Here is a 72,089-nt window from a genome sequence, read left to right as displayed (position 1 = left end):
CATTTTATATAAAGTCTTTCTTCCAGTGAAATTTAACTTTGCCAGGGGAATATATAACCAATGAGGTGTATATAGCTTAATGTTTGATCAAATTGTACTGAGTGGCCCTTATGCTTGGTAAGCAGCTTATAAAATGGCATCAATTTCTTGAATAAACAAAATTATAAGCTCTCATAAGCCATAGAAGCCATTGTCAATTATACTACCCACCTTTTTAGTGGGTGATACCCACAAGATTTTGATGGTGTTATTTCAAATGATTGTAAAACTATGTTATATTGTGAGAAAGAATTTTATTATACATGGGTGATAAACTACCATTTAAAGGGCAAAATTACCTGGATTAAACTTTATTAAAAGGAGACCCTGTCTGGTTGCTAATTGCACTATCTGAAAATGGCAGGTGGGTTCATTTTTAAGGAGTAGTATTTAATAAAATTTACTTTGAAATATAAATGTTTTATTTTTGTGTCTCCATGTAGCTATTTCTGCAGAGTAACACTGCATGTTTCCATGTGTCATGGCTTCCTCCAGCCTCAGTTATGGCAGCTTGTGCCCCTGTACATGACTTGCATGCAGAGGCTGTAACATGGGACATGCCATTGTGAACTAATCACTCACTTGCATTCTGATGCACAAAAGATCAACATCAGAAATTGCACCAATTCTAGGAAAACTTTCCCATTTAGGATTCCAGTTTAGAGGAAGTCTCATGTCTATGTAAAGAAAAAAATGTCTAATGAGAAACGACATTCATTCACAGAGCAATTTGTCAAGGGCAGCATTAGGGTATAGGTAGAGCAGCTCTCTAGTGAAGACAAAATAGAAGCTTCCTCATTAGCACAGAAAATTTGGTTGCTGGTCCCTTAAGATCCTTCCTATATTAAGAGATATTGATTCCAAAAAGATTACAAAGGAAATAGAAAAAGGTATGATAAAGTTTGTGTTAATATCAGGATAGTTTCTTCCTTATATATATTTTGATTCTAAGTGGAAAAATAAAGGACCAAAAATAAATTAATGAAATAGAAACAAATTTAAATATATTTTTACCCACCAATGTGACTCAGAGAAAAATTAGTTTTATAAATTCTGTCAGGGAGAATTATTTAATACTGACTTATACTTCTAAAAAAGATACCTTGTGAATTTTGCCAAATTTAGAATATAATGTTATACAGGTGACAAGAAAATATCGTTTATTAGATTGTTAGACAATCTCCTTTTGGATTTGAGGCATGAATGGCTATCATAATAATCTGATGAATATTTTCCATACTCATTTAGTCAAAATAACATTGTAAGAATGGTTTTTAAAATTGTGGCCATCTTGCCTTGCTTGTTTCAGGAATGTCAGACATGCTGATGGAGTTTCCACCAGTGACATTAGTAGCCTCTTAGATGATCACTCTCCCAAAGACTACCCGGAGGCCCTTATTGAAAAACGAGCGAGGTAATGGGAATTTATTATGTGTACCAAGCACATCATGGTTAGTTAAAATTATCACCATTCATGGAGCATTTACTTTGTTGCAATTGATCATTCTTGATAATGTTGAATTTATTTGGACACGCCAGGCCCATGCATTAGGAAATAAGACTTTCTAGTAATAAAATAATCACTAGCTCTGACACACTTACATTTTCATGGTGGCAATTACTTGCAAATCTACAGTCAAATTGAAGTAGACACGGAAAAAAATAAATAACTAAGACATAATATAAAGTGAAACGAATTTTAAGGTAATAGTACTGGTTTTTAACTGTCCTGCTAAAACCAAGCATTGGAAGGTTCTTTCTTCAAATGGCCAAGAGCTGCATATAGAGACGTCGTACTTCAGGGGAAAAACTTCGAAAGGAGCATTTATTTTTACAGAATATTTCCTCCTAGTGACAGAACACACCTGCAGATTGTTCCCCATTTATATACTTTAGATAGATGATAGATGATAGATGGATAGATAGATAGATAGATAGATAGATAGATAGATGATAGATAGATGATAGATAGATAGATAGATAGATAGATAGATAGATAGATAGATAGATAGATGATAGATAGATGATAGATAGATAGATTTTTAATAAAGCGTTATCTCCGTTAGCACCGAATGTGTCTTTAACATCCCAGAAATGCTTAATGAGTTGGGTATTCCTCCTTTCACAATTTTAGGCTCTGGGGTATGTTTATTTTAGTAAATTTGTGATAGAAAATGAATGCGGTGTTGGAATTCCTTTTTAGCTGACACCTAGGAATCTAGAACTTTGGGCACATATATCATGTTTTGATACAACCCTTTGTTTGTTTCCCCTCACATTTCTTAGTGATGACATCTCAGATGACAGGGCAATATTGATATGCCAGCCAGATGGAATATGTCTGTCCCGTCCTTTCCCACTCCAAAATAGGCACGATGACAGGTAATACTTGAAGCAATTCCTTCAGGGGGATCGATAAACACACAGCAAGCTCGCTCAATTCAGAAATTATAAACGACATTCAAAATACAAGCTACACATGGAGCCTTACCTATCTCTCTATCTCACTATCTATACTCTGAAGCAGTAATTCTCAACCTTAGCTGCCACTAGAGAACCCAGAAGAATTTTTAAAATACCTTGTTTGGGCCCTACCCAAAGCCATTGCCAGGAAATTAGTGCCTCTGCACATATGGCTATAGTAATGGGTATTTCTTTTTCTTTATTGATTAAGGTATTGCATATGTGTCCTTCCCCCCGCCCCATTTACTCCCACCCCCCCCCCTCATGCCATCATCCCCCTGTTGTCTGTATCCATTGGTTAGGCTTATATGCATGCATATAAGTCCTTTGGTTGATCTTTCCCCCTTACCCCAACCCTCCCCTACCTTCCCTCTGAAGTTTGATGGTCGGATCAATGCTTCTCTGTCTCTGGAGCTGTTTTTGTTCATCAGTTTATGTTGCTCATTACATTCCACAAATGAGTAAGCTCATGTGATATTTATCTTTCTCTGACTGGCTTATTTCACTTAGCATAATGCTCTCTAGTTCCATCTATCCTGTTGCAAATAGTAAGAATTCTTTATTTTTTACTGTAGCATACCACTCCCTTGTTTGGGTGGAATATCTGACACCTGTCAGAATGGTTATCATCAACAAATCAAAAAACAAGTGCTGGCAAGGATGCGGAGAAAAAGGAACCTTCATGCACTGCTGGTGGGAATGCAGACTGGTGCAGCCACTGTGGAGAACAGTATGGAGTTTCCTCAAAAAACTAAAAATGGAACTCCCATTTGACTCAGTGTTCCCACTCTAGGAATATATCCCAAGAAATTAGAAACACCAATCAGAAAGGATATATGCACTCCTATGTTCATAGCGGCACAATTCATCCTAGCTAAGATTTGGAAACAGCCTAAGTGCCCATCAGTAGATGAGTGGACATGGGTATTTCTTATGTGTTGCCCAGTTACTACTATTGTGTCACCAGGGGTAATAAAGACCACTGTTGACACCTCTGCTCTGAATCTGGAAGCAGGTTTTATCAAAAGAGCTGGTTTTTAACCATGGAAAGCACCATCCACTAGCTCTTTACTATCACTTGGATCTCTTTGTACGAGCATATTATCTCCCTTATTTTACTAAATTAAGCTCTGAGTTATTTTGTCTTCTGAGACTCAGTAAAGCCCGAGTCTCTCTGGGGTGTGTTGACATTGGAGCACAATACATAGGAAGTGGGGTGCTCTCCCTTTTTATTCCAATTATTATTGAGTAGATGATGAGTGTTAGGGATAATTCTGGTCAAAATAAATCTGTCCACCAGATTATTATTCTGTAAAGTTAAGTTAAGTTCCTTTAAGGTTAAAAAACAATTCATAGTTAATATATAGAATTATAGATAATTATTTAGCCCCTAGAGAATTTCACAGAGAAGAGATAATAGCATAGGATACATATTTCTTTAGGTACTCTCTCATCTAAGAGCCTTAACATGCACAATTTTCTCTTCCTGGTCTTCAGTAAAAAGAGAAATTCTTAGAAGTCAGGATGATGATTCAAAGAAACTCTTTGGAACAAAGCTGATGACAAGTGTTCAGTGGTGAGTATATCTGTGCATTCTTATCATATTCCTGTAGCAATAGTCCAGCAATTTCAGTAGGTAAGAGTCGCTTGGAAAGAAGTATCCTAGACTTGGGCACAGCGAGACCTCATGTGAGAATGGTACTCTTACATGTAGTGAACTGTGGACCAGTAATTGGCATAAAACATTCTTGCAGGGTTCTGATTGCTTAAAGGAGAAACACCACAAGGGGTAAACCTATTTTACCTCCTACTTCACTCAGAAATATTCCTACCCTCTGTCCAGATATAAAGTGGAGGAGATTGACCCTTTCCACATAATGAGAGAACTGGCTTTTCTATTGAGATTAAGCCAGCTTGCACATATTGCTATAAGAATTTATCTGATGATCTACTGCTATCATTTTATTTAAGTACAGGGAAATGCCAGCAAATCACAGCAAGGATTGCTATTCTGAAAATACCAGGGCACTCTGGATCTAATGGTATTCCTTGAAATATAGCAAGCTCATGAGGCAAAAGTCAAGTTCACCTTCCTTTATTTGTTAAAGTGAGTGTGAATACTGTGATTGCAATAGTACACAGTGTAAAAGATTTTTCCTGGAGAGAAAACAAAAACAAGTTTGTTTTTCTTTGTTAACTCATAAACATCACAATATTTTCTGGGACATTAATGTTTACTAGTACATTAGCTCAGAAAAAATGTTTGTGAGTCTTGACTTCATAAAATTTTATGTTATCACTATATCAGAGTTGGCAAATTTTTTCCTAAAGGCACCAGAGGAAATACTTGGTTTTGTGGACTATATGGTTTCTGTTTAAAACACTCAAATATGCTTTTGTAATATGAAATCAGCCACAAATATCATGTGAAAGAAATGGGAGTAGCTGTGTTACGACAAAACTTTATTTCTAAGATATGAAGGTAGGCTAGACTACAACGCTGAGGGGGTTGAGGAGATTAAAGGAGACCCAACCTCAGAATGAATATAATTCATTGTCCAACTTCAGTCCTGGTGTTCATGAGAGTCCTCAGTAGTGGGCAGGGTCTCTGAGAAGACACCGGCATTATTGGTGACTTGTGTCCACTGATGACACTTCAGTACTAAGGGACCTACAAGGTCAGGGGTGTGGCACATGCCCATTCATGGTCATAAATGGATAGTTCAGAGCAATGTGTCCCTTTGTCACAAAAAAGGAAGGTAATCCCATGTAGCTTCTTGAAAAACTGTTTATAAGCGAATACCTTTCCGTTACATTATACAGCTCAGCAGACACAAAACATAGAAGAGGTCTAATCACTATGTCTTTTATAAATTATAAGATTATTTATGCGATTACAACTTCCAGGCTTTTTGTTTAATATGTAGTTTTGGACAAATTCTTTTTCACAAGAAATCTTGTGAGTCAGCCATTGGTGAAAATTACAAATGGGTAACTATTGACTGGTCACAGGGCCCCTGCCCATCCCAGGGCCTTTCTGTCCATCAGTCCTTTGGAAGATGCGCTCCTGATATCCCACCACATGCTCTCCTGTCACAGGCTGTGGACAAAGCGGTAGGCCAAACAGATGTTTATCAATTGAGTGGATAAGGGAATGAAATTAAGATGCTGCCAATGAAAATATTTATATGCTTACATACCATTTTCTTTCTTTTTCAGGTTCCCCAAGAAAAATCATTAGATGAAGTAATTCTAGTTTGATTTCTATAAAAGTAACTCAAGAAAGCATTGTCAAATAAATTAAAAACAAATAAAATGCTATATTGTGGTTTCTTTTATTCCTATAATATTATCTTTTATGCTGACATTGCCGATATATTTGTGAATTAGGAAGTTTGTCTTTAATGAAAATCTTGGAATTTCATATACTTGAGCACTTTCTGTTAGCAGTACATTTAATGATTAAAAATACTAGGCTAATTCTCAATTTATGAGGATTTTGGAAGTGTAGTAATTAAGGAAAATTGATGTGTTTATTTATGGAACTTCCTTAACTATTCAGATAGTAGAGCAGATAATCAGTGTGTGCAAATTTGAATGTTAAGCAGTTAGAATGCTGTGATAAATAAATCTAAAAATGTGTCAGAACCCTAGCAGGTTTTTCTCAGTGGTTATAGCAATGGTCCATGCATTGAAGGGTCTTGGGTTCAATTCCCATTAAAGGACAGGTACCTGGATTGCAAATTCAATTCCCAGTCCCAGTTGGGCCTTATAAGGGAGGCAAACAATCCATCTCTCTCTCTCTCTCTCTCTCTCTCTCTCTCTCTCTCTCTCTCTCTCTCCATATATATATATATATATATAGTCTCTCTCTGCCTCTCCCTTTCACTTTCTCTAAATATAAAGAAATAAAATAAAAATAACATATATAAAGCTCAAGGTTTACACAAATTAGGGTTTACATGACTAGCATAGAATAAAATAAGCTTTAGGTGATTGGATGCTTTTTAACAAAAAAGAATTATACATCTGTAAGCTTAAAAACCTATGTATTTTGCTTTTTGAATCTATTTCTTAACATAAAAATTTTATTTTCTGAAGAAAACTCAGCAGTTCTGCTATAACATTAATCATTCGCTTTTATCTTTGCTGCTAATTAAAGTTTAAAATATTTCACAATAAACTTGGTACCATTTTTATCTATAGAATAGGACATTTCCTCTTGGTCTTTTATACCTGAACTTACTTACTATGAATTTATATGAATCAGGAATAATGACAATTAAGTAAGAACTCCCAGTACTATTCACCCTGTGGGGAGAGCTGCTGTGATGTCTTTCAGAGTTTTGTGATGGCTCAGCCCTGAGTACAAGCCCTGTAAAAGGATGGGCTCTGAAATTCTGGACAAGGTAGAGTGAAAGCAGCTCCTGGCAATAATACTCAACCCCTATTCAGTCGCAAGTTCTAGTTCAATTCTAAGTGCAAGAACTGGTGGACCCAAAGATAAGACTCTCAGGCACCTGGGAAGTAACAGAAATGCCACTGCTTGCCACATATAAATGAAGTCTGCGAATTTTTTTGTTTGTAAGATGCTATTCCTGTATGCTGGTTTTTGGGGTTTTTTTTAGAATTAACATTCGCTTTTTTCTATATTGACTAAGCTATTACATATGTGTCCTTATCCCCCCATTCACCCCACAACACATCCCCGCTTGTGCCTTCACCCACCTAGTTAGTGTCTGTGTCCATTGGTTATGCTTATATGCAGGCATACAAGTCCTTTGATTGATCTCTCCCCCTTCCCCCAACCCTCGCCTGCCTTCCATCTGAGGTTTGAGGGTCTGATTGATGCTTCTCTGTCTCTGGATCTGTATTTGTTCATCAGTTTATGTTGTTCGTTATATTCCACAAATGAGTGAGATCATGTGATATTTACCTTTCCCAGGCTGACTTATTTTGCTTAGCATAATGCTCTCCAGGTCCATACATGCTGTTGCAAATGGTAGGAGTTATTTATTTTTTATAGTAGTGTAGTATTCCATTGTGTAGATGTACCAGGGTTTTCTAATCCACTCATCTGCTGATGAGCACTTAGGCTGTTTCCAAATCTTACCTATTATAAATTTTGAATCAACATCATTAAAATGTCCATACTACCCAAACCAATATATAGATTCAATGCACTCCCCATTAAGATACCAATGGAATATTTCACAGACCTAGAACAAACTCTCTAAAAATTCATATGGAAAAAAAAAAGCGGCAGCAATCCTGAGAAAGAAGAACAAAGTAGGAGGGATCACCAATACCAGATATCAAGCTAAAATGCAAAACCACTGTTCTCAAAACTGCCTGTTACTGGCACAAGAAAAGACATAGACCAATGGAATAGAACAGAGAACACAAAAGTCAACCCAAACCATTATGCTCAATTAATATTTGACAAAGGAGGTAAGAACGTACAATGGAGTCAAGATAGTCCCTTCTTTCCTGAAAATGCTCAAGAACATTCAGTCCAGACCCCCTGGGAGGAGCAGCTTGCATGCACTTTGAAGATTTGACCTTCTGACCAGGCTACCCACCTTTCTCTGTTTTAATCCTCACCCGAGGATATTTTCCCATTGATGTTTAGAGAGAGTGGGGGAGAGAGGGAAAGACAGAAATAATCCATGTGAGAGAAACACATCAGTTGGTTGCCTCCTGCGCAAGCCCGGACCAGGGCCAGGCTGGGTAGGAGCCAGCAATTGAGGTAGAAATAAACCTTAGACCAGTGGTCTCAACCTTCCTAATGCCGTGACCCTTTAATACAGTTCCTCATGTTGTGGTGACCCCCAATTTCATTGTTACCAATTGAACATAATTAAAGCATAGTGATTAATCACACACAAAAAAAAGATAGTCCCTTCAATAAATGGTGTTGGGAAAATTGGACATATACATGCAGAAAAAAATGAAACTAGATCACCAACTTACACAATACACAAAAATAAACTCGAAATGGATAAAAGACTTAAAGGTAAGATGGGAAACCATAAAAATCTTAGAGGAATCAACAGGCAGCAAAATCTCAGACATATGTCCTAGCAATATCTTTACTGATACAGCTCCTAAGGCAATGGAAAGTAAGTAGAAAATAAACAAATGGGACTACATCAAAATAAAAAGCTTCTGTACAGCAAAAGAAACCAACAAAGCAACAAGAAAGCCCACTGCATGGGAGAACATTTTTGCCAATGCTATCTCCAATAAAGATTTAATCTTCTGCATGCTTTTTGACTCAATACTTTAAAATATATATGCATTCAAGTGTTCTTTTTCTTGATTGTACATAAATGTATTTTTGCTTGTATTTAAATTTTTGACTTGAGGCTCAATGGGTACATTTCATTTTTAGATTTTAAACTTGTTTTTTTAGTTCTGATTTCTCTATGTCATATATTGGTAACATAAACCTAAGAATTATGTATTTTTCTTTTTAAGTTAAAAGGCCTTAATTTTTATAGGCAAAAAGAGAAACACACCTTGTACTCCTAAGTTTCTATCTAAACACTACTTAGAAATATAATGTGTATGTGATTAGATGTAGAAATGCAAGCTTTGTTTTTAATATATTGTTCTTTTTATGACAAAATTATTTCAATGAGGATAGGTGATTTAATGATTTTATGATATTAATTTTACTCTTTTTTTCATTTTTTTAAATTAAATCTTTATTGTTCAGATTATTACAGTTGTTCCTCCCCCCCCCCCCGCCATAGCTCTCCTCTACCCAGTTCCCACCCCACCCTCTGCCCTCACTCCCCTCCCACTGTCCTAATCCATAGGTGCACAATTTTTGTCCAGTCTCTTCCCGTGCTCCCCACACCCCTTTCCCCCCAAGAATTGTCAGTCCACTCCCTTTCCATGCCCCTGCTTCAATTATATTCACCAGTTTACTCTGTTCATCAGATTTTTTATTCACTTGATTTTTAGATTCACTTGTTGATAGATATGTATTTGCTGTTCATAATTTTTATCTTTACCTTTTTCTTCTTCCTCTTCTTAAAGAATACCTTTCAGCATTTCATATAATGCTGGTTTGGTGGTGATGAACTCCTTTAGCTTTTTCTTATCTGTGAACCTCTTTATCTGACCTTCAATTCTGAATGATAGCTTTTCTGGGTAAAGTAATCTTGGTTGTAGGTTCTTGCTATTCATCACTTTGAATATTTCTTGCCACTCCCTTATGGCCTGCATAGTTTCTGTTGAGAAATCAGCTGACAGTCGTATGGGTATTCCCTTGTAGGTAACTGATTTTTTTTCTCTTGCTGCTTTTAAGATTCTCTCTTTGTCTTTTGCTCTTGGCATTTTAATTATGATGTGTCTTTGGATTCCTTTGGATTCCTTTTGTTTGGGGTTCTCTGTGCTTTCTGTACTTGTAAGTCTATTTCTTTCACCAGGTAGGGGAAGTTTTCTGTCATTATTTCTTCAAATAGGTTTTCAATATCTTGCTCTCTCTCTCTTCTTCTGGCATCCCTATAATTCGGATGTTGGTACGCTTGAAGTTGTCCCAGAGGCTCCTTACACAATCTTCATAGTTATAGATCCTTTTTTCTTTTTGCTTTTCCGGTTGGGTATTTTTTGTTTCTTCGTATTTCAAATCATTGACTTGATTCTTGGGATCCTATTGTTTGCTGTTGGATCTCTGTATATTACTCTTTTTTATTATTAGTTAAATCTTTATTGTTCAATTTACTACATTTGTTCCTCTTTTTTCCCCTCATAACTACCCTTCACCCAGTTCCCACCCCACCCTCCTCCCTCACTCCCCACCCACTGTCCTCATCCATAGGTACACGATTTTTGTCCAGTCTCTTCCCGCATCTCCCTCACTCCTTTCCCCCCAAGAATAGTCACTCCACTCCCTTTCTATGTCCCTGATTCTATTATAATTACCAGTTCATCTGCTCATCAGATTATTCACTTGATTTTCAGATTCACTTGTTGATAGATGTGTATTTGTTGTTCATAATTTGTATCTTTACCTTTTTCTTCTTCCTCTTCTTAAAGAATACCTTTCAGCATTTCATATAATGCTGGTTTGGTGGTGATGAACTCCTTTAGCTTTTTTCTTATCTGTGAACCTCTTTATCTGACCTTCAATTCTGAATGATAGCTTTGCTGGATAAAGTAATCTTGGTTGTAGGTTCTTGGCATTCATCACTTTGAATATTTCTTACCACTGCCCTCTGGCCTGCAAAGTTTCTGTTGAGAAATCAGCTGACATTTGTATGGGCACTCCCTTGTAAGTAACTGACTTTCTTTCTCTTGCGGCTTTTAAGATTCCCTCTTTGTCTTTTGCTCTTGGCATTTTAATTATGATGTGTCTTTGGATTCCTTTGGATTCCTTTTGTTTGGGGTTCTCTGTGCTTTCTGTACTTGTAAGTCTATTTCTTTCACTAAGTAGGGGAAGTTTTCTGTCATTATTTCTTCAAATAGGCTTTTAATATCTTGCTCTCTCTCTTCTTCTGGCACCCCTATAATTTGGATTTTCGTACGCTTGAAGCTGACCCAGAGACTCCTTACACTATCTTCATATTTTGGGATTCTTTTTTCATTATGTTTCTCTGGTTGGGTGTTTTTTGCTTCTTCGTATTTCAAATTGTTGACTTGATTCTTGCGAACCTCTAGTCTGCTGTTGGGAGTCTGTATGATATTCTTTATTTCAGTCAGTGTATGCTTAATTTCTAGTTGGTCCTTTATCGCAACCTCAAGGGTCTCATTAGATTTCTTGTAGGTCTCATTAAGTTTATCGGCAGTTTCTAGAAAATTCTTGAAAAACCTTAAAAGTGTGGTTTTGAACTCTATATCCAGTAGTTTGCTTTCCTCCATTTTTGTCATTTGTGTCCTTTTTCTTTGTCTCCACATTTTTTATGCTTTCCTGTGTTGATAAAGTGGTTTTCTGTGCTAAGTGTCCTCTAGGGCCCAGTGGTTCAGCCTCCCCAATTACCTGAGGAGGACACTCTTGGTTCACCCCCTTGTGTTCTTTGTGCACAGTCTTGTTGTAGTTAAGCCTTGATTGTTGTAGGTATCACTGGGAGGAATTGACCTCCAGGCCAATTGGCTGTGAGAATCAGCTGTGTCTGCAGTGGGAGAACTTCTGTGCTGGAGACACCCTTCCAGGGCAAGACTTGCTTCAATGGGGCTTTGGTGATCACTGAGTCTGCCCCCTGAGTGTGTCCTTTATGGTTCCATGGAGCTGCAAACTGGATGGTCCCACTCTGACCTCTGGGTACATTGGTTCCTGGATCTCTAGGGAGGTGCTAATCTAGCCTCTGCCTTAGGCTATCCAGCAAAAGCCTCCCTGCAGGGCTTGGGTGGGGCGGGTCCCACGGGATCAACAGGGCGGAGCTAGCAGTTATGGCTGCTCTCAGAGGCTCCGCTTCTCAATGTCCTGGTAATCACTGCAAGCCCCTCCGAGAGAAAGCTGCCCTCGAGTTCTGACCGATGCCAGACAGTCCAGCTTCTCCCGTATGAGTCTGGGTCCCCAGAGACTTGCCTGGAAATGGAGCTCAGAGCCTGAGACTCCCTCTTGATTCAAAACGAAAACCGTGCCCTCAGCTGCCAGCCCGCTCCGCATGCACCTCTGTACCTTACACCACGCCTCCTCTGAGTCTCAGTATGCTTTTCTCTTTCCTTCTAGTTGTAGAATTTCCACTCAGCCAGCTTTCCTGTGGTTCTGGATGATATCAGTTCCATCTTTTAGTTGTATTTTTGAAGTGGTTGTTCGAGGCATCAAACTCCGGTGTTCACCTATGCTGCCATCTTGGTTTCTATGTATATTATTCTTTATTTCAGTCAGTGTATGCTTAATTTCTAGTTGGTCTTTTTTCATATCCTCCAGGGTCTCACTAAATTTATCAGCGGTTTCCAGAAAATTCTTGAAAAACCTTATAACCGTGGTTTTCAACTCTATATCCCGTTGTTTGCTTTCCTCCGTTTCTGTCATTTGTGACCTGTTTCTTTGTCTCCGCATTTTTTATGCTTCCCTGTGTTGGTAGAGTGGCTTTGTGTGCTAGGTGTCCTATAGGGCCCAGTGGCTCAGCCTCCCCAATTACCTGAGGTGGACACTCTTGGTGCACCCCTTTGTGGGCTTTGTGCACAGTCTTGTTGTAGTCTTGTTGTAGTTAAGCCTTGATTATTGTAGTTGTCACTGGGAGAAATTGACCTTCAGGCCAATTGGCTGTGAGAATCAGCTGTGTCTGCAGTGGGAAAACTTCTGTGCTGAAGACACCCTTCTGGGGCAAGACTTGCTTCAGTGGGGCTTTGGTGGTCACTGAGTCTGCCCCCCGAGTGTGTCCCCCATGGATCTGAGGAGTTGCAATCTGGATGGTCCCACTCTGACCACTGGGAAAACTGGGTCCTGGATCTCTAAGGAGGTGCTAATTTAGCCTCTGCTTGAGGCTACCCAGCAGGAGCTATGGAAAGATCTGCAGATTCCTCTTCTTTGTTTGGGGTTTGGAGGTGCCCAGATGAGGCCCAGCTGTGAAGCAATGCATGCTGCTGTGGGGCCTTGGGCCTTTATTTGTAAGGTCTGGGTCTCTCTGACCCAGATGCAGTTTGTTAGGTAATTTTCAGATTGTAAAGGGCCAGGACTTTCATATGCAAAAGCCTCTGTGCACAGCTTGGGTGGGGCGGGGTCTCAGGGGATCAACAGGATGGAGCAAGCAGCTATGGCTGCTCCTCAGTTCTACCCTAAGAGGCCCTGCGTCTCAGTGTCCCATGGTAATTGCTGCAAGCACCTCTAAGAGAAAGCTGCCCTCGAGTTCCGCCTGATGCCAGACAGTCCAGTTTCGTCCCCTATGAGTCTGGGTCCCTTGAGACTCACCCGGAACTGGAGTTCAGAGCAGTTGGGAGCTTGTGACTCCCTCCTGATTGAAAAAGACAACCGTGTCCTCAGTTGCCATCCCTTTCCACGTGCCCCTCCGTACCTCTACGGTTTATTTCCGTACCTCCTCTGAGTCTCAGTGTGCTTTTCTCTTTTCTTCTAGTTGCAGAATTTCCACTCAGCCAGCCTTCCTGTGGTTCTGGATGATGTCCATTTTGTCTTTTAGTTGTATTTTTGAAGTGGTTGTGCGAGGCAACAATTTCCGGTATTTACCTATGCCGCTATCTTGGTTTCTCTCCAGGTAATTTAGCTTTTATTCATTTGAGATTATGTCTGAGAAAATGTATTGGGAATGATGACTTTCTATAGAAATGTCAAATAGCAGTAGTACTACTGCCATTTAGTACAGATTACATATTAACCCAGCCTGTAGCCCTTCTAGAACTTTTATACTGAGATTAATTTCAACATACAGGAATTGTATAAAATGATGGAAAATTATTTTCTATGCTTTTAAAACTAATATAAATCTTAAAAAAGATTACAAGAATTGGGGTCTACATGAATAGAATAAGATTTTTAACAAGGCTTTAAAAGAATTGATATTTTGTAATGAAAGCTAATTATACATTTGTCAGCATAGCAAACGTGTTTGTTGTTTCTCAAATCTCTTACTGCACATAAAATTTTTATCTTCTGAAGAAAACTCAGTGGTTCTGGCTATAACATTAATCACTCACATCTTTGCTGCTAAATAAATATTAAAATATTTCACATTAAACTTGATACTGTTTTTATCTAAAGAAGAAGACATTTCCTCTTGATCTTTTACATCCTGAACTCACTCACTATAAATTTATTTAAATCAGATAAAATAACAATTAAGTAAGAACTCACAGTCCTATGTACCTTGTGGGAGAGCTGCTGTGATGTCTTTCAGAGTTCTGTGATGGCTCAGCCCTGAGTACAAGCCCTATAAAGTGGTGGCTTTGAATTGCTGGTCAAGGTATCTTGAAAGCAGCTGCTAGGAATAATACTCAACCCTTAGCCAGTACCAAGTTCTAGTTCAACTCTAAGGGCGAGAACTGCTGGAGCCAAAGGGAAGACTCTCAGTCACCTGTTAAGTATAGAAGTGCCTCAAATCCTCACATGTGAATGAAGATTATGAATTCTCTTGTTTGAAAGATGCTTTCCCTGAATACTCTTAAAATTACTCAAGTAAAGTTTGTTTTTCTTTTCTTATATTTTGGACTAAATGATTCAGTGGGTATTAGAGGGAAAATGGGGTTGGGGGAAAATGAAGAGAGTAGAGGAGATTAAACATATGGTAGTGGAAGACCAGTCTTTGACTGCTGAGCACATATTGCAATATACAGGTGATGTATTATACAATTGTACACCTGAAATGTATATAACCTTATTAACAATGTCACCCCATTAAGTTAAATGAAAGAATGACCAGGCTGGTGAGATCTATGGATGGAAAATCTGATGTGACTCTCCCTTTTGAGGTACAGAGATGAAAACCAAAAGGAATTCCCAGTACCTCTTGCTCCTGAAACTTTTCAGCGTGCTTTTCTCACAAACACTGGCCTTGTTTGTAGAAGCAGAAGCTCTGAGGTAAGTTCCCTTGCTATTCAGTTGAACCTTCTGTCTTCATTGAAATGATAATGTCCTCACATATGGCCATACAACTTTTATATGTATCTATGAAACTGTTTCTATTTTGTTTGTTCGTTTATTTTGTCCTTTCGATGCAAGTGAAATCACAACTTATTTGTGTCTGTCTGACTGTAATTTAAAATAAAAATTTAAATTAAAAGGAAGAATTCCCTTTCTGTTATTTTTTAAATTATGGATTATTTATTGAAATATTAGTTTGATATGCTAACCAGAATCTTTTAACATCAGGTTAACATGATTAGTCCTTCATACAATCCCTTACTGAAATTATATTCATACATAAGATTACAAACCAGTAGGCCCCACCAAATTAATTAAATGTGAGTGACTATTCAGCAAGGGGGTCATTCTCTTGACCTGATCAATAAGAGAAACATCACACCAAGGTGAAGTTGAGTGTTGAGACTTAGAGAAAGAAAAGCACTTGTGGAATGATTCCACTAAATGCTACTAAACATCAACACACACTCAAACTGCTCGAGTTTTCATATTGAATATTAAAAATTTTTTCAAAATTGATATTGTGCATAAATTCTTTCTTCCTGTCAAATTTAACTTCTCAAAGGGAATATATTACCAATGAACTATAATTGGCTTACTGCTCTGATAAAATTGAACTGAATAGCTCTTATTCTTGGTTAAAGCAGGTTATAAAAGTTGTATGGCATTAAATTCTTGGATAAAAAAATTCATACTACTTATACTCTCATAATCCATAGAAGCCATTGTCAATTATGCTACCCATCTTTTCTAAATGGGTGATATTTCTCAAAGTTTTGCATGTCTTTTTTGAACGTCTTATTTCAATAAAAATATGAGTGTTATATTTTGAGAAAGAAATTTATCATTCTTGGTGACAGAATACCATTTGAAGAAGAAAATTAACTTGATCAAGCTTTATTAAAAGGAGACCCTGGACACAGACCGTGCACAACCAGCCACCTAGGCCCTCAGGTTAGAGCAAAAATGGAGAGACAAAGACACAACCCCCAAAGGAAAGAAAAGGAGGCATTGTCAGAATGGGAACTATATGAAAGAGAAGCGTGCAATATGTCAGAAAAAGAATTCAGAGTAAGGATCATACAGTTTCTAAACAGGCTGGATGAGAAAATCAAAATCTTATGTAAGAATAAAGAAGAATTAAAGAATGGTATAGCTACAATAAAATTCAATGGAAAATTTCAACAGTAGACTAGAAGAATTGGAGTACCAAATTAGCAAGTTAGAAGACAGGGCAGAAAACAAACCCAATCTGAACAGTAATTGGAAAAAAAATATAGAAATCAGGAGAAAAATCTAAGGGAGCTTTTGGACAACAGGAAATGAAGTAACATCCATATAGTAGGGTTTCCAGAATGAAAAGAAGAGAAGCAAGGATCAGAAAATCTATTTGAAGGAATGATGATGAAAACTTCCCTGATTTGGGAAAGAAAAAAGTCACACAATAACAGAGTCCCAAACAAGATAAACTCAAAAAGACCCACACCAAGACACACCATAATTACAATGGCAAACATTAACAATAGAGAATCTTAAAGGCTGCAAGAGAGGGACAGAGAGTTACTTACAAGGGATCTCCCATTAGATAATCAAATTATTTCTCAACAGAAACACAGCAGGCCAAAAAGGAATGGAAGGAAGTATACAACATGATGAAAAGCAAGGGATTGAATCCAAGAATACTCTATCCATCAAGGCTATTATTCAAAATTAAAGGGGAAATCAGGAGCTTCACAGACAAAAAAAAAAGCTAAGGGGGTTTATCACTACCAAGCCAGCAATGTAAGAAAAGCTAAAGGGCCCTAACTGGTTTGGCTCAGTGTATAGAGCAGCCGTGGGCAAACTACGGCCCGCGGGCCGGATCCAGCCCGTTTGAAATGAATAAAACTAAAAAAAAAAAAAAGACCGTACCCTTTTATGTAATGATGTTTACTTTGAATTTATATTAGTTCACACAAACACTCCATCCATGCTTTTGTTCCGGCCCTCCAGTCCAGTTTAAGAACCCATTGTGGCCCTCGAGTCAAAAAGTTTGCCCACTCCTGGTATAGAGCATTGGCCTGCGGACTAAAGGGTCCCAGGTTAGATTCTGGTCAAGGGCATGTACCTTGATTGCAGGCACATCTCCAGTAGGGGGTGTGCAGGAGGCAGCTGATCGATGTTTCTCTCTCATCAATGTTTCTCACTTTCTATCCCTCTCCCTTCCTCTCTGTAAAAAATCAATAAAATATATTTTTTTAAAAAAGAAATGCTAAAGGTACTATTGTAAAAGGAAGATATAGAAAGGGAAGAATGAAAACAGGCATAAAGAATAAACATTGCTATAAATAAGAACCTATGACTAATAACATTAAATGTAAATGGATTAAATGCTCCAATCAAAAAACATCAAGTGGATAAATGGATAATAAAACATGACCCATATATATGATTTCTACAAGAGACCCACCTCAGAACAAGGGACTCACACAGACTGAAAGTGAAGAGAAGAAAAAATATATTACAGGCAAATGGGAATGGAAAAAAAAAGCTTGGGTAGCAATATTTATATCTGACAAAATAGACCTCAAACTGAAGGCCATAACAAGAGATAAGGAAGGCCACGTCATAATACTAAAGGGATCGATACAACAAGAGGATATAACACTGGTAAACATATATGCACCCAATACAGGAGCACTCAAATATATTAAAAAAAAAAAAAAAAAAAAAAAGGCTTGAAGATATCAAGGAAGAGATCGACAGCAAAACACTCAAAGTAGGGGACTTTAATACGCCATTGATATTACTGGATAAATCCTCTAGACAAAAAAAATATCAACGAAGAAATAGCAATCCTAAAAGACTTCATAGATCAGATGGAATTAATTGACATCTTCAGAACATTTCACCCCAAAGCTATAAAATATACATTCCTCTCAAGTGCACATGGAACATTTTCAAAGATAGACCATATATTAGAACACAGGCAAAGTCTTCAAATTCAAGAAGCTTGAAATTATATCAAGCACCTTCTCAGATCACAGTGGCATAATATTAGAAATCAACTACAATAAAAACAAAAATAATTCAAAACTTGAAGGCCAAATAGCATGTTTTTAAACAATGATTGGGTTACCAAAGAGATCAAAGAAGAAATAAAAAACATCCTGGAAACAAATGACAATGAAAACACAACAATCCAAAATCTATTGGACACAGTATAAGCAGTCCCGAGAGGAAAGTTCATAACATTACAGGAATACATAAAAAAAAAAAAAAACCACACAAAATAAAAGCTAATAATTAATTATCTAACTCCACAACTTAAATAATTAGAAGGAGAGCAACAAGAAAGTCCCAGTAAGCAGAAGGAAGGAAACTATAAAGATCAGATGGGAAATAAATGACATAGAGGAAAAAATATATATATATATACAAAAGATCAATAAAACCAAGAGCTGGTTCTTTAAAAGGATAAACAAATTTAATGAACCTCCAACCAGGCTCACCATTAAGTAAAGTGAGAGGACCCAAATAAACAAAATCAGAAGTGAAAGAGGGAAAATAACAACACACCCTACAGAAATACAAGGATTGTAAAAAAAAAATAAAATAAAATAAATTACTATGAACAACTCTATTCCAACAAATTGGTCAACCTAAAAGAAATGGACATCTTCCTAGAAAAATACAGCCTTCCACAACTCAATCAGGAAGAATCAAAAAATCTGAATAGACAAATAACTATGGAGGAAATTGAAGCAGTCATCAAATACTTCCAGCAAATGAAAGCCCTAAACCAGACAGCTTCATAGTTGAGTTTTATAAAACATTCAAAGAAGAATTAAACCCTATCCTCCTTAAATTATCCCCAAAAATTCAAGAGGAAGGAACACTTCCAAGCTCTTTCAACGAAGCCAGCATTACCCTAATCCCAAAATTAGATGAAGACACTACAAAGAAAGAGAATTACAGGCCAATATTTCTCATGAACATAGATGCTAAAATCCTCAACCAAATTCTAGCAAATTACATTAGAAAGATCAAACACCATGACAAAGTGGGTTTATTCCAGGGATGCAAGGATGGTACAGTATCTGCAAATCAATAAATGTGATACATCACATGAACAAATTGAGAGATAAGAATGACATAATCCTATCAATTGATGCAGAAAATCATTTGAGAAAATCCAACACACTTTCTTAATAAAAACTCTCAGCAAAGTGGGAATAGTCTTATCTTATATAATAAAAGGGTAATATGCAAATTGACTGAACTGCAGAACAACCGATTGCTATGACATGCACTGACTACCAGGGGGCAGCTCCTGCATTGAGTGTTTGCCCCCTGGTGGTCAATGTGCTCCCACAGGGGGAGCGCTGGACAGTCAGAAGCCCTGAGCTGGTCTCACGGCTGGTGAGTGCAGTGGCGGTGGTGCAAGCCTCTCCTGCCACTGTAGCAGCACTAAGGATGTCCAACTGACGGCTTAAGCCCACTCCAGCAAAACAGTCATAGTAGGGGACTGTAATAACCCATTGACATCAGGGAGCAGGCCTAAGCTGTCAATCCAACATCCCCGGAGGGCTCCTGGACTGTGAGAGGGCACAGGCCATGCAAAGGGACCCCCACAAGTGCACGAATTTCATGCATTGGGCCACTAGTCTATATATATATCCCTAATATGAAAATAGACTGAACAGTGGAACAACCGAACAACTGAACAACTGTTTGCTATAACGTGCGCTGCCCACCTGGGAGTGTGCATGGAACATGGCGGCAGTGGCAGCAGGCAGCAGAGAACATGGCAGGCATTGGCCATGGTGGGATGATGGAGCAGGTGAGGGAGGGTGCAAGACCAAGGTGGGGTACCAGCTGCTGTCACCACAGCAAGCCTCTGGTGATTACTGAAAATTCTTTTCTCCCATGCACCACAGTCCCACCGGGCACTCACACCTGCTGCCAGCACCCAGCGTTGGCCCCGATTGCTCAGCGCCATCAGCGGGTGCAAGTGGTGGCTGCTAGCTCTGATTGCCCCTCAGGGCTTCTCCACCTCCCCTGTTCCTGAGCGGTGATCTGGACCAGCAGCGCCTCTTGCACCCATTGCCAGTGACAGCCCCACTCACACTGCTGCTGGCGCAGGAGTCATTGCTCACACTCACCACTGGCACAAGCCCTGCTTGAACCCACAGTTGGTGCCGGCTCCAATTGCTCCACGCCACCAGTGGGTGGGAGTGGCAGTGGGAGCAGGGCTACCAGCAGAGAGGGAAATGGGGGCCAAATGGGAGGGAACAGGCAGGGGCATGGAGGATGAGCCAAGACCTGCACCTGTGCCCACCACAGCCTCATGGCCCCCAGTTCTTTCAAGGTGCATGAATCCATGCACTGGGCCCCTAGTACATAATAAAAGCCCTATAACAAATCTACAGCCAACATCATACTCAATGGGCAAAAAATAAATTCATTTCCCCTAAGAACAGGAACAAGACAGGGATACCCATTTTCACCACTCCTGTTTGACATAGCACTGGAAGTACTAGCCATAGGGATAAGAGAAGAATAAGAAATAAAAGGCATCCAAATTGGAAAAGAAAAAGTAAAACTGTCATTATTTGCAGATGACATGATATTGTACATAGAAAGCCCTAAACATTCCATCAAAAAACTACTAGACTTAATAAATAAATTTGACAATATAGCAGGATACAAAATTAACACCCAGAAATCTATGACTTTTTTATATACCAATAATGAACTCAAAGAAAGAGAAACTAAAAATCAACCCCATTTATCATTGCGACAACAAAAAAATTAAGATACCTAGGAATAAACTTAACTAAGGAGGTAAAAGTCCTGTACTTGGAAAACTACAGGACATTGAAAAAAGAGGCAGAGGAAGATATAAACAAATGGAAGAATATATCATGTTCATGGATTTGTAGAATCAACATCATTAAAGTGCCCATACTACCCAGAGCAATCTATAGATTCAATGCAATCCCCTTAAAATATCAACAGCATATTTCACAGACCTAGAACAAACTCTGCAAAAATTCATATGGAATAAAAAAGACAACGCATCAACCCTGAGAAAGAAGAACAGTGGAGGGGATCACAATACCAGATATCAAGCTATATTACAAAGCCACTCTTCTGCTATATAACAAAACTACCTGGTACTGGCACAAGAACAGACTTATAGACCAATGGAACAGAACAGAGAACCCAGAAGTCGACCCAAAGCAGTATGCTCAATTAACATTTGTCAAAGAAGGCAAAAGCATGCAATGGAGTCAAGACAGTCTCTTTAATAAATGGTGTTGGGAAATTTGGACAGATACATGCAAAAAAATGAAACTAGATCACCAACTTACACCATACACAAAAACAAACTCAAAATGGCTATAGTACTTAAATGTAAGATGGGAAACCATAAAAATCCTATAAGAGTCCATAGGCAGCAAAATAGCAGACATATGTCATAGCAATATATTTACTGACACAGCTCCTACGGCAATGGAGACTAAGGAGAAAATAAAAAAAAAATGGGACTACATCAAAATAAAAGTCTTCCACACAGCAAAGAAAACCATCAACAAAACAACAAGAAAGCCACTGCATGGGAGAACATATTTTCCAATGATATTTCCGATAAGTGTTCAATCTCCAAAATTTAAAGAGAACTCATACAACTTAACAAAAGGAAGATAAACAATCCAATCAAAAAATGGTCAAAGGATCTAAATAGACACTTTTCCAAAAAGGACATACAGAAGACCCAGAGACATATGAAAACATGCTCAAAGTCACTAATCATTCAAGAGATGCAAATCAAAACAATGAGATACCATCTCACTCCTGTCGGAGTGGCTATCATCAACAAATCAACAAACAAGTGCTGGCGAGGATGAGGAGAAAAAGGAACCCTCCTGCACTACTGGTGGGAATGCAGGCTGGTGCAGCCACTGTGGAGAACAGTACTGAGTTTCCTGAAAAAGTTAAAAATGGAAGTTCCATTTGACCCAGTAATCCCACTTCTAGGACTATATCCTAAGATAACAGAAACACCAATCAGAAAGGATATATGCACCCCTATATTCATAGCAGCACAATTTACAATAGCAAAGATTTGGAAACAGCTTAAGTGCCCATCAGCAGATGAGGGAATTAAAAAACTGTGGTACATCTACACAATGGAATACTACACTGCTATAAAAAAGTAGGAACTTTTACCATTTGTAATGGCATGGATGGACCTGGAGAGCATTATGCTAAGTGAAATAAGACAGTCAGAGAAAGATAAATATCACATGATCTCTCTTTTGTGGAATATAATGAACAACATAAACTAATGAACAAAAACAGATCCAGAGACAGAGAAACACTGAGCAGACCATCAAACCTCAGAGGGAAGGCAGGGGACAGGGGGCAGGGTAAGAGATCAACCAAAGGACTTATATGCATGCATATAAGCATAACTAATGGACATGGACACTGGGGCGGTGGGGGCTTGTCCTGGGGGGTGGGAATGACCAGGGAGGGGTTGATGGGGGGGGGGGAGGGAGGAGACATATGCAATACTTTAAACAATTAAAACAATCCATAATTTTGAAATTTAATTCATTTATCTTTTCTTGTAACCGGATTAGAAAGCATGATTAGCATTGCAGGATATTTTAAAAATATATATATCTTCATTGATTTTGGAGATGAAGGAAGAAGGAGAGAGAAATAGAAATATCAATGATGAGAGAGATTCATTGATTGGCTGCCTCCTGCACACTCCACTAGGGGATCAAACCCACCACCCTGGCATGTGACCTGACTGGGAATCGAACCGTGATCTTCTGGTTCAATGATCGATTCATAGCAAATCTCTTAACCACTGAGCAGAGATAGCAAGATGTTTTTTTACTGGATCAGTATGACTTTGATCAAAGCATATAGATTCTGAAATTTTAAAGTACAAGGAAGAATTGGGCTTCTTAGTCATTCTCCCTTGAGAAATATAAGAACAAAATTGTAAAAAAAAAAAAAAAAAAAAAAAAAAAAAAAAAGACATACACTGTAAAATTTGAAGATAAAAGTAAGAAAACCATTTTACTTTCTTATACAGAAAGTTCTTCCTGTGGCTGTACTTTTACCTTGAATTCTGTTTGATTATATGCTAAGCTACTTTGAATTTAAAAAAATAAAAACACAAATAGAAATCAGGTGTGTATCAAGCACAGTACTGTATCCATGCTTTCCAACTAGCTCTTTGCCACACCCTTTCAAGTGACTGAGTTGGAGATTTTTAAAAGTTGGTGTAGTTATGGGTGTGTGTTGGAGAATGGAGGAGAAACACGGTAATTCTGGGCAGTGCAATGAGTTATGAAAATGATGAGTATGACTTTTGAAAGAGAAGAAAATTTAAATCCCTTGAGATAGATAATCTGATAATTTAGTTTTTAATCATTTGAGATCATGTGTGAGAGAGTGCATTGGGAAGGATGACATTCTACAGAAATGTCACACAGCAGTGGTACTACCACCTTGTACCACAGTGTGCGTGTTGCCCTAGCCTGGAGCCTTTCTGAAACTTTTACACTGGGATTAATTTCAACATAAAGGAATTGTAATAATATGATGGAAAATTACTACTCTATGCTTTTAAAACTAATATAGATCTCAAAAAGATTACAAGAATTGGGGATTACATGAATAGAATAAGATTTTTTAAAAGGCTTTAGGAGAATTGATATTTTGTAGTAAAAGATAATTATGCATTTGTCAGCATAGCAAACATGTGTTTGTTGCTTTTCAAATCTATTTCTTCACATAAAATTTTTATCTTCTGAAACAAACTCAATAGTTCTGGCTATAACATGAATCATTCGCTTATATCTTTGCTGCTAAATAAAGATTAAAATATTTCACATTAAACTTGGTACTGTTTTTATCGGAAGAAGAAGACATTTCCTCTTGATCTTTTACATCCTGAGCTCACTCACTATAAATTTATATGAATCTGATATAATTACAATTAAGTAAGAACTCCCAGTCCTATGTACCCTGTGGGAGAGCTGCTGAGATGTCTTTCAGAGTCCTGTGATGGCTCAGCCCTGAGTACAAGGTCTATAAAATGATGGACTCTGAAATGCTGGACAAGGTAGAGGGAAAGCCGCTACTGCCAATAACACCCAACCTTTAGCCAGAACCAAGTTCTAGTTCAACTGTAAGGGCAAGAACTGGTGAAGCTGAAGGGAAGACTCTCAGTCACCTGGTAAGTATAGAAATGCCTCAGCTTTTCACATATGAAGGAAGTTTCTGAATTCTTTTGTTTGAAAGATTCTTTCCCTCAATATTGTTTTTCAAAATTACTCATTCAATTAGGGTTTTCTTTTCTTTTATTCTTGTATGAAAATCTTGGACTAAAGCATTCAATGAGTACCTATGGTTTTAAAGTTTTCAACGTTTTAAGATATTCTTTTGTCATTGTTGACATTATTATAGATGTCCCCCATTTCCCACATTTTGTCCTCCTCTAGCCATCCGCTGTCCCACCCCAGGTCTGCATAGCATTACTCCCTGCTGTGTGCATGGCTATGCACACATGCATGTAAGTTCTTTGATTCATTTCTTCCAGTCCTTCCCCTAACTCCTTCCCGCTGAGATCTGTCAGTCTGTTCCAGGTACCCATGCCTCTGTACCTATTGTGTTCCCTAGTTTATATTGTGTCAGCTTGTTTTCTATGTCATAGGTTAGTTATGCAAACCTAAAAAAAAAAGCATATACTTTTCTCTTTATTTTAAGTTTAAAAGGCTTAATTTTTAAAGGCAGAAAGAGAAACACACCTTGAACTCCTAATTTTCTAGATAAAAGCTACTTAGAAATGTAATGTATATGATGAGCATTGTATGTACAAAGCTCAACTGTTATTTTTAAAATATTTTTATAGCCAAATTATTTCAATGATGACATGTCTAATAATTTTGTAGTATTGATTATTACTGATTATTTTGTTTAGCCATGCAACTGCAGATATAAATAAATAAAAACTTAGTCATAGGTATAATTAAAAGTCAAAAAGTCAAAAGAATGAGAAAGGGATCTGATATACATAGACATAGATGTATAAAGAAACAAATAGAGATATAGGTATGTACAGGTATATAAACATACATAAATATATACACACATATTATTAAATAGGTGATATCCTAATATTATACTAGAGAGAGGCTACAAGGTAATGCAGAAGAAACAAACAGTTTTTTTGAAACTGTTAGAAAAAGATACCTTGTGCCTGGTAAGAAATGTACAACAGTTGAAAGGGATCCTAATTTTTACTCAAGCACCTGTCATTGCGAGAAATCTTTTTTATTTAAAATGGAATCATAATGCAGTTTAATTTATTTTGTAAAATGAAAACATTTTTTCTAACTCTGCAAAAACCTTCAGAAACTTCTGTGACACACTCAGAATCACAGGGCATCTTTCTGAAAATTATGAAAACACTTACTTGTAAAGATGATGAGTACAAGCCATGTTTATTGAAGTATTATTCACTGTGGTCAAGACATGGAAACAAGATATGTGTTCTTTCAAGGATGATTGGAAAAAGAGGTAGTGGTACACATATACTATGTAATATTACTCAGCTATATAAAGAATGAAATATTGCCATTTTTGACAACATGGATAGATCCTAACAGTATCATGCTAAGTGAAATAAGTGAGGCAGAAATGTTCAGAACCATATAATTTCACCATTTGTGGGATATAAAACAGAAAGCAACAAATGAACAAAAAGCAAACAAGCTCATAGACACAGACAACACTATGGTGGTTACCAGAGAGGAAATGGGATTGGGGAGGATGAATATACAGATACACACAATGCAATATACAGATACTGTATTATACAATTGTACAACTGAAATGTATATAATCTTATTAACAAACTAGAGACCCAGTGCACAATATTTGTGCATGGGTTGGGGGGCCCTCAGCCCAGTCTGCACCCTCTCCAATCCAAGACTCCTTGGGGGATGTCCGACTATCAGCAGTAGGACATCCCTTTCACAATCCTGGACCGCTAGCTCTTAATTTTTCACCTGCCTGCCTGCCTGGTCGCCCCTCACTGCCCCTCCTACCAGCCTAATCACCCCCAACTTCCCCCCTTCCAGCCTGGTTGCCCCCAAATGCACCCCCCCCCGCTGGCCTGGTTGCCCCTAACTGCCCCCCCAGCTGGTCTGGTTGCCCCCAACTTCCCCCCTCTGCTGTCCTGGTCACCTCTAACTGTACCCCCTTCCAGCCTAGTCACCCCCAACTGCCCCACCACCAGCCTGGTTGCCCCACACAGCCTGCTGTTCAGTCATTTGGTCATCCCTCACTAACCACCCTGCTGACCTGCTCGTAGGCAGCCATCTTGTGAGGGCATGCGGGTCAATTCGCATATTACCTCTTTATTATATAGGATAGGATATCATCCCATTGAATTAAAAAGAAAAAAATCACCACGCTGGTGAGATCTATGGTTGGAAAATATGATGTGACTCTCTCACTTTCCAGGTGCAGAGATGGAAACCAAAAAGAATTCCCAGCTCCTCATGCCCCTGATCCTTCTCAGCGTGCTCTTCTCACAAACACTGGCCTTTCCTCCTGTGGAAGCAAAAGCGCTGAGGTAAGTTCCCTTTCAATCCAGACAGTTGAACCTTCTGTCTTCATCAAAATGAGAATTTCCTCCTCAATGGCCACCATCAGTCTATTCTCTGGGTCTATGAATCAGTTCTATTTTGTTTGTTCATTTATTTTGTCCTTTGGATTCCACATACAAATGAAATCATATGCTATTTGTGTTTCTCTGACTGTAATGCAAAAAAAAAAAATGAATTAAAACAGGAATTTATTTTTTGTTATTTTGGATAACTCAGTTTTTAATTTACTGATTTTTATTCAAATATTAGTTTGATATGTTAACCAAGATCTTTTTACCTCAGGTTACCACAATTAGTCTTTTGTATAATCCCTTACTGAAATTGTATTCATACATAAGATTACAAACCAAAAGGCTACATGCTAATTAAATGAGTGACTATTCAGCAATGGAGCCATTCTCTCTACCTGATCAACACAGAGAAACATCACGCCAACGTGAAGTTGAGTGTTGAGACTTGCCATTCTCTCTACCTGATCAACACAGAGAAACATCACGCCAACGTGAAGTTGAGTGTTGAGACTTAAAGAAAAGTGCTTGTGGAATGATTCAGCTAAATGCTACTAAACATCAATAAATACTCAAAGTGCTCCCAGATTTCATATAGATTATTAATTTTTTTTCAAAATTTCTATTGTGCATATAGTCTTCCTTCCTGTGAAATTTAACTTCTCAAAGGGAAGATATTACCAAGGCGGTGAACATGGCTTAATGCTCTGATCAAATTGAACCGTGTAGCTCTTATGCTTGGTTAAAGCAGCTTATAAAAGTTGTAATGGCATCAATTTCTGGGATAAACAGAATTGTACTACTTATACACTCATAAACTATAGAAACCATTGTCAATTATACTACCCATCATTTTTAAATGGTGATAATTCCCAAGATTTTGAGTGTCTTATTTCAAATTATTGTAAAAACATGAGTGTTATATTGTGAGAAAGAATTTTATTACACTTGGTGACAGAATATCATTTGAAGGAGAAAATTAACCTTGATCAAGCTTTATTACAAGGAGACCCTCAGTGGTTGCAAGTTGCATTAGCTGAAAATGGCAGATGTGCTCATTTTTAAGGAATAGTGTTTAAGAAAATGTACCTTTGAAATATAAATGTTTTATTTTTGTGTCTCCATGAAGCTATTTCTGCAGTGTAACACTGCATGTTTCCACATATCATGGCTTCATCCAGCCTCATTTATGGCAGCTTGTGGCCCCTGTACATGACTTGCATGCAGAGGCTGTAACATGGAACAAGCCAGGGTGAACTAATCACTCACTTACATTTTGTTGCACAAAATGTCAATTCAGAAATTGCACCAATTCCAGGAAAACTTTCACCTTCAGTATTCCAGGTTAGAGGAAGTCTCATGTCTGTCTAAAGAAAAGATGTCTAATGAGAACAGCTATTCATTCACAGAGCAATGGGTCAAGAGCAGCATTGAAGTATAGACAGAGTAACTCTCTACTAAAGACAAAGAATAGAAGCTTAATCATAGAAGAAAAATCTTGGTTCCTGAACCCTAAGGTCCTCTCTATGCTAAGAAATTTTGATTCCAAATAGTTTGGAGAAGAAATAGCAAAAGATGTAATAAAGTTTTTGGTAAAATCAAGATAGTTTCTTTTTTGTATATGTTTTGAATCTAAGTAGCGGAATCAATCACCATAGATAAATAAATGAAATTAAATTAATTAAACAAAAACTAATTTAAATATATTTTCCCCACCAATGTGTCTCAGAGAAGAATTAGTTTTATTTTTATGGATTCTGTTAGGGAGCATTATTTAACACTGACATAGAATTCTAAAAAGGTATATTTTTAATTTTACAAAATTTCGGATTTCAAATATAGAGTATATTTTTATATAAAATGACAAGAAATATATTTTATTAGGTTGTTAGGGAATCTCCTTTTGGATTTAACTTTACATAAAAGGCTTTTCCTAATAAGCTGATGAATTTCCTTCTTATTCATTTAGACAAAATAATATTTTAAAATCATTTTTATAATAATGGGTAGGCTGTCTTCCTTGTTTCAGGAATGTCAGACATGCTGATGGAGTTTCCAATAGTGACATTAGTAGTCTCTTGGGTCAACATTCCGACAATAAGTACCCTGAGACCATTATTAAAAAATGAGTGATGTAAAGAGAATTTATTATTTTTATGAAACACATTATGTTAATTAATAAGAAAATTATATTGTCACTGTCAATAATTCATTTACTTTGTTGCAATTTGATAATCCTTGATAAAGTTCAATTTAGTTAGGTATACCAGGCCCATACATTAGGAAATACGACTTTGTATTATTAACATGCTCACTGGCTTCTCAGACACTTATATTTTCTTGGGAGCAATTATTTGTAAATCTACAATCAAACTGAAGTAGACATAGTGAAAAATAAATAAGACTTAGCATAAAGTGAAACAAATTTTAAGGTAAACCATAGTACTCATTTTAAAATTTTCTGCTCAAATCAAGCATCGGAAGGTTCTTTGTTTAAATGGCCAATAGCTCAATATAGAGATGGTGGCATAGATTCTAAAGGAGTATTTATTTTTAAAGAATATTTCCTCCCAGTGGCAGAACATAACTACAAAGAGTTCCCCATTCACATATATATATTTTTATAAAGCCTTTGCTCAGTTAGTACAGAATGTCTTAAGCATCCCAGAAAATGCCTAATGTGTAGGATTATTTCTCTTTTCCCGATTTAGGCTGAGGGGTATATTTCTTGTAGCATAATTGTGACAGAAAATAAGTGGAGTATTGGAATTCCTTTTTAGCTGACACCAAGAAACCTAGAATTTTATCATTTTTTGATAAAGCCTTTTGTTTGCTTTCCCTCACTTTTCTTAGCAATGACGTCTCAGAACGCCAGGGACCAATAAGACGCCAAGTAGATTTAATTCTCATTGACATCTATACCCGCTTTCCTCAACAAACCCCTGAGAATGAACACTTGCAGGATGTGCTTGGGAAAAAGAGGTAAAAAACAGCAAACTTGCCGACTTGAGAAATTACAAATGATTTTCAAAATAAAAGCTACATATGGAGCCTTTCCTACCTCCCTGTCTCTCTATCTATTCTCTGAAGCAGGAATTCTCAACCTTGGCTGCCATTATACAACCCTGGAGAATATCTAAAATGGCATGTTTAGGTCATACCCAAAATTCATTGCCAGGAAATTAGTGCCTCTACAGATATGACTCTAGACATGGGTATTTCTTAAGACTTGCCAGGTAACTATATTGTGTCTCCAAGGATAAATAAGATGACTATAGTGGCATCTACCCTGAATCTAGAAGCAAGTTTTAACAAAAGTGCTGGTTTTTAAACATGGAAACCCCAATCAACTAGCAATTTGGTATCACATGGATCTCCCTGTATGTGCATTTCAACTCCCTTATTTTACTAAATTAAGCTCTGAGTTATTTTGTCTTCTGAGACTCAGTAAGGACTGAGTCTGTCTGGGGTGTGTAGACATTGGAGCACAATACATAGGAACTGGGATGCTCTCCCTTTCTATTGCAGTTATTATTGTGTAGATGGTGAGTGTTAGGGAAAATACTAGTTGAGTGAGAACGGACAGAATGACACACTTTGTCCAATCCTATATAATAAAAGTGTAGTATGCATTTTGTCCCCTCAACTGGGAGTTCATCATAGAGTTCAACCAGGGGGCAAGGCCAGCCTGCCAACTGCCTGCAGTCCCTCCCCACTTTTGGCCCCACCCAGATCATCCCTCCAACCTGATTGGGGGCAGGACTGGCTGGCCAACCTCCCACAGTCCCTCCCCTCAACCGGCCCTGCCTGATCCACCCCGATCGGGGCAAGCCAGCTGGACTCTACCCATGCTAGAATTCGTGCAACAGGCCTTTAGTAGATTATAATTATGAAAGAATAATTTTAGCTCCTTTAAGGTTAAGGACCACTTCATAATAATTACTAGCATTATACTTAATTATTTAGAGAATTTTACAGGTTACATATCATCATTTCTTTAGATGCCTTCTCATCTTATAGCCTTAAAATGTACTTTTTCTCTTCCTGGCCTCAGTAAGAAAAAATTTTAGGAATTAAAGATGATTTAAAAAAACCTCTTTGGAACAAAGCTGATGACAAATTTTCAGTGGTGAGTACATCTATGCATTCTTATCGTATTCTTACAGCAATTATCCAGCTATTTCAGTAGGTAAGAGTCTCTTGGTAAGAAGTATCCTAGATTTGTTCACAGTGAGACCTCATGTAAGAATGACACTCCTACATGTAGTGAACTGGGAACCAGGAAATGGCATCAAATGATTCATGCAGGTTCTGACTGCATAAAGGAGAAAAATCACAACCAGTAAAGAGTTTTTTTATTTTCTAGTTTACTCAGACATATTCCTACCCTCTGTTCAGATATAAAATGGAAGAGGACTGACCCACACCACATAACGAGAAAACTGGCTTTCCTGTTGAGATCAAGGCATATTGCTTTAAGGATTCATCTGATGATCAACTGCCAGCATCTTATTTAGTACTAGAGGCCCGGTGCACAAAATGCATGCATGGGTAGGGTCCCTAGGCCTGGCTGGTGATCAGGACTGATCGGGGCCTTCCATCTGCTGGCCAGGACCTCCCTTCCCCAGCTGCTGGCTGGGACCTTTCTTTGGTGGTCAGCACACATCATGGCGAACAATCAGTCTCCCAGTCAAACCCCTATAGGGACAATTTGCATATTAGGCTTTTATATATATATATAGATAGATAGATAGATAGATAGATAGATAGATAGATAGATAGATAGATAGATAGATAGATAGATAGATAGATAGATAGATAGATAGATAGATAAGTACAGGGAAAGGCCACCAAATAACAGCAAGGCTTGTTGAGGTGAAAATACAAAGGGATTCTGGGTCAAATTGTATTCCTTGAAACATAGCAAGTTTCTTGCAGAAAAAGTCAAATTCAGCTTCTTTTACCTATAGAGTGTAGGTACTATGATTGCAATAGTGTTCACTGTCAAAGATTTTTCCAGGAGAGAAAACATAAATAGGTTTTTTCCCTTTGTTTAGTGATAAACTTGTTATCACAATTGTTTTTATATATACATATCACATTTCTTTTCAGAATACATTAAAGTTTAAAATAGCTCATAAAATATGTTTGTAATACTTGGCTTCCCTCCCTAGATGCCCTGCAAAGAAGAAAGGATATAAAATCAGCCGCCAAGTGGCTCCTGACAACCAGTAGGAATGTCAGCAGGACTGATCCGGATCCTAGGCTGGCAAGGGCATCCTACCACCTGCCCAGAGGGCCGATCGCATCCCACGCCCCCCACCCCCTTGGTTACCCACCTGTGCACAAATACATGCATTAGGCCTCTAGTATTCTATATAATAAAACCCTAATATGCAAACCGACCAAATGGCAGAATGACTGGTTGCTATGATGCACACTGACCACCAGGGGGCAAATGCTCCACCAGGAGCTGCCCCCTGGTGGTCAGTTCGCTCCCACGGTGGGGGGGCGGGGGGGAGCGCCACTCAGCCAGAAGCCAGACTCCTGGCTGGCGAGCACAGCGGCCATGGCGGGAGCCTCTTCCACCTCTGCTGCAGGCGGGCGGTAAAGAGCGAGTCATCCCAGACTGCAAGAACCCCGGACTGCGAGAGGGATGTCTGACTTCTGGCTTAGGTCTTATCCCCAGAGGGATTGGGCCTAAGCTGGCAGTTGGACATCCCCCAAGGAGTCCCGGACAGTGAGAGAGCACAGGCCGGGCTGAGAGACACACCCCCACAGTGCACAAATGTCATGCACCGGGCCGCTAGTTTAATGATAAAAATACTAGGCTAATACACATTCTATTAGGTTTTTTTGGAAGTGTAATAAATAAACAAAATTGATCTGTTTACTTATACAGGTTCCTTAACTATTCAGATAGTAGAGCAGATAATAATTTATGCAAATTTTCATGTTAGAATGCTGTGCTAAATAAATCTAAAAGTGTCTCAGAGAACACTGGCAGGCTTGTGTCACTGATTAGAGCAATGGCTCACACACTGATGGGTCTGGGGTTCAATTTTCGGTTGAGGACAAATACCTGGATTGCAGGTTCAATTTCCAGTCCCAGTTCATAAGGGAGGCAAACAATCTACTTCCCTCTCTCTCTCTCTCTCTTTCTCATCTCGTTCTCTGTCTGTACCTGGCTCTCTCTCTCCCTCTTCCTTTAACTTTCTCTAAAAAATATATAATCAAATAAAATAAAAGTAATGTATCTAGAACCTCAAAAACTATAACATAAATCAGGAACTACATGAATAGAATAAAAATAAAATAGACTTTAGGAGATTGGATGCTTTATAATAAAAAACTGTATACATTTGTAAGCATAAAAATATGGTTTTTTATTTGTGAATCTACCGAACAATGAAATTTTTGTTTTCTGAAGAAAACTCATTGGTACTGGTTATAACATTAATCATTCACTTATAACTTTGCTGCTAATTAAAGTTTAAATGTTTCACATTAAAATTGATACCATTTTTATCTAAAGAACAGGACATTTCCTCTTGATCTTTTATATCATAAACTCACTCACTATAAATTTATATAAATCAGCTATAATGACTATTAAGTAAGAACTCTCAGTCTTATTCTCCCTGGGGGAGAGCTGCTGTCACTTTTTTTCAGAGTTTTGTGATGGTTCAGCCCTGGGTACAAGGCCTTTAAAATGATGGGCTTTGAAGTGCTGCTCAAGGTAGAGTGACAGCAGCTGTTGGCAATAACACCCAACCCTTAGTCAGAACCAAGTTCTAGTTCAGCTATAAGGATGAGAACTGGTGGAGCCAAAGGGAAGACTCTCAGTTACCTGGTTTACAAGAAATACTTCAGGTTCTCACATGTGAATGAAGTTTCTGATTCTTTGGCTAAAAAATGCTTTTCCTGCTTCTCTTTGACTCAATACTTTTTAAAAACACTATTCATTCAAATAGGTTTGGGGGTTTTTGTTTGTTTGCTTTTACATAAATTTATTTTTTGTTGTATTTAAATTTGATTGAGAGATTCAGTGGGTACATTTGTTTTGAGATTTTAAATGTGTTTTTATAGTTTTGATTTCTCTATGTCATGTGTTGGTTAAATGAATGTAAAAATTAGTTATTTTCCTCTTTATTTTAAGTTAAAATGCTTTCATTTTTATAGGCAGAAAGAGAAACACCTTATATTTCTAAGTTTGTATCTCAGCACTACATAGAAATATAATGTATATGTGGATTAGATGTAAAAATATAAACTTTGTTTTTAATATACTGTTCTTTTTATGGCAAAATTATTTCAATGAGGATATGTGATTTAATGATGTGTTGATATTAATTTTTACTTTTAATCAAGTTAAGTTTTTCAAATGCAAGCATTAAAGAAATAGTTTCAGTAATATCTACAATGAAAAGCCAAAAATGTATATACAAAACAATTTTTGTATATACATATAGATATTTATATAGATATGTATAGGTATATACATGCACACATATATATACACATTTTTAAATATATGATATCCCAGTTTTATATTAGTCAGATGGTAAAACTGTAGAATAAACAATCAGTTTTTTTGTAATTGTTAAAAAAGATACTAAACCTATATGTCACAACTCGGTTAAAAGCAGATGGTCCCCACAGTTACCTCCAGGAATGTAAGAGTATGGCATTCAATAAATACTTTGGCCAACTATGTGCCTGGTGAGAGGCGGGCAGCCGTTGAAAGGGACTGTGATTTAAGCACCTGTCACCGAGAGAAATCCTCTTGATTAAAAAGGAATCAGCCACAACCGGTTTGGGTCAGTGGATAGAGCATCAGACCTTGGACCAAAAGGTCCATTCTATGTACTTTGGTTGCAGGCTCCTCTCCAACCTGGGCCCCAGTCTGATCAGGGCCATGCAAGAAGTAACCAATCGATGTGTTTCTCTCACATTGATATTGCTCTCCGTCTTTCCCTCTCTCTTCCACTCTCTCTAAAAATCAATGGGATAATATCGTCGGGTGAGGATTTAAAAAAATGAATCATATTGCAATGTAAGCTTTTTATAAGGTGAAAATTACTTTCCAAACTCTGAAAGAACCTTCAGAAATGCTTGCTACATACTCAGAATTACTGGGTATCTTTCTGATAATTATGAAAACACTTATTTGTAAAGATATGTTTACCCCTTCGTTTATTGCGGTATTAACCACAGTGGTCAAGACATGTAAACAACCTATGTGTCTTTTGACAGGTGATAGAATACTACTACAAAACCATATAATTATATAATTAATGAAATATTGCCATTTTGGAGAACATGGATAGATCCTGACAGTATCATAATAATTGAAAAATGTCAGAAAAATTCAGAACATATAATTTCAATCATTAATGGAATGTAAAACAGAAAACAACCAATGAACAAAAAACCAAGCTCATAGACACAGACAATAAGATGGTGGTTCCTAGAGAGGAAATGAGGTTGGGGGGAGATGATGAAGGTAAAGGAGGTTAAATATATGGTGAGGGAAGAAGACTAACTAGTCTCTGCGTGATGAGCACACAATGCAATATGCAGATAACATATTACAGAACTGTACACCTGAAATGTATATAATCTTATTAACAAATGTCACCTCATCAAATTAACAAAAAGAATGGGCTGGCTAGTGAGATCTGTGTTTGGAAAGCTGATGTGACTCTCTCCCTTTGGAGCTGCAGAGATGGAAACCAAAAAAGAATTCCCAGCTCCTCATGCCCCTGATCCTTCTCAGCGTGCTCTTCTGCAAACATTGGCCTTGCCTCCTTTGGAAGCAGAAGTGCTAAGGTCAGTTCCCTTTCAATTGAGATCATTGGAACTTCTGTCTTCATCAAAATGAGAATTTCCGCCCTAACCGGTTTGGCTCAGCGGATAGAGCGTTGGCCTGCGGACTGAAGGGTCCCAGGTTCGATTCCAGTCAAGGGCATGTACCTTGATTGTGGGCACATCCCCAGTGGGGGGTGTGCAAGAGGCAGCTGATCGATGTTTCTCTCTCAACGATGTTCCTAACTCTCTGTCTCTCTCCCTTCCTCTCTGTAAAAAATCAATAAAATACATATATTTAAAAAATGAGAATTTCCTCCCCTATGGCCACTATCTATTCAATGCATCTATGAATCAGTTCTATTTTGTTTGTTCATTTATTTTGTCCTTTAGATTCCATATATAAGTGAAATCATATGGTATTTGTCTTTCTCTGACTGTAATTTAAAAATAAAATTTAAATTAAAAAAAATTTACTCTCTTTATTTTAGACAATTCAAAATTTTTAATTATGGATTATTTATTGAAACATTAGGTTCACATGCTAACCACGATATTTTTAGCATCAGGTGTATTTGATTATTCCTTCATACACCCCTTACTGAAATTATACTCATAAGGAAGATTACAAAGTAGAAGGCCCCACAAAATTCATTGAGATTTAGTGACTATTCAGCAATACGATGATACTTTGGACTTGATCAATACAGAGAAACATATCACAACAAGGTGAATCTTTGAAATTGTGTTTCAGGACTTAGAGAAAGAAAAATACTTGAGGAATGTTTCAGTCAAATGCTACTGAACAAAAATATTCAAAGTGCTCCCAATTTTCATATTAAATATTAAAATTTTTTTCAAAGGTTGTATCTATATATACAAAAGCCTAATATGCTAAGTATCTGACCCATCAGTCAACCTTTCGGTCGACTACTTGACCAGTTGCTATGACACGCACTGACCACAAGGGGGCAGATGCTCTGACCAGTAAGTTAGCTTGCTGCTGGGGTCTGGCAGATGGGGACTGGGTGAGGCGGGCCAGACACGCCCTGGAGCCCTCCCACAGTCCCTCCTCGGCCAGCCATCACCATGGCCCTGATCAGGACTGCGCAAGATGGCCCCAATCGGCCCCAATCGCTGGCCAGGCCGAGGGACCACATCTGTGCACGAACTTGTGCACCAGTCCTGTAGTTTCATATAAAATCTTTCTTTGGTGAAATTTAACATTCCCAGGAGAAGATATTACCAACAGAGTGTACATTGCTTAATGCTCTGATCAAGTTGAACTGAGAAGTTCTTATGCTTGGTACATGCAGCTTATAAAAGTTGTATGGCATCAATTTCTGGGATAAACACTTATACTCTCATAAACCATAGAAGCCATTCTCAATTTTGCCACCCATCTTTTTTAAATGGGTGATATTTCCCAAGATTTTGAGTATCTTATTTCAAATTGCTTCACTGATTTGGGTGACAAAGAACTAATGATAAAAAATTTCTTATGAGAATCATTTCAACCTCTTGTTTGTAATAATCCTGTAAAAAGACCCCACAAAGATTTCCTGGAATTCAGCCACTCTTACTGAGACTTAAGTCTGAACTATGAACTAGGAAACAAACTTCCTTATATTTTGAAATGTAATTCATGTCATTTTCCTTGTAACCAGATTGGAAAGTATGATTAGCACAGCAGGATATTCTTTTACTGGACCAGTATGAATTTAAACAAAGCAAATACATACTAAAATCATAAAGTACAAGAAAGAATCAGGCTTTTGAGTCTTTCTCCCTTCATGAGCATTAGAACAAAATTGTAAAGCAATTACATATACTATAAATTTTCACAGATAAAAGTAGAGACCATTTTACTTTCTTTTCCATAAAGTAGTCCATGAGGCTATGCTTTTACCTTGAACTCTGGTTCAATGTATGCTAAGCTACTGTAAATTCAGTTCCCACAACCAAAAATTAAGTGTGTATCAAAGCACAGCCCTCTATCCATGCTTGCCAACTAGTTCTTTGCAACACTTGTCAAGTGATTGATTTGGAACTGTTCAAAAGCTGGTGTGGTTGTGGGTGTGTGTTGGAGAATGGGGGAGAAACATGGTAATTCTATGCAGTGCAAAGTTTTATGAAAATGATGAGTATAACTTTTGAAAAAGAAGAAAATTTGAATCCCTTGAGGTAGACAATCTGGTAATTTGTTTTTTAATTATTTGAGACTAGAGGCCTGGTGCACTAAATTCATGCACAGGTAGGGTCCCTAGGCCTGAATGGCAATTAGAGCTGATCTGCAGAGCAACCAGTGGGGCGATCAGGAGGGCCCCTGCTGGCACCCGCCTTGGCTGGCCTGGCCCCGCCCTCTTGCCAACCCTACCCCCCTTCGCCACCACTGGTTGGGACCTGCGGGCTGTGGGCAGCTCCTGCTTGAGTGTCTGGCCCCTGGTGGTCAGTGCGCGTCATAGTGACCAGTCGTTCCATGGTCATTCTGCTGTTCGGTCAATTTGCATATTAGGCTTTTTTTATATAGGACTAGAGGCATGGTGCACAAAATTTGTGCATGGGGGGCGGTCCTTCAGCCCTGCTTGAACCCTCTCAAAATCCGGCCTTCCTGATTGCCCCTAACCACTCTGCCTACCTGATTGCCCCAACTGCTCAACTGCCTGCCTGATCGCCCCTAACTGCCTCTGCCTCGGCCCCGCCACCACAGTTTCATCTGGAAGGATGTCTGGAATGATGTCTGGAAGGTTGTTTGGCTATCCGGTCTAATTAGCATATTACACTTTTATTATTATAGATAGCCGCCTTGCTCCAAGCTGTAAGGACCTGCTTGTCATAGAGATAGAAAAGTTTTAATTTTTACTGTTGATAATGGCAATTAACTAACACAGATGACCACCAGAAAGGTGACTTATCAAAGGGTGTATAGCAAACAGTGCTGTTAAGTCCTCTTCCGTGAAAACGTGCATGTTGTGCATTATATCTGCCTGGCTACATAAAAAAGTGAAATTTCTGTCTGTCTTTGCAATCATATGAGCGAATTATCTGAGACCCCAACCCAGTTTGGTTTGTTGCTCACAGAATAATAGAGGTCTTTTTTTTCTTTGCTCCATTTGTGGAGATTTCCTAGAAGTTGCAGGATATCTTCCTTTTAATTTTTCCTCAACACTCTGACTTTACTTATGTCTCTCACCTTTGCTTTCCCTCCATCCTCCACCTGCAACAGTAACTTGCTCCAGGCTCACTTTGCTCCAGTGTCTAGGACAGTGATGGCGAACCTTTTGAACTCAGCGTGTCAGCATTTTGAAAAACCCTAACTTAACTCTGGTGCCGTGTCACATATAGAAATTTTTTGATACTTGCAACCATAGTAAAACAAAGATTTATATTTATTTTATATATATAAATGCCATTTAACAAAGAAAAATCAACCAAAAAAATGAGTTCGCATGTCACCTCTGACACGCATGTCATAGGTTTGCCATCACTGGTCTAGGAGATCATGCAACGTGTCTGCCACCAGAACTACGATTCCCACCATTCCTGGTGCTCCCCGCACTCTGGATTTCCACTCAGGTCCAGGGGCTGCCACCAAAACTACAATTCCCAGAATTCCTGGTGCTCCCTGCGCTCTTGGTTTCTGCTTCTGGTCCAGGGGCTGCAGAAACCAAAAGGACTGGGAATTCCACCACATTATGTCTGCTGGGCTCTGTCCGCTGGGCTGGGGGCATGCCCTGAGCCGCATGGTGGCCACCGGGGGCACAGCTCTGGCCCGGCAGCCCTGCTTTGTGTCCACTAGGCTGGGGACGTGCCCCAAGCTGTGCAGCAGCAGCTCAGAGAATGCCCCCAGCCCAGCAGCCCCACATTGTTTCTGCAGCCCTCCCTCCCTCCCTCCCTCTGCGGCCAGGGTGCGGACTCTATGGACACCACCATCTTTGTCACAGAGTGACAGTTAATTTGCATATCACCCTTTTATTAAATTAGATTATGTGTGAGAAAGTGCATTGGGAAGGATGGCATTCTATAGAAATGTCACATAGCAGTGGTACTACTACCTTTTACTACCAGGTGCATATTACCCTAGGATGGGGCCTTTCTGAAATGTTTATATTGTGATTATTTCAACATCAAGGAATTGTAATCATAAAATGATGAAAATTACTTCTCTATGCTTTAAAACTTATGTAGATCTCAAAAAAGATTCCATGAATTTGGGTCAACATGAATAGCATAAAACCTTTTAAAAGGCCGTGGGAGAATTGATATCCTATATAACAAAGAGCTAATTTGCAAATGATCATCATGCCCTCAGGCCATCACACCATAATGGCTCAGACACTAAACACCGGGGAGAGAGGAATGGGAACCAGGCAGGCACAAGTGTGCTTGTGAGAGAGGAATAGGGATGAGCCAGGCTGTGGCCTGGGAGAGGGACAAGCCGCCCGCCCCACAGTCCTGGGCTTCAGCAGCTGTGCCTGCAGCCCAGCCTGGGAGAGGGATAAGCCGCCTGCCCCATGGTCCCGGGCACCAGCACTTGCGGCTGTGGCCTGGAAGAAGGACAAGCTGCCTGCCCCACGGTCCCGGGTACATGCAGCTGTAGCCCAGGCAAAGCCACCTTCGCAAGGTCCCCTCTGGCTGCAGCCAGCCCAGGTGAAGTAGACCCAGGTCCTGGGTGGCTGAGGATGGCCAGAGGAGGGAATCCTGGGTCCTGGGTGCAGGGTGAGGCAGAGGCGATTAGAGGTGGTCAGGCCAGCAGGGGAGCAGTTAGGGGTGATCAGGCAGGCAGGCAGAGGTGGTTAGGGGCAATCAGGCAGGCAGGCAAGTGATTAGGAGCCAGCGATCCTGGATTGCGAGAGGCAGTTGGACATCCCTCGAGGGGTCCCAGATTGGAGAGGGTGCAGGCCGGGCCTTCCTCCCCCTCCACCCAGCCCCTCCCACCGCCCCGTGCACAAATTTCATTATAATTATAATTTAATTTGTTAGTATATCAAATGTTTTTGTTGTTTTTCAAATCTATTCCGGCACATAAAATTTTATCTTCTGAAACAAACTCAGTGTTTCTAGCTATAACATTAATCATTTGCTTATTTCTTTGCTGCTAATAAAAGATTAAAATATTTCACATTACTCTTGGTACCCTTTATCTAAAGAACAGGGTATTTTCCTTGATCTTTTACTTCATGAATTTACTCACTATAAATTTATATAAATCAGATATAATAACAATTAAGTAAGAACTCCCAGTCCTAGTCATCCTGTGGGAGAGCTGCTGTGACGTCACTCAGAGATCTGTGATGGCTCAGCCCTGAGTACAAGCCCGATAAAATGATGGGCTTTAACTGCTGGTCAAGGTAGAGGGAAGCAGCTGCTGGGAACAGTACCCAACCCTTAGCCAGAACCAAGTTCTAGTTCAACTCTAAGGGCGAGAACTGCTGGAGCCAAAGGGAAGACTCTCAGTCACCCGGTAAGCATAGAAATGCCTCAACTCCTCTTGAGTTCTTTTGTTTGGAAGATGCTTTCCCTGAATACTCTTTAAAGTTACTCATTCAAGTTGGGTTTTCTTTTTTTCTTGTATTTTGGGCTAAATGATTCAGTGGGTACCCGAGGGGAAAGAGGGTTGAGGAAGATGAAGAGAGTAAAAGGAGATGAAATATATGGTAGTGGAAGGAGACCAGTCTTTGATTGTTGAGCACATAATGCAATATACAGGTGATGTATTATACAATTGTACACCTGAAATGTATATATAATCTTATTGACAATGTCACCCCATTAAATTAAATGAGAGAATGACCAGGCTGGTGAGATCTATGGATGGAAAATCTGATGTGACTCTCCCTTTTGAGGTACAGAGATGAAAACCAAAAGGAATTCCCAGTACCTCTTGCCCCTGACACTTTTCAGCGTGCTCTTCTCACAAACACTGGCCTTGTTTGTAGAAGCAGAAGCTCTGAGGTAAGTTCCCTTTCTATTCAGTTGAGCCTTCTGTCTTCATTGAAATGATAATGTCCTCACCGATGGCCACTATCAATCATTTCCCTGCATCTATGGAACTGTTTCTATTTTGTTTGTTCCTTTATTTTGTCCTTTGGATTCCATATACAAGTGAAATCTAAGTTATTTGTGTCTGTCTAACTGTAACTTAAAATCAAAAATTAAATTAAAAAGAAGAATTCCCTTTCTGTTATTTTTTAAATTATGGATTATTTATTGAAATATTAGGTTGATATGCTAGCCAACATTTTTTAACTGCAAATCAACATGATTAATTTTTCATGTATCCCTTACTGAAATTGTATTCATACACAAGATTACAAACCAGAAGGTTACACTAAATTAATATAATTTGGGTGACTACTCAGCAATGGGGAGATTTTTTTGGACCTGATCAATACAGGGAAGCATCACAACAAGGTGCAGTTGAGTGCTGAGACTTAGAGAAAGAAAAGCAGTGAGAAATGTTTCAGCCAAATGCTACTAAACACCAACAAATATTCAAAGTGCTCCCAGTTTTCTAATTGAATATTAAATTTTTTTCAAAGTTTCTATTTTGTAAAAAGTCTTTCTTCCTGTCAAATTTAACTTCACAAAAGGAAGATATTACCAATGAGAGGTACTTGGCTGAATGCTCTGATCAAAATGAACTGAGTAGCTCATGCTTAGTACAAGCAGCTTGTAAGCGTTGTATGGCATCAATTTCTGGGACAAACAAAATTTTACTCCTTATTCTCTCATAAATCATAGAGATCATTGTCAGTTATGCTACCCATCTTTTTTCATTGGGTGATACTTCCCAAGATTCTGAATGTCTGTTTCAAATGATTGTAAAAATATGTGTTATATTGTGAGAAAGAACTTTATTACACTTGGGTGAAAGAATACCATTTGAAGGAGAAAATTGCCTTGATCAAGCTTTATTAAAAAAAGACTTTAACTGGTTGCAAGTTGCATTAGCTGAAAATGGCAGATGTGCTCATTTTTAAGGAATAGTGTTTAAGAAAACGTACCTTTGAAATTAAATGTTCTATTTTTGTGTTTCCATGAAACCATTTCTGCAGTGTAACACTGCATGTTTCCACATGTCATGGCTTCATCCAGCCTCATGTATGGCAGCTTGTGCCCCTGGACATGACTTGCATGCAGAGGCTGTAACATGGAACAAGCCAAGGTGAACTAACCACTCACTTGCATTCTGTTGCACAAAATGTCAATTCAGAAATTGCACCAATTTTAGTAAAACTTTAGGATTCCAGGTTAGAGGAAGCCTCATGTCTGTGTAAAGAAAAGATGTGTAATGAGAAAAGCTGTTCATTCACAGAGCAATGGGTCAAGAACAGCATTGAAGTGTAGACAGAGTTGCTCTCTACTGAAGACAAAGAATAGAAGCTTCCTCATTAGAACAGAAAACTTGGTTGCTAGATCCTAACTTCCTCTAATATTGCAAAACAAATACCAAAAGTTATAATCAAATTTGTGCTAAAATCAGGATAGCTTATTTTTTGTGCATGCTTTGATTCTAAGTAGAAGAATAAAGCACCAAAATTAAATTAATGAAATAGAAAATGAATATTTTTTCCACCAACGTGTCTCAGAGGAGAACTAGTTCTACAGATTCTGTCACAGAGTATTATTTATCCCTTACATATACTTCTAAAAAATATATTTTGTTAATTTTGCAAAATTTGGGTCTGAAAATATATATTTTTACATGTGACAAAAAAACATATTTTATTAGGTTGTAAGGAAACTTTTTTGCATTTTAAGTTTGCATAGTAAATTGATGAAGTTTATTCATACTCATTTGATCAAAGTAACATTGTAAAAATCATTTCTAAAATACTGCCTATTCTGTCTTCCTTGTTTTAGGAATGTCAGACTTGCTGATGTAGTTTCCACCAGAGACATTGGTAGTCTCTTGGATCATCATTCTCCCAAAAAATACACTGAGTCCCTTATTGAAAAACGAGCAAGGTAAAGAGAATACACTATTTTTCTCAAACACAAGATGATTAATTAATTTGAAAATTATAATTTCACTGTTAATGATTCATTTACTTTGTTTCAAATTGATAACTCTTGATAGTGGTCAATACAGTTAGACACACCAGGCCCTACCATTAGGAAATAAGACTTTGTAGTAATAAAATATTCACTGGCATTTGACAAGCTTATATTTTCTGGGTAGCAATTATTTGTAAATCTATAATCAAACCGAAGTAGACACAGTGAAAGATCAATAAGACATAATATAAAGTGAAGCAAATTTTATGATAAACAAAAGTACTTCTTTTTAACTGTCCTGCTCAATTCAAGCACTGGAAGGTTCTTTCTTTAAATGGCCAATAGCTTACTATAGAGATGGCACCATTCAGGGGCAAAACTTCTAAATGAGCATCTTTTTTTAAGTCTTTTTAGTTGAAAGTACTACTTTGTTCCTTTTCTTCCCATTGACCCCCTATTTTTTCCTAGTGGTAGAACACCACTGTAAATAGTTCCCCATTTGTGTATTTTTTATAAAACATTTGCTCAGTTAATACAGAATGTGCCTTAAACATCCCCAAAATGCCTAATGTGTTAGATTATTCCTAGTTTCCTCAATTTTAGGCTTAGGGGTATTTTCCTTTTAGTGTATTTGTGATAGAAAATCAGTGGGGTGTTGGAACACCTTTTTTAGCTGACACCTAGGAATCTAGAAATTTTGGCATATATATCATTTTTTTAAACCATTTCTTTGCTTTTGCTCATGTTTCTTAGCAATGACATCTCAGAAGACCTGGGACTAGTGAAACGCCAATCAGATACAGAGTTCGGTGCTGCTTTTGAACGCTTCCTTAAAATCAAGGCTGACAGGCGAGAAAAGAAGTAATTGTCTAAGGAGAATAAGAAATAGCAAACTTGCTAAATTGAGAAATTATAAATGACTTTCAAAATACAAGTGACACATGGAGCCTTATCTATCTATCTCACTATCTATACTCTGAAGCAGGAATTCTTAACCTTGGTGCCATTAGACAACCCTGGAGAATTTTTAAAATACCATGTTTGGCCCCTACCCAAAACCATTGCCAGGAAATTAGTTCCTCTACAGATATGGCTTTAGACATGGGTATTTCTTAAGCCTCCCCAGTTGACTCTATTGTGTCTCCAGGGGTAAAAAAGATGACTATAGAGATATCTACTCTAAATCTGGAAACAAGTTTTATCAAAAGAGCTGATTTTAACCATGGGAAGCTCAGTCCACTAGCAATTTGGTATCACGTGAAACTCCGTGTATGAGCATTTCAACTCCCTTATTTTACTAAATTAAGCTCTGAGTTATTTTGTCTCCTGAGACTCAGTAAGGCCCGAGTCTGTCTAGGATGTGTTGACATTGGAGCACAATACATAGGAAGTGGGGTGCTCTCTCTTTTTATTCCAATTACTAGAGGCCCAGTGCACGAAGTTCATGCACAGGTAGGGTCCTTAGTGGCTGCAGGCCGTTGGCCAGGGCCTCCCTTCTCGCAGTTGGCTGGACAGCCCCGCCCCCTGGTTGAACTCCCGATTGAGGGGACCATTTGAATATTTGGCTTTTATTATATAGGATTTTTGTTTACATGGTGAGTGTTAGGGACAATTCTGGATGGGTGAAAACAGACAAAATGACACTCTTTGTCCAGGAGAGTATAATCCTGGAAAGATAATTTAAGCTTCTTTAAGGTTCAGGACCACTTCATAATCAATTAATAGCATTATAGATAATTATTTAGACCACAGAGAAGTTTACAGAGCACAAATAATATTACAAGTTATACATCATCATTTCTTTAGATGCTTCTTCATCTAAGAGCCTTAAAATGTACATTTTCTCTTCCTGGTCTACAGTAAGAAAAAATCTTAGAAGTCAGAAGGATGATTCCAAAAACAACTCTTTGGAACAAAGCTGATGACAAGTTTTCAGTGGTGAGTATATCTGTGCATTTTTATCATATTCTTACAGCCATCGTCCAGCTATTTCAGTAGGTACCCTCTGTCCAGATAGAAAATGGAAGAGACTGACCCACACCACACTAATGAGAAAACTGGCTTTCCTATTGAGGTCACGGCAGGCTGCTCATATTGATTTAAGGATTTGTCTTATGATCCACTGCTAGCATCTCACTTAATTTATATAGAGAGAAATGGCTCCAAATTACAGCAAGGCTCGGTATTGTGAAAACACCAAGGCACTCTGGGCCAAATTGGATTCCTTGAAACATAGCAAGCTTCATGCATTAAATGTCAAACTCAGGTACTTTTACCTATAAAGTGAATGTAAGGACTATGATTCCAATAGCGTCCGCTGCAAAAGGTTTTTTTAGTAGAGAAAACATAAATTGTTTTTTTCCCTTTGTTAACTGATAAGCTTGTTATCACAATTGCTTTTATATTTACACATCCTATTTCTTTTCTGAGTAAATTAATGTTTACAGTAGCTCATAAAATATGTTTATGATACTTGGCTTAGTGAAATTTTATGTTATCACTATATCAGAGCTGGCAAATATTTCTCTAATGGCTCCAGAGGAAATATTTTTTGGTTTTTTGGTATATATGGCTTCAGTTTAAAATACTCAGACATGCTATTGTAATATGAAGGCAGCCACAAATATTATGTAAAAAAAAAAAAATGGGAGTATCTGTGTTACAATAAAGCTTTATTTCTAAAACATGAAGTTAGGCTAGCCTCTAACCCTGAAGGGGTCAAGGAGATTAAAGGAGATCCAAGCTCAGAATGAGTATAATTCATTGCTTAACTTCAGTCCTGGTTTTCATGAGAGTCCTCAGTAGTGGGCAGGGTGTCTGTGAAGACACCTGTACAATTGGTGACTTGTGTCCACCGATTACCCTTCACTTCTAAGGGACATGCATGGTCAGGGGTGTGGCGCATGACCATTCATGATCATAAATGGATAGTTCAGAGCAATGTGTCCCTTTGTTTCAAAATTAAGGTAATCCCGAGGCTTCTTGAAAAACTGTTTATAAGAAGGCCTCTCCATAACGTTATATAACACAGCAAACACTAAAACATAGAATCACTGTGTCTTTTGTGAATTATAAGATTATTTATGAGATTACATCTTCCATTCTTTTTGTTTAATATATATTTTCTGACAAATTCTTTTTCACAAGAAATCTTGTGGGTCAGCCATTGGTGAAAATTACAAATGGGTAACTATTGACTGGTCACAGGGCCCCTGCCCATCCCAGGGCCTTTCTGCCCATCAGTCCTTTGGAAGATGCGCTCCTGATATCCCACCACATGCTCTCCTGTCACAGGCTGTGCACAAGGGGCAAAGACAAAGAGATGTTCATCAAAGGAGTGAATAAGAGGATGAAATTAAGATGCTGCCAATGACAATATTTATATGCTAACATACCATTTTTTTCTTTTTCAGAATTGTAGAAGAAACATGATTAGATGAAGTAATTCTAGTTTGATTTCCATAGAAGCAATTGAAGAAAACGTTTTCAGATCAAATAAAACCAAATAAAATGCTGCATTTGAATGTTGCAGTTTATTTCAATATGATAACTATTATGCTTACATTGCATTTGATATTTGGAAGTCTTAAGTTTGTCTTTAGAGAAAATCTTGCAATTTCATTTGCTGTGTACATTCGCTGTGTGTACATTTTCTGTCAAATACAATAGCACATCAAAAATAATAATACATCACAATCAAGCGGGTTCATTCCAGGCACACAAGGACAGTTCAACATATACAAATGTAATCAGTATAATATACCACATTAATAAAAGAAATGATAAAAATCATATGACCTTATCAATAGATGCTGAAAAGCATTGATGAAATACAACATCCATTTATGATTCAAATACTCAATAAAATAGGAATAGAAGGAAAGTTCCTCAACATAATAAAAACCTTATATGATAAACCCTCAGCTAATATCATACTCAATGGTGAAAAACTGAAAGCTTTTACTTTAAGATCAAGAATAAGACCAGGATGTCCACTCTCATTATTCTTATTCAACATCATGCTGGAAATCCTAGCCAGAGCAATAAGGCAAGAGAAAGAAATAAAGGCATCAAAATAGAGAAGGAAAAAGTCAAACTGTCACTTTTTGAAGACTATATGATTCTGCATTAAGCCAGTCAGAGAAAGATAAATATCACATGAGCTCACTCATTTATGGAATATAATGGACAACATAAACTGATGAACAAAAACAGATCCAGAGACAGAGAAGCATTGGTCAGACCACCAAACCTCAGAGGGAAGGTAGCGGAAGGTGGAGATAAGGGGGAGAGATCAACCAAAGAACTTGTATGCATGCATATAAGCCTAACCAATGGACACAGACACCAGGGGGGTAAGGGCATGAGTGAGGGGAAGGGCAATGGGGCAATGAGGACACATATATAACACCTTAATCAATAAAGAAAAAAAAAAGAAAACCCTAAAGACTTTACACACACACACACACACACACACACACACACACACACACAAAACCATTAGAAAGAAATACAGTCACGTTGCAGGATAAAAAAAAAATCAATGTGCAAAAATCCATTGCCTTCCTGCATACTAACAACAAATGTCAGAAAAGAAATGGAAAAAAAATCCTTTTGCAATTGCAACCAAAGAATAAAATGCCTAGGAATAAACTTAACAAAGAACAGGAAACACCTATATACTAAAAATTACAAAGCATTATTAAAAGAGATTGAAAAAGCACAATAAAATGAAAAAAAAAATTCTGTGTTCTTGGATTGGAAGAATCAACATAGTTAAAATGGCCATATTACCCAAATCAACGTGTAGATTTAATGCAGTCCCCATCCAAATACCAAGAAATAGAACAAGAAATCATCAGATTTGTGTGGAACCACAAAAGATCATGAATAGCCAAAGTAATCCTGAGAAAAAAAGAACGAAGCTGGAGCTATCATGCTACCTGACTTGAAATTATACTACAAAGCTATGATAATAAATACAGCATGGTATGGGTAGAGAAACAGACATACAGATCAATGGATCAGAATACAGTCCAGCTATAAAACCACATGTATATGGACAGATAATTTTCTACAAGGGAGCCAGAAATACACAGTATCTTTATAGAAGCAAAGATATTCTCTTCAATAAATGGTGCTGTGAAAATTGGCAAGCCACATGCAAACAAATTAAAATGGGTTACAGTTTGTCCCCATGTACTAAAGTTAATTCAAAATAGATCAAAGATCTAAATATAAGATTGAAACAATAAGTTACATAGAGGAAAATATAGGTACAAAACTATAGACCTGGGTGGTAGAGAACATTTTATGGACTTGACCCCAAAGGCAAGGGAAGTAAAGCAGATATAAATCAATGGGACTGTATCAAGCTAAAAAGTTTCTGCATAGCAAAAGAAACTGAGAACAAAACAAAGATGGGAAATGATATTTACAAACAGTAGCTCCAACAAAGGTTTAATTTCCAAAAGGTATAAAGAATTCATACAACTGAACAACAAACAAACAACCCAATCATAAGGTGGGCAGAGGACCTGAAAATACACCTCTCCCAAAAGACACACAAACATATATATATAAAGATATTCAACCTCACTGGCAATTAGGGAAATTCAAATCAAACTACCACCTCATACCTGTTAGAGTGGACATTATCAAGAAGACAAGAAATAACAAGTATTGGAAAGGTTGTAGAAAGAAAGGAAGCCCTCATCCGACTGCTAGTAGGAATATAGATTGATACAACCACTATGGAAAGCAGTCTGGAGATTTTTCAAAAATTTGAGAATAAAGCTATCATATGACCCAGCAATCCCTCCCTCTCCTGGGTATATACCCAAAACCCTTGATATCTTGTATTCGCAAAGATATATGCACCCCTATGTTCACTGCAGTATTACTCATGGTGGCCAAGACATGGAAACAACCAATGTGTCCTGAGATAGAGGACTGCATAAAGATGTGATGCATACACACTACTCAGCCATAAGAAAGGATGAAATAGTGCCATTTGCAACAACATGGATGGACCTTGAGAACATTACACTAAGTGAAACAAGTCAGTCAGAAAAAGCTAAGAACTGTATGATTTTACTCATAAAACTCATGAACACAAACAGCAGTTGGAGATTATCAGAGGAAGGGGGTAAGGGAAAAAGGGAGTCCTAACATAAGGTGACAGGAGAAGATTTGACTTTGGGTGGTGGACACACGGTGCAATATACAGATCTGGTAACACAGAAACCAACACCTGAAATTTATATGCTCGTATTAACCAATGTCACCCCAATCGATTTGATAAATAAATGTTTTTAAAAATCACCCAAGGGAATGATATTAAGGATTTGGAATAGACTGGTCATAATGAGAAAAGAAAATAAATTATAGTAATAATTAACACATCCTACAGTAGGCACTCTTCTACAGAAAATTAGAAATCATTCTTTAATCATATCAAGTCTATGACATCTGTTCCATTCTCTACCTATTTTCAGATGAGGATACGGAAGCACAAAGTACTGATAGCAGAATCCTAACCCTGGAAACTCCAGTAGAAATATTCTCCTAATGAGTCTTATTTAAGACCCTAGAAAGTCTAAGTGACTTTCCACAATAACATAATTATTTAGTGGCAGAGCAGGAGATGGGGCTCAGAGGCGATCATTTTCATCCTCTTTCATGCCCAGTATTGAAATTGGCAAAATTCAAGGCATTCTACATGCATCCTCCCAAAGCCTCCCCCAGGGCCAGTCCCATCTCTGTAAGGAGTGCCCTGCTCTCGTAGGATGTCAGAGCCCTGCCAGTTAAGAAGCCAGAGTACTCACCTCGCCTTAAGTAAAGGTGAAAAGAGGCCAAGTATATAGTGACACACAATACAATATACAGAATATGTATCATAGAAGCATATACTTGAAACCTATATGTTCCTATTAACTGAAGTCATCCAAATAAGTGTAGTTTAAATAAATACAAAACAAACAAACAAATTTTAAAAAACCATGGAGAAAATTTGCTAAATGGAAGAACATATTTGCCAATGATACATCTGATATGGAGTTAATATCCAAAATTTATAAGAGAACTAATACTTCACAACTGAAAAAAAAACAACACAAAAAAAACCAATTTCATTTTAAAAAGTGCAGAGGAACCTGAATAGACACTTCTCCAAAGAGGACATATAAATGGCCAGTAGACATATGAAAAGATGATCAGCATCACTAAGCATCAGAGAATTGCAAGCACTATGAGGTATCACCTCAAAATGATCAGAATGGTATTCATCAATAAATCAACAAACAAGTGCTTGTGAGGATGTGGAGAAAAGGAACCCCTATGCACTGTTGGTGGAAATGCAGATTGGTGCAGCCACTCTGGAAAACAGGATGGAGTTCCTTCAAAAAACTAAAAGTGGATCTGACTTATGACCCAGTGAATCCACACCTTGGCATGAAGCTAAGCTCAGAGCTGACCTCAGTCCTCAAGAATATACCTTCCTTGCCAGGAGAGATAATAAAAAGGGCAATTCCTCTCTAACAACTGATACCTAGATAGACACAAGCAAAGTGTGTTTGAGGGGAAAAGGAATCACTGGGGACTGGGAAAGTCAATTCACAGTAACCCAGAGGGAAGCCTTTGTCAAGTTTCTGAGGAGAAGATGGCCAGACTTCTTCTTGGCCTCTTCCCATGGGAATAATGGGCTCCTCTCTCTAAATCTGATGTAAATGCTGAATTTCCTGATGTTCTTGTGTGCATGCCTGCTCATGCAAAGCAGAGTGGGCACTAGAATCCACTATGGAATTAACTACCAATAAGAAGGGTCCTTAGTAACTGAAGGCCATGCCACCTTCAAACAGTTATGTAATCGCTCAAATGTACAAACTAATGAAAGCACAATATTTTAAAAGCATAAAAATAAATAAGTTAAAAAAAATTCACATTTGTATTTTATAAGTTTAATACTAAAGTAATCAGGAAATATGCAACTATGTATTTTTATGGTTCATTTTCTTGAAGCATCCTACTTTATTTGATTAAAGAATCTCTATTTAATCCATTGTACTGTTTCAGTCCTTGTTTTCAATTATTTTGAATTATTCTTAATTTCTGGGTCATTTGGTAATTCTGTTCAACTTTTTGAGGCCTCACCAAATGTTTCTAGAGAAGCTGTACTATGTTACATGAACACCAGCAAAGGAAAAAAAAAAAAATCACAAGTTTTTTGTTAATCCTCACCCGAGGATATTTTTCCATTGGTTTTTAGAGAGAGTGGAAAGAAGAGGGAGAGACAGAGAGAAACATCAACATGAGAGAAACATATCAATTGATTGCCTCCTGCAAGCACCCCCAACAGGGCCAGGGAACCTGCAACCACGGAATCAAACCTGAGAACCTTCAATACGCAGGCCAACACCCCATCCTTTGAGTCAAACAGGCTGGGGCAAGGAGCACAATTTTTAAAAAATAATCTGTGAATTAAGACTGAACCTGCTATAATCCCTTTTTAAAATTCAGTTTAAGTTCCCAGGGAAACATATGGTTCCTATATTTAGTGGGGGGTTTTCTCCAGAAATAATAAAATGGAATTATGTATCTTTACTTTTGTGTTTTATTATAAAATGGGAAATATTGTCCTTACCATTGGAAAAATCCATTGTATTTATTCTTTGTGAATGCTAAGTGCTCCCTTAGATAAAATAATATTCACATTTTTGTCTTTTTTTAATATTTTTTGCTAACCACTCACATAAGTTTTTCTGTGACTATTCACCTACTGACTTTTCTGTTGATGGTCTTAAATAAAATTGCTTCACTGACAACTGGGGACAAAGAGCTAGGGATAAAAATTTCCATATGAGAATAATTTCAATCTCTCCTTTGTAATAATCAGGTAAAAATATATATATATATATATATATATATATTTCCTGGAATTAAGCCAGAGGAACTCAGGCCTAAGATGGAGCTGTCAACAGAAAAACAAATTCCCAGCCATTTAAAAAATTAATTCCTTTAATTTTTCTTGTAACTATATTATAAAATATGATTAGGCATAGAAAGATATTCTTTTACTGAATCACTCTGACTTTGAATGAAGCAAATAGATACCAAAATCTTATAGTAAAAGAAGAAAGGGCCTTCGGAGTAGTTGTTCCTTGAGGAACATAAGAACAAAATTGTAAAAACAAATATACGCACTGGAAATTTTAACAGGTAAAAGTAAGGACAGCATTTAGTTTTTGATCATACAGGTGTTCATGTGGCTGTACTTTTTACCTTGAACTCTGGTTAAATGTAAGCTAAGATACTGTGAATTAAAAACCCACAAGTAGAAATTAAGTGGGTATGAAAGCACAGTACTCTCTCCATGCTTGCCAACTAGGTCTTTGAAACCACCTGTCAAATGACTGAGTTGCATTATGCTCAAAAGCTGGTGTGGGTGTGGGCGTGTGTTGGAGAATGGGAGAGAAACACGGTAATTCAGTGCGGTGCACAGATTTATGAAAATGATGAGTATAACTTTTGAAAAAGAAGAAAAGTTGAATCCCTTGAAATAAATGGACTGGTAATTTAGGTTTTTAATCATTTGAGATTATGTGTGAGAGAGTGCATTGGGAATGATAGAAATGTCACACAGCAGTGGTACCTTCTACTACAGTGTGCATGTTGTCCTAGTCTGGAGGCTTTCTGAAACTTTTACACCGGGATTAAATTTCAACATAAAGGAATTATAATAATAAAATGATGGAAAATTACTTCTCTATGCTTTTAAAATTAATACAGATGTCAACACCCTGGCCAGTTTTGCTCAGTGATTAGAGCATTGGCCTATTGACTGAACCACCCTGGTGAGGGGCAAATACTTGACTTACAGGCTTAATCCCAGGCCCGGTCAGTGCATGTGTAGGAGGCAGGCAATCGTGTGTCTCTCTCACATCAATATTTCTCTATCTCTCCCCATCCCTCCCACTCCCATATAATCCTATATAGTAAAAGGGTAATATTCAAATTGACCCTAAGAGCAGAACGACTGGGAATGACTGGTCACTATGACACACACTGACCACCAGGGGGCAGATGCTCAATGAAGAAGCTGCCCCCTAGTGGTCAGTGCAGTCCCACAGGGGGAGCTCTGCTCAGCCACAAGCCAGGCTGACGGCTGCCAGCACAGTGGTGGTGGTGGGAGCCTCTCCTGCCTCCTCAGCAGCGCTAAGGATGTCCGACTGCAGCTTAGGCCTGCTACCCGCTGGCAAGTAGACATACCCCGAGGGCTCCTGGGCTGCCAGAGGGATGTCTGACTGCCAGCTTAGGCCTGATCCCCTGGGGAGCGGGCCTAAACCAGCAGGTGCACATCCCTAGAGGAGTCCCAGACTGTGAGAGGGCACAGGCTGGGCTGAGGGACCCCCCCCCCGAGTCCACAAATTTTTGTGCACCAGGCCTCTAGTGTGTATATATATATATATATATATATATATATATATATATATATATATATATATATCACACACACACACACATATATATAACATGAATTAGTTTCTACATGAATCGCATAAAAATTAAAAAAGTGAATTGATGCTTTGTAATAAGAATTGATGCTATATATATATAAACCTAAGCAACCAAATGACTGAATGACCGGTTGATTGCTTGCTATGACATGCACTTACCACCATGGGGCAGATGCTCAATGCAGGAGCTGCCCCCTGGTGGTCAGTGCACTCCCACAGCCAACCTCCCACAGTCCCTCCCCCCAGCCAGCTGGCCCCCCAATCAGCCCCGATTGAAGATCCGGCCAGCCAACCTCCCACAGCCCTTTTGCCCTGGGCCAGCCGCCACACCCCGCCCCCCAAATTGGCACTGATCACTGGCCAGGCCAAGGGACCCCACCCGTGCATGAATTCATGCACCAGGCCTCTAGTATATTTATAAGCATAAAAAACAAGTTTATTGCATTTCAAATCTATTCCTGCACATAATATTTTTTTATTTTCTGAAGAAAACTCAATGGTTCTGGATATAACATTAATCATTTGCTTATATCTTTGTTGCTAAGGTTAAAATATTTCACATTAAACTCCACACTCTTTTTATCTAAAGAACAGGATATTTCCTCTTGATCTTTTACATCTTGAACTCACTCACTATAAATTTATATAAATCAGATATAATGACAACTAAGAACTCCCAGACCTATTCACCCTGCAGGAGAGCTGCTGTGACCTCTTTCAGAGTTTTGTGATGGCTGAGCCCTGAGTACAAGCCCTATAAAATGATGGGCTTTGTACTGCTGGTCAAGGTAGAGTGAAAGCAGTTGCTGGAGATAATACCCAATACTTAGCCAGAACCAAGTTCTAGTTCAACTCTAAGGGCAAGAACTGGCGGAGCCAAAGAAAAGACTCCCAGACACCTGGTAAGTGTATATATGCCACAAATGCTCACATGTGAACGAAGTTTCTGAATTCTCCTGTTTGAAAGATGCTTTTCCTGCTTGCTCTTTGACTCAATACTGTTTTTCAAAATTATGCATTCATGTAGGGTTATTTTTTGTTCTTTGCTTTTATATACGTTTTTGGCTGAAGGGTTCAGTGAATACATTTGTTCAGCCACATAAATGATGAAATATTGCCATTTTGGATAACATGGATAAGTCCTGACAGTATTATGCTAAGTGAATGTCAGACAGAAATTCAGAGCCAGATGATTGCACTCACACAGGGTGTCCCAAACACTTTAACAGCGGATAGCTCAATTTTGAAAATGAAATGAATTTTAATAAACATTGCCATTATAATTATTCAAAGTGTGTGTATACATTTTTCGGGACACCCTATGTGTGGCATATAAAACAGAGCAACAAATGAACAAGCAAAACAAAAAACCAAACTCATAGACACAGACAATAGGATGGTGGTTACCAGAGGAGAAATGGGGTTAGGGGGAGATGAAGAGGTAAAGGGGGTTAAATATAAGGCGACGGAAGGAGACTAGACTTTGAACACTGAGCACACAATGCCACATACAGATAATGCATCACACAACTGTACCCCTGACATGTATATCATCTTATTAACAAATGTCACCCCATTAAATCAAAAAAAAAAAAAAAAAGAAGGGCCTGGCTGGTGAGGTCTGTGTTGGAAATCTGATGTGACTCTCTCCCTTTCGAGGTGCAGAGATGGAAACCAAAAAGAATTCCCAGCTCCTCGTGCCCCTGATCCTTCTTGCCGTGCTCTTCTCACAAACACTGGCCTTGACTGCTTTGGAAGCAGAAGCACTGAGGTAAGTTCCCTTTCAATTCAGACAGTTGCACCTTCTGTCTTCATCTGAATGAGAATCGCATCCCCTATGGCCACTATCAGTCTGTATCTATGAATTTATTTCTATTTTGTGTGGTCATTTATTTTGTCCTTTAGATTCCACATATGAATGAAATCTTATGGTATTTGTCTTTCTCTGACTATTTTAAAAACAGAATTTAGAATGAAAATTATAACACCATTGTGGTTCCGATGTGCTCATCCTCTTTCCTGTTCCCATCTCCCGCAAGTCCTCAAGTGCCTTTGAATTGAACTTGCCTTTCTAGCAGGTAAACCCACTGGGCTGACTCTCCTTTGCAGGTTTAGGATGGAATTGGTTCCTGCCTTTGTAACTTCTTGCCTGGGACTGCAATAGGTTTTCATTATCTATGGGTCCCGTTTTGTTCATCTTTTGGCTCCATCTAGACCAGTGGTTCTCAACCTGTGGGTCGTGACCCCTTTGGGGGTCGAACGACCCTTTCATAGGGTCGCCTAAGACCATAGGAAAACACATATATATAATTACATATTGTTTTTATGATTAATCACTATGCTTTAATTATGTTCAATTTGTAACAATGAAATTTGGGGTCACCACAACATGAGGAACTGTATTAAAGGGTCATGGCATTAGGAAGGTAAAAAAATAATAATAATAAAAATAAAAACAGAATTTAAATTAAAAGAAAGAATTTCCTTCTGTTGTTTTAGACAACTGATTTTTTTTCCATTATATAGAATTTATTGAAATATAAGCTTGATATGCTAACCAAGATTTTTTAACATCAGGTCAACATGATTAGTCCTTTGTATAATACTTTACTGGAGCTGTATACATATGTAAGATTAGAAACCACAAGGCCACACAAAATTCATTGAGTTTGAGTGTGTGATGAGCAATGGGCCAATTTTTTGGACTTGATCAATACAGAGAAACATCACACCAAGGTGATTCTTTGAAGTTGAGTTTCGGGACTTAGAGAAAGAAAAGTACTTGAGGGATGTTTCAATCAAATGCTACTAAACATCAACAAATATTCAAAGTGCTCCCAGTTTTCCTATTGAATATTACAATTTTTTCAGTTTCTATTTTGTGAAGTTTAACTTCCCTAAAGGAAGATGTTGCCAAGAAGCGGTACATGGCTTAATACTTTGTTCAAATTGAACTGAGTAGCTCTTATGTTTATTACATGCAGCTCAACAAAGTTGTATGGCATCAATTTCTGGGATAAAAAAATTTTATACTTTATACTCTCATAAACCATAGAAGCCATTGTCAATTATGTTACCCATCTATTTTAATTGGGTGATATTTCCTAAGATTTTGAGTGTTTGTTCTTATTTCAAGTAATTGTAAAAATATAAATATGATATTCTGAGGAAGAAATTTATTATACTTGGTGACTAGAATGCCATTTGAAGAAGAAAATTAACTTGATCAACTTTTAGAGAGGCTGACCTGTTGCAAACTGCATTAGCTGAAAATGACAGGTGAGTTCATTTTTAAGGAGCAGTATTTAAGAAAATGTACTTTTGAAATATAAATGTTCTATTTTTGTGTTTCCACATGTCATGGCTTCCTCCAACCTCATGTGTGGCAGCTTGTACCCCTGTACATGACTTGCATGCAGAGGCTGTAAGATGGAACAAGCCAGGATGAACTAACCACTCACTTACATTCTGATGCACAAAATGTCAACATCGGAAATTGCACCAATTCTAGGAAAATTTTCACCTTTAGGATCCCAGTTTAGAGGATGTCTCATGTCTGTGTAAAGAAGAGATGCCTAATGAGAAAAGCTGTTCATTCACAGAACAGCTTGTCAAGAGCAGCATTGAAGTGTAGGCACAGTTGCTCTTTACTGAAGACAAAGAATAGAAGCTTCCTCATGAGGACAGAAAACTTGGTTGCTAGACCCTAAGCTCCTCTCTATGCTAAGAGATTTTGATTGCAAAATAGTTTGGAGAAGAAATAGCAAAATGTGTAATGAAGTTTTTGCTGAAATCACGGTAGTGTCTTTTTTGTATATGTTTTGATTCTAAGTAGAAAATAAAGCACCAAAATTCAATTAATGAAATAGAAACTAATTTAAATATATTTTTTCCATCAATGTGTCTCAGAGAAGAATTCATTTTATAGATTCTGTCAGGAAGCATTATTTAACTATTACTTCTAAAAGGGAGATTTTGGCCCTAACTGGTTTGGCTCAGTGGATAGAGCATTGGCCTGCGGACTCAAGGGTCCCAGGTTCGATTCTGGTCAAGGGCATGTTGATTGCAGGCACATACCAGTAGGGAGTGTGCAGGAGGCAGCTAATTGGTGTTTCTCTCTCATCGATGTTTGTAACTCTCTATCCCTCTCCCTTCTTCTCTGTAAAAAAATCAATTAAAAAATATATTTTAAATAAATAAATAAATAAATGAGAGATTTTGTTAGTAATGCAAAATTTGGGTCTGAAAATATAGAATATATTCTGATGTAAATGATAGGAAACAATCTTTTAATAGGTTGTTAGGGGATCTTCTTTTTAATTGAAATTTGCATGAATGGGTTTCATAATAAGCTAATGAATTTTTTCTTACTTATTTAGAGAAAATGACATTTAAAAAATCATTTTTATAATATTGGATATCCTGTCTTCCTGTCCAGTTTTAGGAATCTCAGACATGCTGATGGAGTTTCCACCAGTAACATTAGCAGTCCCTTGGATCATCGTTCTCCCAAATCATACCCAGAGCCCCTTATTGAAAAACGAGCGAGGTAAAGAGAATTTATTATTTTAATCAAACACATCAGGGTTAATTAATTTTAAAAATATATTTTCACTGTTAATGATTCATTTACTTTGTTGCAATTTGATAACTCTTGATAATGTTCAATTTACTTAGGTACATCAGGTCATGCATTAGGAAATAAGACTTTCTAAGTAATAAAACACTCATTTGCTTCTCTGACACACTTATAGTTTCTGGTAGCAATTATTTGTAAATTTATAATCAAATTGAAGTAGACTCCATAAGAAATGAATAAGATATACTATAAAGTGAAGCAAATTTTAGGTAAACCATGGTACTTGTTTTTAATTTTCCTACTCATTCCAAGCATTGGGAGATGCTTTCTTTCACTGGCCAATAGCTGAATATATATATGGCACCATTCAGGAGAACAGCTCCTAATGGAGCATCTGTTTTTAATCTTTATAGTTGAAAGTACTCCATATGTCCCCTTTTTCCCACTGACCCTGTATTTCCTCCCAGTGGCAGAACACCACTGCTTTATGTATTTTTTATAAAGCATTTGCTCAGTTAGTACAGAATGTGTTGGATTATTCCTCATTTCCATATTTTAGGTGTAAGTGTATTTTCCTTCTTCAGTATTTGTGTAAGAAAATGAATGGGGTGTTGGAATTCTTTTTTAGCTGACACCAAAAAATCGAGAACTTTGGGCATATGTGTCATTTTTTGATGAAAGCCTTTGTTTGCTTTTCCTCACATTTCTTAGCAATGACATCTCAGAAGACCAGGGACCAATCAAACGCCACTCAAATACAGAACTCACTTTTGCTTATTCTCGCCTCATTAAAGTGAAGACTGGGAGTAAAGGCTTGAAGAAATTGCTTAGGGGCAAGAGGTAAAGAAACAGTAAGCTTGCTAAATTGAGAAATTATAAACTATGTTCAAAGTACAAACTACATATCTAGACGTACCTATCTCTCTGTCACACTATGTAAACTCTGAAGCAGTAATTCTCAACCTTGGTGGCCATTAGAAAACCCTGGAGAAATTTTAAAATACCATGTTTGGGCCCTACTCATAACCCTTTGCCAGGAAATTAGTGCCTCTAAGGATATGGCTCTTGACATGGGTATTTCTTTAGTTTTCCCAGATGATTCTCTAGGGTTAAAAAAAATACATCTGTTGAGGCATCTACTCTGAATCTGGAAGCAAGTTTTATCAAAAGAGATGATTTTTAACCATGGAATACACAGTCTACTGGCAATTTGGTATCACATGGAACTCCCTGTATGAGCATTTGAACTCTCTTATTTTACCAAATTAGCTTTGAGTTATTTTGTCTTCTGAGACTCAGTAATGCCCGAGTCTGTCTGGGGTGTGTAGACAGTGGCGCACAATACATAGGAAGTGGGTGCTCTCTCTTTTTATTGTGATTATTATTGTGTAGATGGTAAGTGTTAGGGACAATTCTGATTGGGTCCGAACAGACAAAATGACTCTCTCTGCTGACTAGATTATAATTCTGTAAGGAGAAGTTAATTTTTTCCATATTTTTATTGATTTCAGAGAGGAAGGTAGGAGAAAGAAACATCAATGATGAGAGAGAATCATTGATCACTGCCTCCTTCATGCCCCCTACTGGGGATTGAGCGTGCAATCCAGGCATGTGCCCTTGACTGAAATCGAACCTAGGACTCTTCAGTCCACAGGCCAGTGCTCTATCCATTGAGCCAAACCAACTAGGGCCTGTAAGGATAATTTAAGATTAACTTTAAGGTTAAAAACCAGCCCTGGCCTGTTTGGCTCAGTGGATAGAGCTTCGGCCTATGGACTCAAGGGTCCCAGGTTCGATTCTGGTCGGGGGCATGTACCTTGGTTGTGGGCACATCCCCAGTGGGGAGTGTGCAGGAGGCAGCTGATCAGTGTTTCTCTCTCATCGATGTTTCTAACTTTCTATCCCTCTCCCTTCCTCTCTGTAGAGAATCAATAGAATATATTTCAAAAAAAAAAAAATCAATTCATCTATATACATAAAAGGCTGCATGACCATCCGACTGGCTGGTAACTATGACACGCACTGACCACCAGGGGGCAGATGCTTAACCCAGGAGCTGTCAAGGTGCCATGACTTGGCAGCAGTGGTTCTCGGGTAATGCATTCCAGAACCAGAGAAAAGAGAGCCCAAATCCTCGCAGGGCCATGCGAGTCCACCTTTGGCCTGTGGTACTATCAGCCCTGAATCTGGTTTACTGAACACTTGTGTTTGCCTTCCACACCCTGTACAACAGCTCTCTCACACTCCAGGACCCCTTGGGGGAAGGGAAAGCCGGTTTCGGCCAGATCCCCGCAGGACAGGCCAAGGAACCCCACCTGCCAGAGGGACCCTTAGAGCCAAGGGGCCACCTCAAGTGCATCATGCCAGAGAAGGACCATGAGAGGTTGCCTCCAGGGCATGTCCAGCCAACCTCACCAGCCCCGTCCAGCAGGCCACCACATAGGACTGCCTGCAAAAGTTCTTGCCCTGCTTGCTGGAAGAACCAAAAGTGAGTTTTCTTTCTTTTTCTTCCCCCACCCCCCAACTCCACAGATACCCTTCGAGCTGCAGCACTGCCTCAGGAATTCTAATTAATTTCCTTTCAATGTGCACAAATCTGTGCACCAGGCCACTAGTAGATAATAATTAGCATCATAGATAATTATTTAGCCCCCTGAGGACTACAGAATACAGGTAATAGTATAGGTTACACATCATCAAGGACTACAGAACACAGATAATAGTATAGGTTACACATCATCCTTTCTTTAGATGCTTTCTCATCTAAGAACTTAACATGAACAATTTTCTCTTACTGGTCTGCAGTAAGAAGAAAGAATCTTAGGAGCCAGAAAGATGATTCAAAGAAACTTTGAAACAAAGCTCAGTGGTGAGTATATCTGTGCATTCATATCATATTCTTAAAGCCATCATCCAGCTGTTTCAGTAAGTAAGAAATATAATTAATGGTATGATATTTAATGGTAAGATATTAAATATATTTAATGGTAGGTAAAATACATTTAATGGTAAGAAATATCTTAGACTTCTCACAGTGAGACCTCATGTAAGAATGGTACTCCTACCAGAAGTGAACTGTAAACCAGTAATCACTTCAAAGTATTCATGTAGGGTTCTGATTACATAAAGGAGAAAAACCACAATGAGTAAACAGTTTTTCATTTCCTATTTTACTAACACATATTCCTGCCCTCTGTCCAGATATAAAATGGAGGAGACTGACCCACCACATAATGAGAGAACTGGCTTTCCTACTGAGATCAAGCCAGGCTGCTCATATTGATTTAAGGGTTTGTCTAATGATCAATTGCTAACATCTTATTTAAATCCAGGGAAATGTCACCAAATTTCAGCAAGGATTGCTATTGTGAAAATAACCAAGGCACTCAGGGACTTATTGTCTTCCTTAAAACATACCAAGCTTCATGCAGCAAAAGTCAAGTTCAGCTTCTTTTACCTATAAAGTTGAGTGTAGGTACTATGACTCCAATAGTATTCAGTGCAAACGATTTTTGAGTAGAGAAAAAAGGGTTTTTTTTTTTCTTTTGTTAAGTGATAAACTTATCACAATTGCTTTTACATATGCAAGTCATTTTTCTGTTCTGAGTACATTAATGTTTACATTAGCTCATAAAATATGTTTGTGATACTTGGCTTAGTAAAATATTATGTTATCACTATACCAGACATTGGCAAATATTTCTCTAATGGCTCCAGAGGAAATATTTTTGGTTTTGTGGTCTATATGGTTTCTGTTTAAAATATTCAAATATGCTATATAATATGAAAGCAGCCAAAAAATAATATGTAAAAGGAAGGGAAGTAGCTATCTATAATAATAAAAGGGTAATATGCTAATTAGACTGGACATCCTTCTGGGCGTCATTCTGAACGTCCTTTCAGACTAAGCCAGGGCCGGAGGGAAGCAGCCCAGGTCCCGGGTGCTGGAAGTAAGCCGGTACTGACAGCCAGGGGAAGGAAGGCCTACTCTTACATGAATTTTCGTGCATCCGGCCTCTAGTGTTACCATAAAACTTTATTTCTAAAACATGAAGTTAGGCTAGACTCCAACCCAGAAGGGGTCAAGGAGATTAAAGGAGACCCAAGCTCAGAATGAGTATAATTCATTGTCCAACTTCAGTCCTGGTTTTCATGAGAGTCCTCAGTAGTGGGCAGAGTGTCTGCAAAGACACCTGTACAATTGGTGACTTGTGTCCACTGATTACCCTTCACTTCTAAGGGACATACATGGTCAGGGGTGTGGCACATGCCCATTCATAGTCATAAGTGGGTAGTGCAGAGAAATAAATCCCTTCGCTCAAAAATGAAAGATAATCCCATGTGGCTTCTTGAAAAACTGTTTATAAGAAGAAAGCCTCTCCATGACATTATAGAGCACAGCAGACACTAAAACACAGAAGAGGACTAACCACTGTGTCTTTTGTAAATTGTAAGATTATCTATGTGACTCTGTCCTTCATTCTTTTCATTTTTTTTTGAATGGGTCACTTTGGACAAATTTTTTAATAGAAAAACTTGTGGGTCTGCCATTTGTGAAAATTACATATCGGTAGTTATTGACTGTTCAGAGAGCCCCTTCCCATCCCAGGGCCTTTCTGCCCATCAGTCCTTTGGAAGATGCACTCCTGATATCCCACCACATGCCCTCCTGTCACAGGCTGTTGACAAGGGGCAAAGAGAAATAGGTGTTTACCACAGGTGTGGCTAAGTGAATGAAATTAAGTTGATGTCAATGAAAATATTTGTCTGCTTAGATACCATTTCTTTCTTTTTCAGATTCTCAAGGAAAAATGATTGAGAAAAGTAATTCTAGTTTTATTTCTATAGAATTCAAGAAAACATCTTCAATTAAATAAAATCAGATAAAATGCTGTGTTGTGCATGTTGTTATTATAACTGTTATGTTTACATTGAAAATATTTGTGAATTCTTAAATTTGTCTTTAACTCCAGAAGATCCTGGAACTTCATATGCTGTGTACACTTTCTTTCAAAAACATATTAAATGATAAAAATACTAAGTTAATTTCAATTATAGAAGGCTTTTTGAAATTGTAGTAATTGTGCAAAACCAATGTGTTTATTTATAGAACTGCCTTAACTATTCAGATAGTAGAGCAGATAATCAGTGTGTGTGAATTTGAATGTTAAATGGTTAGAATACTGTGTTACATAAATCTCAAAATGTCTAAGAGAATACCAACATAGGTTAAAAAGTCATTCTACAAAATTTTTAAATGCCATGCATTTCTTTTTTAAACATGAAATACATTTTTATTGATTTTTAGAGAGAGAGGAATAGAAAGATAGAAACATCAATGTAAGAGAAACATCATCTATTGGCTGCCTTCTACATCCCCCTACTGGGGATCAAGCTCACAAGCCTGGGGATGTTCCTTAATCTGGAATCAAACCTATGACCTCATGGTTCATGGTTTGATGCACAAACACTGAGCCACACTGGCCAAGCTAAATAAAAAATCTCTCAAGTTTAAATCTCTAAATGCCAAAGGCTCTCTTTCAAAGCAGTGTTTCAATGAAAGGGTGCTGCCTCTACTTCTGACATTGAGCCTTGCCTATATGTTGGTGCTAGGTATGTTTAGAATGTAAACTGAGAGGAACATTTGTGTTGCAGTGATTATTTTTTCTTCTAAATAATACTTTGGTGATACCAGGTTTCATCAGTGAAAGTAGTTCCAGCCATCATAGCCCATTCTAGGCATTGAGATAGAAGACATGACATGAAAATCAAGGGAAGGAAGGAATGTGTGCAGGTTCTCTTCTAGCTGATAACCTTATGCTAACATCCCTTTGACCAGAACACAGTTGTTTGGTCAGTCATTTGCAAAAGAATCTGGGGCATGTTCTGTTTTGTGTCTATTGTTTTCATGTGCCCTGCCAGAAGCCGGTCCATCCTTGCTGCTTGACACAGTCGCTGCAGGAAAGAAACATCTGCACAGCATATGTTTCAAGGGACCTGGCGTATATAGCATACTGTTTAATATGTTTGCTCCCCTTAGCGCTGTGTGTTTTAACCAAGGTCACCTCTCCGAGAAAGGTTGTTTCCCCAGGTAGGGATTTTTCCCTGAAGTAAGGGAGGGGATAAAACTCCTTAACTAAGTGCCAGGCGGGTAGTTATTCACTTTAACTACAAACAATCATGCTTAAGCTACATAATCTTTACTCCCTGAAATGGAGATAAGAAACGCCCTAACCTTTGTAATAGAAATTGACAGGATTAAAATCAACTGGTATAAATACGGATGTAACAAGACAATAAAGAGCAGAACCTCTCTGGAGATCCAGACCAGAACTTGGCTGGAGATCCTGGCTGGAGATCCTGGCGAGGCTGCTGATCAACTGAACACTGTCTCCATGTCCTTCCTTCTTCGCCGACTCAGTCTACACCTTTGGGAACCCATGGACCTGCTGGGGTTGGACCCCGGCATCTGGTGCCCGAAAAGGGACCCCTAGGTAAGTGCCCTGCACTAGGGACGGATAGGACTCCACCGTAGGAAGAGGGTGGATAGTCTTCGCCGACTCCGTCCACACCTTTGGGAACCCCTGGAACAGGATTCCCCTAGGTAAGCCCCCCGCCCCATTGAGAACCCCCAAACTCCGGACGGATAGGACTCCACCAGGGTGCTACAGACCCCCCTATAGAGGATAAGTAGGGTAAGAAGGTGGATAGTACAGAAGTTAGATTGAGAAGATGTGCCATACTGAGTCCAAAGAAAGAAGACTCTGTATTGATCTTTAGATTAAGAAGATGTGCCATACTGAGTCTAAAGAAATAAGACTCTGTATTGATCTTTTAACACATATGCTTGCTAGCAGAGGAATTAAGGTTACTCCCAGTCAGACAGAATGCTTTATATAAGAAGTATGTCCATGCTTTTCTGAGGAAGGAAAGGTAAATGTAAAGGTATGGGAGGTATGGGAGGAGGTAGGCCCAAGGAGTCTTATCCTTAACCCCACTGCAGCCTTTCCACCCCGTGAAAGTGCAGGATTGGCAAGCTCTCCCTGGGGTGATAGATCAGGACTCAGATAACAGCGGAAAGCGCCAATCCTACTCTTAAAATGGATACAAGAGAGCATTTCAGGTTTTTCTTTTTAATGCCTGGCTTTTAAAAAATAAAAAAGGGGGAATTTGCCGGGAGCCGGACCATGCTTGCTGTTTCAAGGGACCTGGCATATATGGCATACTGTTCTTAATATGTTTGCTCACCTTCTTGGCACTATGTGTTTTAACCAAGGTCTCTGAGAAAGGTTGTTTCCCCAGGTAGGGATTTTCCCCTGAAGTTAGGGAGGGAATAAAACCTCTTAACTAAGTGCCGGCGGGTAATTAATCACTTTAACTACGAACAATCATGCTTAAGCTACATAATCTTTACTCCCTGGAATGGAGATAAGAAATGCCCTAACCTTTGTAATAGAGATTGATAGGATTGAATCAACTGGTATAAATACAGATGTAACAAGACAGAACTTAGAAGACAGAACCTACACAGAACCTAGAGACAGAAGAACTTCGCTGGAGAGAACATGGCAAAAGATTCTGGACAGAAACTGGAGACAGAACCTAGAGACAGAACCTAGTGAGAGAACATGGCAAAAGATCCTGGACTGAACCTGCCTACAGAATTTGGCAAAAGAACCTGACTAGAACCTGGTGACTTAACCTGGCTGGAGAACCTGGACAGAACCTGGCTGGAGAACCTAGCGAGGGAACATGGCTACAGAACCTGGCTGGAGAACCTGAAGAACCTAGCAAGAGAACATGGACACAGAACCTGGCTGGAGATTCGAAGCAGAACTTCGCTGGAGATCCAAACCAGAACTTGGCTGGAGATCCTGGCTAGGCTGCTGATCAACTGAACACTGTCTCCATGTCATTCCTTCTTCGCCGACTCCGTCCACACCTTTGGGGGCCCCTGGACCCGCTGGGGTTGGACCCTGGCAGTGCCCGGCTAAAATTAGTGTCCTGTTAGTATAAGACAGAGCCCTCGCTGCCTTGGCTCAGTGAATAGAGAATCGGCCTGTTAACTGAAGGGTCCTGGGTTCGATTCTGCTCAAGGGCATGCACTTCTGTTGCAGACTCTTCCCTGGCCTGAGCCCTAGTCAGGCTCTTGTAGGAGGCAACCAATTGATGTCTTTCTCTCATATTGATATTTCTCTCTATCTTTCCCTTTCTCTTCCACTCTCTCTAAAAATCAATGGAAAAATACCCTCTGCCTCACCAGAAGGGCTGAGTGGTTGAGTGTCAATCTATACACCAGGAGGGCACCAGTTCGGTTTCCAGTCAGGGCACATGCCCGGGCTGCTGGCTTGATCCCCAAAGTGAGGCATGCAGTAAGCAGTCAATCAAGGATTCTCTCTCTCTCTCCTTCTCACTTCCTCTCTGAAATCAATAAAAATATATTTTTAAAAAGAAATCTTTCCAATTTATCCCCTATCCTTTCCAGAAATATTTATTGAATGACTGATGTGCAATGTAGAAATCTGAGTGTTTGGGCAGAGGGTACAGCTAGTTCCAGCAAGGAAACAGTCCTGGGGCATCTGGACAGCAAGGAAGCCAGTGTGGCCCCAGCAGTGTGCACTGGATGAGGGCAGAGCTGAGAATGAGCTCAGAGATGTTACCATGTTCTGGACACTGAGGGGTCTCACAGACCTCCTGGAGGACTTGAGGACTGAGATGAGAAGATGATGCAGAGTTTGGGACAATGGTGTTATAATATCTGAACTAGATTGGGATCGGATCATCCTGGCTGCTATATTGCAAATTGAGGGAAGGGTCTAAAGGAGGAAGCAGGGAGACAAAGAAGGAGGCTCCTGCTGTAAACCAGGTGAAAGCTGGTGGTGGCCACCGGGGCACAGACTGCACGTGTGTCAAGTGGAATGTGAATACGTCAAACATTTTGCTGACAGATTAAAGATATGAACGAAAAAAGTCCAGCAGATTTCCAAGGTAGAGCAGCTGAGTAACTTGAAGGGAGCCATTGCAGATACGTGAGAGGGGAAAGGTGGGAGAAAGCACATTGAGCTCAGATTTGGACATTTTCAAGCTGAGGTTGAATGGAGTTGGAGATGTATATGGGAATTTCTGTGGTGATGCTGGCTGGAGGTAAGCAGTTAGTTGATTTCAGTGTATGACTGAGATTTAAAGGCAAAGTCATGAGATCACTAAAGGATGAAATGTAGCTAAAGTAGAATCTCAACACCTGCTCCCTGGGTGTGCTCATTTACTCGGGCGGCCATAACAATATACTGCAGACTTAGAGGTTAAACAACAGAAATGTATTGTCTCACAGATCTAGAGGCAGAAGTCTGAGCTCAGGGGGTCTGCAGGGTTGCTTCCTTCTGAGGACTGGGAGGGAGAGATGGATCAATGCCTCATCCTGACTCTGATACGTTGCTGGCAACTCTGGAGCTTGTAAAAGTGCAACCTCGATTTCTGTCTTGAGCTTAACACAGTGTTGTCCCTGTTTGTTTGTGTGTGTGTGTGTGTGTGTGTGTGTGTGTCTCCAAAGAGCAAAATTAGGAAGCTATGGCGAGTTTCCAAGGAAGAGAAAAAGAAAGAGAAGAATTGTGTGGGGAAAAAAATGAGAAAAGTTAAAGTATGAAAGGAGACACATCTTGCAGGAGACCTGCAATTACAGGAAGCAAAAGAGAAGGACCGAGTGAATGTTTTCTCCCAAAAGTCAGGAGAGAAAGCTGTGGACAGAGGGTAGAAGGACACGAGATATACTGGATTATCCCTCATGCTAATGACCTCACTTTAACTTGGTTATGGCTCTAAGAACCTTATCTCCAAATAAGGTTACTATCTGATGTAATGGGGTTAGGACTACGGCATATCAATTGGGGGTAGGGGGTGACACAATTCATCCCACAACACTGAGACACTCCAACATTAATAATCTGGCATGTTGAGAAACAAATGGTATAAAATGAAGTGAAAGAAGAAGCTAATGAAATAGGAGAAATATAGGCCTCTTGATTCATGAATTCCTTGAATTAGAAAATATTGTGCATTATAATTTACAAAGTTTTTTATGCATTATATTACAATCAATTCTCATAATAATTCTGTGAATTATTGTTGCTAAAACAAACACAATGAAGCCAAGTGACCTGATTAACTGACCAGGGTCACACACAAATATATGTTAGAGCATTATGCAAACTTTCTGACTCCTAGCTCATTCTACATGTGAACTCAGCCTGCAAAGGTTTGTTTCCTGTTAATGGAATTTTAGGCATCATTTGTTTGTTTCTTTCTTTCTTTCTTTCTTAATCCTCACCTGAGGATATTTTCCCATTGATTTTTAGAGAGAGTGGAAGGGACTGAGAGAGACAGCGAGATAAACATCGATGTGAGAGGGACACATTGATTGGTTGCCTCCCACTTGAGCCCAGACCAGGACCAGGGATCGAGCCTGCAATTGAGGTACATGCCCTTGACCAGAATTGAACCTGGATCATTCAGTCTGCAGGCCAACGCTCTGTTCACTGAGCCAAACTGGCCAGGGCTAGGCATCGTTTAGTAGATAGGGTGTATATGTCATTTTTTAGGTATAAAGGGTCTTCCTTTGTGCTCTGATTTCAAAACAATTATTAAATGATATTCATTTGTTCTTTCATTTACTCACAACTGGAATCCCAAGTCATATCTAAGTATGTTCTTTCTGGAGTCCAGGACATTCCAAGAACCAAATAGAAGAAAGGAGCCAAGTAGGTAATTAAAAAGGACCAGAAAAAAATAAAAAGGAGCTAAAACCAAAAGAGTGGAATCTCAAAAGCTGAGAGAGTTTCAAAAGGCAGAAGTGGAGAATGGTTTTAATAATGCTGAGAATAAAATAAAATAATTATTAAATAAATGTTCATTGGATTTGGCAACATGGAAGCAATTTTTGATCTTCCAGAAAAGCTTATATAAATGTTTTTGGGCAGAAACCAAACTGCAATGGATTAAGGAGCATATGGATTATATTATACTAGAGGCCCAGTGCACGAAATCATGCACTCAGGGGGGTCCCTCAGCCCGGCCTGCGCCCCCTCACAGTCCACCGGTCAGACATCCTTAGCACTGTTGTGGAGGTGGGAGATGTTTTCGCCACCATCGCTGTGCTCACAAGCTGTGAGTCTGGCTCAGGGCTTCTGACTGAGCAGCGCTCCTCCTGTGGAAGTGCACTAACCACCAGGGGGCAGCTACTGCACTGAGCGCCTGCCCCCTGGTGGTCAGTGTGTGTCATAGCGACCGGTCGTTCCACCAGTCATTCTGCCAGTCATTCTGCCGTTCGGTCAATTTGCATATTAGGGTTTATTATATAGGACTAGAGGTCCAGTGCACGAAATTCATGCACTCAGGGGCGAAGGGTTCCTTCAGCCCAGCCTGCACCTTCTCGCAGTCTGGGAGCCCTCAGGGGATGTCTGACTGATGGCTTAGGCCCGCTCCCTAGCTTAGGGCCTAAGCTGTCAATCAGACATCCTTAGCACTGCCATGGAGGCGGGAGAGGCTCCCGCCTCTGCCACTGTGCTCACCAGCTGTAAGCCTGGCTTCTGGCTGAGTGGCATTCCCCCTGTGGGAGCACACTGACCACCAGGGGGCAGCTCCTGCATTGAGCGTCTGCCCTGTGGTGGTCAGTGCGCGTCATAGCGACAGATCATTCTGCCATTCAGTCAATTTGCATATTAGCCTTTTATTATGTAGGATAATGTGCAAATAAAATTGTAGCTAAATCTGTTTTGAAAATAATTCTAATGTCTTTTACTTGCAGATATTAGATCTTTGGGTGGAAAAAGCATGATTATGTTGGAAGAGGGAAATCCTACTGAGATACTAATAACAAAGGGGTTTAGTATCCAATGGGAAGTGAGGAGAAGGTGCCACTTTGATTCTCCCAAGAAAAGAACCAGGAAAGGGAAAAACATCATCATTGAGGAAACAAAGAATTTGAGTGGGATCGAGAATTTAGGGGAAAGGATTCATTTCACAAAGAGAGGTGTCTACTTCTGGAGAAGGAGAAAGGGGAGAAGACACATCCACATACACTTGGTTTTGGGGGGAGGGGAGAGTTAAACTACTTCACCATATATAACTTTGATAGGGCACGGGCAAGGAGTAAAAGGCATAACGGTGGAGTTGGGTTTGAAAAAGGAAGGTTTAGAAAAGCTGCTATAGGTGATGCAACAGATAGACATGTGGAGAGAAAACTGTCCATAGTAGAAAAGGTCCCACACAAGCATTTGTAGCATCATGTTCCCCCTACCTAGACAGTAATTTGAGGGTTACGATAATATGCAAAAATTATTTTTATTGGAACATAAAACTAGTACATTTTTAAGCTAAAATATGGGATTTTAAAAGTTTTTTTTTCACCCATTTCATGACCTTATGCAGGGCTCTCAGCCTTCCAAAGATGAGTATTTGGTTGAAAAATTGGAAAAGCACTGTCGTAAGTGTTCCCCTCCACATCCTGCGTGGTTCAGGGTTCGGGTCTGGAAGAGGAGCCGCACAACAAATGAAATAGAAAAGACAAGAGAATAATTTGGGAATATTGGGGGACCAGGCGAGAGAGTCCAACTCAAGAGGAAGGACTTCCTCTGTGCTCAGGCCTCACCAAGCTTTTTATAGTGAGCAGTAAACAAGGCAGTGGTTACCAAAGTTACATTTTTCTTGTGAGTTTCACTTGTTTACACCATGGTTATACTTCCTGCACTTCCTCAGCCCATTAGATTCCCAGATAAGACCTAGGGACTGTTATAAGGTCAAGCCTAATTAAGCTAAGAGGATTGTGCCCTCTAAGCTAGGACTTGTTTGTGACTTTGCCAGCAGGTCAGTCCGAGGCTTAACCCTATATCAGTTTCCCACAAAGCACTGCTTTTCAAAAACAGGTATGTGTGGCAAATTCAACTAGGATTTAAAGAAAAAACAAATTCCACCATTAGGAAGAAAATTTTAGGAGCCACAAACAATTTCAAAATATATGAAGGCTATACATGGTTTCTTTATCTCTGCTTCTTGGTGGTTAAAATAATCCATGAATTGGAAAAACTTCAGCTTGTATTATAGGGAAGAGAGTACCCAGGCCAGATCATTGTAATAATTCATTTGCCATCACTACTCTGTACCGAGACTACAAATGCAGAAAGAGAAGTTGAGACACAATTGCTGACAAATGTGCTACGTGTATTGAAAACCAGAAAATTTGCAGCTGTCTCCCACACTCCATTGTGCATACTGACAATGAGCCATGAAAGGGACATGAGGTAAATGTAGGGTTGATGCTGCAAGCAATTCTGATGAAATATCTGGAGGATAATTTAATATGAAATATCAGCTGGTAAAAGAGACCAGCTGCCTGTTTAGAAGGATGACTCAAGCTAAAAACCCTAGCTTATATTTTATAATGAAATATTT

General features: G+C 38.7%; 1 protein-coding gene across 1 annotated transcript; it reads left to right on the top strand.

Moving 5' to 3' along the window:
* Positions 1 to 23,366: 23,366 nt before the first annotated feature.
* On the top strand, positions 23,367 to 44,418 carry LOC118660151 (VIP peptides-like). The gene is made up of 6 exons (XM_036317272.1): positions 23,367 to 23,382; positions 26,591 to 26,702; positions 29,598 to 29,726; positions 41,457 to 41,507; positions 43,419 to 43,523; positions 44,307 to 44,418. The coding sequence occupies exons 1-6, from the start codon at positions 23,367 to 23,369 to the stop codon at positions 44,416 to 44,418; spliced, it is 525 nt and encodes a 174-aa protein (XP_036173165.1).
* The last annotated feature ends 27,671 nt before the right edge of the window (positions 44,419 to 72,089 follow it).

The sequence above is a fragment of the Myotis myotis genome, unplaced genomic scaffold (assembly GCF_014108235.1).
Source record: "Myotis myotis isolate mMyoMyo1 unplaced genomic scaffold, mMyoMyo1.p scaffold_m19_p_7, whole genome shotgun sequence".
NCBI lineage: Eukaryota > Metazoa > Chordata > Mammalia > Chiroptera > Vespertilionidae > Myotis > Myotis myotis.
This window is presented reverse-complemented; position numbering and strand designations above follow the sequence as displayed.

What these genes read in the sequence shown, in the direction of transcription:
- LOC118660151 (XM_036317272.1), top strand. An exon ending in GATGTGCTTGGGAAAAAGAG is followed by an intron (nt 29,727 to 41,456) that starts GTAAAAAACAGC and finishes GACACTTTTCAG; the next exon opens with CGTGCTCTTCTCACAAACAC. An exon ending in CTTATTGAAAAACGAGCAAG is followed by an intron (nt 43,524 to 44,306) that starts GTAAAGAGAATA and finishes CATGTTTCTTAG; the next exon opens with CAATGACATCTCAGAAGACC.